The sequence below is a fragment of the Tasmannia lanceolata genome, unplaced genomic scaffold (genome assembly GCF_043159265.1).
Source record: "Tasmannia lanceolata isolate RefF3 unplaced genomic scaffold, GAP_Taslan_0.1 ptg000012l, whole genome shotgun sequence".
In the NCBI taxonomy this organism is placed as follows: domain Eukaryota; kingdom Viridiplantae; phylum Streptophyta; class Magnoliopsida; order Canellales; family Winteraceae; genus Tasmannia; species Tasmannia lanceolata.
In genome coordinates this window covers 20,318,549-20,390,637 of record NW_027518689.1, presented here as the reverse complement: position 1 = coordinate 20,390,637, position 72,089 = coordinate 20,318,549, and the positions used below count along the sequence as shown (strand labels likewise).

Here is a 72,089-nt window from a genome sequence, read left to right as displayed (position 1 = left end):
TTGGAATTGGGTTTCACCACGGCTTTGACCTCAACCCACTTGGTGAAGTAATCGATGGCGACGTATAACATTGTATGCCCCCCGGGGGCCTTGGGGAATGGTCCGAGTAGATCCATGCCCCACATGGTGAAAGGCAGGGGTCCTGCTATCGCGGTGTACGGTGTAGCCGGTTGGTGGGGGGTGGTTGGTACCTTTGGCAGGGGCTGCATTTTTTGACGAATTCCTTGGCGTCCCTACGGACCGTGGGCCAGAAGTAGCCGTGCCTTACGATTTTCTGGGCTAGGGTCCTGCCGCCTCCATGGTCTCCGCAGATCCCTTCATGTACTTCTCGTAGAGCGTAGTCTGATTCGGAGGGCACCAGGCATCGGAGGTACGGCCATGTGTACGACCGTTTGTAGAGCCTGGGCCCGTGGACCACGTAATGGGCGGCTCTTGCGGTTAGGCGCCGGGCTTCCAGCTTATCTGCGGGTAATATACCGTCTTTCAGGTATCATATGATGGGGTCCATCCAGTTTGGCCCCGGTGGAATCTCCAGAACTCGTATCTCGTCGATGCTGGGGTGGGGCAGGATTTCTGTGAGCACGGTACCGAAGTCATGGGTCTCTTCGGCGGCCATTCTTGATAATGCATCCGCTCGGTTGTTCATGTCTCGCGGCACCTGGAGGATCTCCACCTCTCCCATTCCCTGCAGTTTCTCTTTTACCTTGTGGAGGTATTTTTTCATTCTGAAGCCCTTGGCTTCATATATTCCGTTTACTTGGTTAACGACAAGCTGTGAGTCGCTATAGACTTTCAATTTGCCTGCGCCGAGCTCCGCGGCTAGACTTAGTCCTGCTAGTAAGGCTTCGTATTCGGCCTCGTTATTGGAGGCTTTGAAATCCAACCTGAGGGCATATTCCAGTGTGAACTCTTCTGGGCCGTGGAGGACCACTCCCGCTCCGTGTCCTTTATTGCCGGCGGAGCCATCAACGTGCAGGATCCAAGGGGTTTCGCTGTTCTGTTCCGAGGGGTCCTGCATCCCGTCGTCGCAAACCGTGTGCGCAGTGGGGCCCTCGCTGCTCCCCATTGTTGCTGGTTCTTCGGCCGGGGCCGTGAATTCCACTATAAAGTCAGCGAGGGCTTGAGATTTGATAGCCGGCCTTGGGCGGACTTGTATGTCGAACTCGCCCAGCTCGACGACCCAACTTACCATCCTACCCGAGGTCTCTGGTTTCTGGAGAATCTTCCTGAGGGACTGGTCGGTTAGCAGGACTATGGGGTGGGCCTGGAAGTAGGGGCGGAGCTTTCGAGCAGCACTGACGACTGCGAGGGCGAATTTCTCTATGTTCGAATATCGGATTTCCGCACCGTGGAGAGTCTTGCTCACGTAGTACACAGGGTGTTCCTTTTTGTCGCTTTGTTTGGCCAACACCGCGCTTACTGCCGTGGGGCTGACGGCCAGATATAAAAACAGCTCTTCCCCCGGCTCGGGTTTGGCGAGTACGGGCAGTGTCTGGAGGTATTGCTTCAGAGAGTCGAAGGCCTCTTGGCAGGCCGGGGTCCATTCGAATTCCCGTATGTTTTTTAATTGTTTGAAGAAGGGTTGGCACTTCTCTGCTGATTTGGGCATGAATCGGCCGAGGGCCGTGATCCGTCCTGCGAGCCTCTGTACTTCTACTGCTGTCGTCGGGGGTTCCATGTCTAGGATGGCCTGGATTTTTTCTAGGTTGGCCTCGATCCCTCTTTGGCTGACCATGAACCCCAAGAACTTTCCGGAAGTTACCCCAAAGGCGCATTTCGCGGGGTTCAGCTTCATTCGGGCTCGTCGTAAGGTGTCGAAAGTTTCCTGAAGGTAGGAGATGTGTCTGGCGGCTTCCAGGCTTTTTACTAGCATATCGTCGACATACACCTCCACGTTCCTTCCAATTTGCGTTTGGAATAGCTTATTCACGAGCCGCTGGTAGGTGGCGCCTGTGTTTTTTAACCCGAAGGGCATGACAGTGTAGCAGTAGACGCCCTGATCGGTGATGAACGCTGTTTTCGGGATGTCTGGCTCGTGCATTTTGATCTGATTGTAACCTGAGAACGCGTCTAAGAAGGTGAGAAGTTCGTGTCCGGAGGTGGCGTCGATGAGTTGGTCAATGCGCGGGAGGGGATAGGGGTCTTTTGGCAGGCCCGGTTGAGGTCGGTGAAGTCTATACAGGCCCGCCATCCTCCGCTAGCTTTCTTGACCATCACGACGTTTGGCAGCCACTCGGGATACCGGATTTCCCTGACGAATCCGGCTTGTAGCAGTTTTTCCACTTCGGCCTTTATGTGAGTTTGGCGCTCTACTGCGAAGTTCCTCTTTTTCTGCCGGACGGGTTTAAGGGCGGGGTTCACATTCAACTTGTGGACGGCCATTTCCTTGGGTATCCCGGGCATGTCCTTGGCGGACCATGCGAACATGTCTTTGTTTATTCTGAGGAAGTTGATCATCTGGTCTCGCAGGGGGCTGTTAACATGGAACTTATCCGGACTTGTCTCTCCGGCTGATCTTGGGTCAGGGGGATGGAGTCTAGCTCCTCGGCGGGCTCTCCTCTGATTGCGCAAGCCCGCTGCCGAGGGTCTTCACTGCCGATGGTGAAATTTTCGGCTGGGGCGTTGGTTCCTTTCAGGCTTGCCGCGTAGCACTGGCGTGCTATCATTTGCTGTCCCCTGACCTCTCCCACTCCGTCCGGAGTGGGGAATTTCATCTAGAGATGGGGGGTGGAGACTACGGCTCCCAAGTCTCTGAGAGCAGGGCGCCCAATGATGGCGCTGTAGGTGAACGGTATGTCTACGACCAGGAAGGTGGTCAGGATGGTTTTCTGCAAGGGGTACGCTCCGAAAGTCACGGGCAAGTCGATCTTGCCGTCTACCTGTACGGATGCCCCGGAGAAACCGTAGATGGAGTATTCCGCGGGTCCCAGCCTTTTCCTGCCCAGCTTCATTTCTTCGAAAGTTTCGAGGTGTAGCACATTGACGGAGCTTCCTGTGTCCACCAAGATTTTTCCTATATCGAAGTTGGCGATGACTAGCCTGATGACCAGTGCATCGTCATGCGGGACTTGTAGCCCGTCGAGGTCTTTGTTGGAAAAAGTGATGATCTGGTTTTCATGGGGTGGATTCGTTCGGGCCTTCTTGGAAGGTATATCCATGGAGAATACCCGTTCCGCGTATGCCCGCCGACCGGCTGTTGTCGGCCCTCCCGCCGCGGGCCCGCCTGCGATGATATTGATTTTTCCTATGATGGTAGGCGGTTGCTCGCGAGCCTGTGGCTGTTCGGGGGGCTCGCCTTTTCGGGGGCGCTGGTGGCGGCTCGTGTCGTGTCTGCTGCGGGATCGGCGTCGGCTTCGTGAGTGATGCCTGCCGGGGGATCGGTGTCGGCTTGTGGACCGGCGGCGGTTTGGTGACCGATGCCTACCTCTGGGTTCGTCGAGCGGGCGCTGGGCCTCGCGTGGGCTTCTGTCAGGACTCCTGAGGTATTGGTTTAGGTGTCCTTCCTCGGCCAGCCTTTCCAGCTGAAGGCGGAGGTGGAAGCAGTGGTCAGTTTCGTGGCCGTGGTCCCCGTGGAATTCGCAGAATTTCCTGGCGGACCTCTTCTTTGGATCTGTGGCCATTTTCTTGGGGGGGGGGGGTCAGGAGACCCTGATCCGTAATAGCCGATAGAACGTGGGAGAGGGGGAACTTTAGTGGGGCGGTTCCCAACCTTTCGAAGACGGGGATGGGGTTGCGGCCCGTCTGTCTTTCATCGGTTCGTGGCCTTATGGCCCTTCGGCCGTCGTTTTTTCTCTCGTCGGGGCCGGGCCGATTCTGTTCTCGAGCGCAGGCTTCCTCTGCTCGGACGAACTTATCAGCCTTTGATTCAAGCTCCTGTAGGTCCCGCGGGGGCTTGAGGGTGAGGTGCAGCTTAAGATTCGGATCGGTGGTGGCATGCTTTAGTGTGGCGACCGCTATCTGGACGTCCATGTTGGAGAGTTGGACCAATTCGGCGTTGAACTTCAACATGAAGTCTCTTAGGGTCTCGTTTCTGCCTTGGCGGAGGGCTAGGAGGGCGTCCGCAGGATCATGGTGGAGGCGGTTGTTGGCGAACCTCGTGCTGAACTTTCGTCCGAATTCGTGGAAGGATGCGATGGAGTCGGGCTCCAATCTCATGTACCAGTCGTTGGCGGTTTTTCTTAGTAGGGATGCAAAGGCTCTGCACATGAATCCATCCGACGCGCCTCGAAGCGTCATTACTCTCTTGAAAGTCTGGAGGAACTCGAGGGGGTCCGTGCTCCCGTCGTATAGACCGAAGCGGGAGAGGTCTATGCCAGCTTCTGCGGGGGTCTTTAAGACCTCTGAGGTGAACGGGGATGCCGTTTCCCTTTCCCACTCATCGAGGATGCCGTGGGCGTAGGGTTTTTTCATTTCTAGTTTTACCTCTCGGATTTGCCTTTGCAGGTCCGCTATTGGATCCAAGCTGGGCGGTTGCGCCGAGGTTGCAACTTCTTCTGCCCGAGCCAAGGGCGGTTCCCGGAGACGGGTATCTTGGACAGGGGGGCGCGGCTATTAGTAACCTGTCCCCTGCTGCCTCGCTGATGTCCCCCGGCTGCGTGGGGCAAGGGGCTATTTGTTGATGGGGACGGCGTTCTGCGAGTCGGTGCTCGCTTTCGCCGGGGATGTCGTTCCCCTGATTGTTCCTCGTTGCCTTCGTCGTAGGCTTCTGTCCGGTCCTGTGTCGTCCCGGGCTTTTTCGAAGCCGGGAGAGGCAAACGCTGGAGTAGTTCGTTGCAAAGTTCGTTGAACATCTCCATGGTGGGGACCATCTGCGGCGTGCTGGAGGAGGGTTGGGGTTGGTCCGAAGGCGGTGAGTTTCGCTCTTGGGAGCTTGAGGAGCTGGCTTGTGCGCGCTGGGCCTGACTCCTGGTTATTACCCCTGTTTCTGGCTGTTGGGTGTGGTTTCTCATCGCCATAAGGCGTTCAGTTACTCGACGAGTCCCACGGATGGCGCCAATATGATGGCGTCTGGATCCGGGTCTGCGATCGCGCGGTCGGTAGAGGGCCTCCGCGGGGTCTGCAATCACAAACAAAAGGGGGTCAGGGGGTCCGGGGTGGGTCCCGGACGACCACTTCGACACCCAAGTCAGATCCTTCGACCAGTCAATATAAAGAACAGCTAGAAAGGGAGGGGGTTTTGACCAGGGTTACCAGGGCCGGTGCGCGGGGACATTTCTGGGTGCGTAAATGAGTGACTCGGAGGGGACTAGCAGGGAGGGCAGGATGGGATTCCTGGCCTCCTCTGTTGTTGCCTCGCCTCTTTTTCCGGTGTTGCGGGGTGGAGGATGGGTGAATTCCCTGCTTTTTCCGGGGTCAAAAGAAAAAAAAGGGGTCCTCCTCTTCTTCCTTTCCCTCCCCTTTTAAAGGGAGGTGTGCGGCCCTTTTCATCATTATGGAGGAAAGCACTTCCTTTGCAGGATTGGGCCGTCCCTCTGCCTCGCCGGCGCGCGTGGCTTTGGCGGCCATTTCCTTCCCTAATTTGTGATGATGAGGCCTGGGTGGTGAGAAGAACTTCCTTTGCAGGATTGGACCGTCCCTCTGCCTCGCCGGCGCGCGTGGCTTTGACGGCCATTTCCTTCCCTAATTTGTGATGATGAGGCCTGGGTGGTGAGAGAGCGACATGTGTCATGAATGTGTGGTCTTTGCCGTTTTCCAACACCCTTCTTCATGATGGTTGGGCTCTGCTCGTGCATGGATGACACGTGGTGATATTTGGGAGCGTAGCCGTATTTGTGCCCCATCAACACCTTCTTCAATACCATGTGGAGCTCTCCTATATTGCCCTTCAAAACCCTCTTTAGGTACTAGTAACCCCACCTCGGTAGCTGAAAACCCATGAGAAGCCCCCCTTAGGTACTAGTAACCCCATTTATGTAGCTGAAAACCCCTGATTTTGAATTTGAGGACCATCTTCTGGATTCGATGGACCCTCCATGGATTCTTCTTCTACCCCATTTGAGGGCCCATAATCCCTTCTGTAATACCATGCACAGCTCCCCTATATTGCCCATGAGAAGCCCCCCTTAGGTACTAGTAACCCCATTTTTGTAGCTGAAAACCCATCACTTTGAACTTCAGGACCATCTTCTGGATTTATGCTAGGGTTTTATTTTTTACGTTAATTTGTGGAATGGAGAAATGCGATTTCATTTCATGTACATATCACTTACCGCATTTCCACCTACAGAGTTAAATAAATGCAAATGCTTGTCTGCTATTTGTTTATCCTAGGCTTTTATTTTTACAATTTGTGGAGTGGAGAAATAGGATTTCAAAAACACCTTCTTCAATACCATGTAGAGCTCCCCTATATTGCCCTTCAAAACCCTCTTTAGGTACTAGTAACCCCACCTAGGTAGCTGAAAACCCTTTTCTTTGAAGTTGGGGACCATGGTGGGCAGTTGATGGCCCCTCTATGGGGACTTCTTCTACCCCATTTAAGGACCCATAACACCTTCTTCAATACCATGTGGAGCTCTCCTATATTGCCCTTTAAAACCCTCTTTAGGTACTAGTAACCCCACGTCGGTAGCTGAAAACCCTTTCTGTGAACTTGGGGACCATGGTGGGCAGTTGATGGCCCTCTATGGGGACTTCTTCTACCCCATTTAAGGACCCATAACAGCTTCTTCAATACCATGTGGAGCTCTCCTATATTGCCCTTCAAAACCGTCTTTAGGTACTAGTAGCCCCACCTCGGTAGCTTAAAACCATTTTCTGTGAACTTCGGGACCATGGTGGGCAGTTGATGGCCCCTCTATGGGGACTTCTTCTACCCCATTTAAGGACCCATAACACCTTCATCAATACCATGTGGAGCTCCCCTATATTGCCCTTCAAAACCCTCTTTAGGTACTAGTAACCCCACCTCGGTAGCTGAATACCCTTTTCTGTGAACTTGGGGACCATGGTGGGCAGTTGATGGCCCCTCTATGGGACTTCTTCTACCCCATTTAAGGACCCATAACACCTTCTTCAATACCATGTGGAGCTCTCCTATATTGCCCTTCAAAACCCTCTTTAGGTACTAGTAACCCCACCTCGGTAGCTGAAAACCCTTTTCTGTGAACTTGGGGACCATTGTGGGCAGTTGATGGCCCCTCTATGGGGACTTCTTCTACCCCATTTAAGGACCCATAACACCTTCTTCAATACCATGTGGAGCTCCCCTATATTTCCCTTCAAAACCCTCTTTAGGTACTAGTAACCCCACCTCGGTAGCTTAAAACCCATGAGAAGCCCCCCTTAGGTACTAGTAACCCCATTTATGTAGCTGAAAACCCCTGAGTTTGAATTTGAGGACCATCTTCTGGATTCGATGGACCCTCCATGAATTCTTCTTCTACCCCATTTGAGGGCCCATAATCCCTTCTGTAATACAATGCACAGCTCCCCTATATTGCCCATGAGAGGCCCCCCTTAGGTACTAGTAACCCCATTTTTGTAGCTGAAAACACATGACTTTGAACTTCAAGACCTGGATTTATGCTAGGGTTTTATTTTTTACGTTAATTTGTGGAATGGAGAAATGCGATTTCATTTCATGTACATATCACTTACCGCATTTCCACCTACAGAGTAAAATAAATGCAAATGCTCGTCTGCTATTTGTTTATGCTAGGCTTTTATTTTTACAATTTGTGGAGTGGAGAAATGGGATTTCAAAAACACCTTCTTCAATACCATGTAGAGCTCCCCTATATTGCCCTTCAAAACCCTCTTTAGGTACTAGTAACCCCACCTAGGTAGCTGAATACCCTTTTCTGTGAACTTGGGGACCATGGTGGGCAGTTGATGGCCCCTCTATGGGGACTTCTTCTACCCCATTTAAGGACCCATAACACCTTCTTCAATACCATGTGGAGCTCCCTTATATTGCCCTTCAAAACCCTCTTTAGGTACTAGTAACCCCATCTCGGTAGCTGAAAATCCTTTTCTGTGAACTTGGGGACCATGGTGGGCAGTTGATGGCCCCTCTATGGGGACTTCTTCTACCCCATTTAAGGACCCATAACACCTTCTTCAATACCATGTGGAGCTCCCCTATATTGCCCTTCAAAACCCTCTTTAGGTACTAGTAACCCCACCTAGGTAGCTGAATACCCTTTTCTGTGAACTTGGGGACCATGGTGGGCAGTTGATGGCCCCTCTATGGGGACTTCTTCTACCCCATTTAAGGACCCATAACACCTTCTTCAATACCATGTGGAGCTCCCCTATATTGCCCTTCAAAACCCTCTTTAGGCACTACTAACCCCACCTCGGTAGCTGAAAACCCTTTTCTGAGAACTTGGGGACCATGGTGGGCAGTTGATGGCCCTCTATGGGGTTAGAGACATGATACATATTTTCAGCTTAGTATGAGAGTTGTAATAATTATTGGTTTGCTTGCTAGCTTTTCTTCATAATAGTAGTGATTGGGAATATGAGTTTATGCTATGGGTTGGATTTTATTGATTTTCTTCGTAATTTCTTTTAGAGTTGATGAGATCATAATTTTAATGATGGTCAATATAACTAAGTTTTTGGGTTATGAATTGATCTCGGTGATTTTGATTTGGTTGTTCATTGCCATACAGTTTTTATCCGGTCAGAGCCATTGCAAAGCCTTGAAAGATGTTGATGCGAAAGAGTGATAGACGGAAAGTAACAAAGCCTCCAAGAAGGTCAGAAAGGAGTTTAAAAGGGGAGGAGACGAAAATGGGAGCTGTGAAGAAGAGACAAACACATGTAAGTGTGTATGTTGTTAATTGTATCAATCATAGTAAGTTAATTCATTTTCCACATATATTTTGGCGATGTAATTTGTTTTGCAGGCTCCATACGTCCCAGCACGATCTTCTCCAGCTTCTTTCAAATCGGCAATGGACAGGATAAAGTTCAAGCCAGTCCATTTTGATGCCATAGAAAAGACTCCTTTTCGACATCTGTTTGGCATGGAGGACATTATCATGCACAAGCCTCTCGTAAGAGGTATCCACGATAAGTGGACTCCTGGCAGTAAGAAGTTCACGTTAGGGAGTATAAATGTCCCCTTCCTTCCAAGAGATGTTGCATTGGCATTAGGACTGCCACTTACTGGAGAGAGAATGGAGGTGGTGAGGGTTCTGTCATTCGACAGGACAAAACCCCAACCTAAAGTGCCTGGGTGGCCATTTCCAGAGGCCAATGTGAAGGCATCGGTTATCGAGAATGATATTACAGCAATAGTTAGAGAATGAAATCAAGCTTCGATAGAGAAGACCCTCAAATATGTTCTCCTGCATCTTTTTGCCTCTGTCCTTTTCACAAAAAGCGCACATCGAGCTGACGAGCTGTTCTGGCCCTACATCGACGACATAGGAAATATTGGGAAGTATAATTGGGCGATGGCAGTGTATGACTAGCTCGTAGATTACCTAGACAGAGTCAGCAAGGGTGGCAGGTACCTTGGTGGCTGCTCGTTGGTGATTCAGGTAATATGGACTCATGACGTTTAATATTCTAACTGCGCTGTTTATAGTATGATTAACATGGTGTTTCATATGTATGCAGGTATGGTTATACGAGCATACCACATTTTGGATTCCCACCAATCCAACTGCTCGTCCACGTGTGCTTAAATGGGACTGGAAAGCAAACGAATTAAAGACATATCGATTAGTGGAGCAGAAGCAGATAAAGAAATCGGAGGTGAGATATTAAAAATTTGTTAACGTATATATCAATACTACTATCTTGTTAATTGACTATGTTTTCCAAATATTCAGGTGCTGGTGACATTGAAAGTATCTCTGTTAGAGAAGTCACAGTACCTCAAGGATGAGGTAATGCAGTCGAGCAGGACTATGTTGCGTACGTTATTTTATTTTACTTGTTGATATTTAAAATTTGATCATTGACTGTCATGTTTAAACATTAGGATGTTGAGGAGACAATGGAAGCCGATAAGGAACAGTTGGAGTCCGAGGGGATAGTTTTGGGAGTAGAAAGTGAATTGAAGAAAGGAAGTAGTGAAGATGACTGGAAGCATATAAAAATTTTGGCGAGAGAGAGAGATGTAGTCGATAGACAGTGGCAGATGATTAGAACAGCATGGGAAGAACTAAGAAAAAGAGAGGAAGATGTTGGAAAAAGAGAGGAAGATGTGGGAAAGTAGAGGAGGAATTGAAAAAAGGAATGGAGCGTATGCAGAGAACAAATGAAGGGACAGGGGGAAGAATGGATGGGGTTGAGGAGGAGAGGAATGGCGAAAATGCATCTCAAGGTGCACGATTATCTTCGCAGCTGTGCGAGGATTGGACGGATTTAGCTGACTTTGGATGTGACATGGATGCAGCCGCCACCCTAATAGATGTATCGTCTCAGTACCCCAAGTCACATGAAGAAAGATTCGGCACCACACGCGGGGTGATCGTTAAACCTTTGCAACGATTGTTCGAAATGGAGGTGAGGAAGGAAGTGGCACCATCTACTGAAGTTGAGCTGAAAGTGGTGCTGGATTCCGAATTAGGGAGCATTGTAAGGGGTGTGAAGATGGATGGAAGGAGTAGGAAACCTGGGAGAGCCAGAAAAAGCCCCTACTTATCAGGGAAGACCGAAAAGAGAAGGCAGAAGGAAGGGAAGGAAGAGGGGGAGGACCCCAACATACCTAAACCACCTCCAAGAACAGCTCTGATAGAGAGACTCCTAAAGCATGAGAAAAGGCAAGTAGATGTGAATTATATTAGACCATGATTTAAGGTGATCATAAATGAAAATTATTAACTAACAATTTAATACAATTTTGCAGTGATATTCTCATGGAAAAGGATGATGTACACGTAATAGCCGAAGACCTACAACATCTTTGGAATGTCAGACAATACCTGACTGGCACTGTAAGTGTTATTTTTTTTTAATAAAATCTACATTACCTCACATCTCACATTTACTTCTCTTCCTTGAAGATCGTGGATATATATGGGAAGCACGTACAGTCCTCCAACGAGGATGGGTTAGCAGATCCTAGGGGCGGAATTGTCTTCGTTCCTTTGGTGGTACATGTAAGTGTAATTTCTCTCATCCCACATTTCAGTTTACATAAGATTATATCTGTAGTATCCCATTGAATTCCTTTTTTTTTAGGGAACTCTTACTGCAGTGGGGAGCGAAGTGACTGAGGAGCTGAGCGTAGAAAAGTGGAAGACGGCGAAGGATGCTCTCCACGGTAGACTTATAGACCACCAGCTAGAAGCAGTACAAATGGTACTATTACCATTATGTCAAGACAGCCACTGGATTCTTCTCATTGTCGATATGGTCACCAAAATCTTCCACGAATGCAATTCGTGTAAAGGAATGGAGTTCCAGGAACGAGCAGGATTGACCGTAAGTGGGTTAGCATCTTCAATGTTTTCCTACTTATAATTCTATACGTATAACAGTTATGTTTCCTAAACCTGTCAATGTTAACCACTTGTAGGTAGCGTTGTTGAAGGAGTACTTCAAGGAAAGGGGCTGTGATATAGACCATTTTCAATATGCTCAGATGGACAATTTCCCACAACAGGCCAATGGGTCAATATATTTAAATGTTTATTTTTCTAGGGTATGAATTTGATTCGCTCAATACAACCGTTGTTATGCAGGTTCGACTGTGGTTTGTTCGTGCTTAAAGCGATCGGCCATCTGTATGCAAAGGATCCATTCACTTTCAGCAAGTGTGACATTCCCGCTTATCGGCTGCAGCTGTGCGAAAGATTCTTGCACAGAGAGTTCGGGGACTGTGGCGATTTTCTTAAGGGGGATATATGAGTGAAAAATGAAGAAGAGCTCTTGAAGTTCTCATGGATGTTGTAAACAGGATGGACATTGATGGTCTTTGCAGTGAAGTTTTGTGTCTATTTGTAAGCAAAATGGGGTAAAATGGGGTAAATTTATTTGTAATTGTTGGGCGCATCTGTATAGGATAGAAAGCAGGCTGTAGAGACACAGAGGGAGGGTTTGTTTGTATCTCAGCATACTGACAACTATGTATTTGTAATTAAAAATCAAGTTCTATGAAGTGATGGTGGTTGTGGCATTGGGTTCATTGCGAAATATGGTAAAGGACTTTGAAAATCATCAAATATTTGTTCATAAAGTTTTGGGGGAATTTATATTTCTGTTGGATGGAAATATGATTTATTTGTATTTAATTGTGGTTATTCTCTCTAGTTTTTATTTTCATCGTCATAGTTGGCAATGGGACCCCTGTTTTTTGTGCTTTTCCGGGTATTTATATTTTTATTGTAGGTGAAAATGTTAGGACATTGTCTGATAGAGCCCCAAATTGCCCGTTCTTGGGACTTTTGTGGAACAAAATCTCCCTGGGAGATTGGTGGGAAAAAAAGTTATCCCGGTAAAAAAAAATTTCCGGTTTTGTTTGGTTGCTTGAACTGTTGGGAAGAATAAAATTCTTCCTCAAAGTTGTTGATAAATTGAACACCATTTCTAACAACAGCCACCCCCTTCTTTCCAAATGGACTGTCCACCCCACACCATAGGATGATCCATAACGTCCATTTGATGGGCCACAATTTAAATAGGTTGTGTGGCAAAAGACAATTCATGCATTTAGATCATGGTTTGTACTTGCTATGTCCTCCTTACATAAAAAATAAAAAAATAAAAAATAAATCTCGGAGGTCCGAGATTTTGTCTCGGAACTCCGAGAATATGGGCAGAGGAAACCTCGAAAGATTCTCGGAAGTCCGAGACAATTTCTCGGAACTCCGAGATTTCGTCCAGCTTAACCTCGGAGCTCTGAGAAAATTTCTCGGACCTCCGAGATTCGGCCCAGTAGAAAATTAAAAAAATCTGTCTGTTCTCGGAAGTTTGAGACAATTTCTCGGAACTCCGAGATTTCGTCGAGGTTCAAGTCGGAGCTCCGAGAAAATTTCTCGGAACTCCGAGATTCGGGCCAGTAGAATATGAAAAAAATCCGTCTGTTCTCGGAAGTCCGACACAATTTGTCGGAAGTCCGAGATTTCGTCCAGGTTAACCTCGGAGCTCCGAGGAAAATTCTCGGAACTCCGAGATTAGGGCCAGGAGAAAAAAAAATTTCCGTCTGTTCTCGGAACTCCGAGAAAATTTCTCGGAACTCCGAGAATCGGCCCAGGAGCGTTATAACCCTGGACCCGGTTCGTTTTTTTTTACTTTTCTTCTCTTCTTTCCCTCTTCCTTCCACTTCTCTTCAAACCTTAACTCCACTTTTTCCTTTTTTCCGTCATTTTCTCCCTACGTCTTCCTCCAAAACCCTCTCTTCTTCCTAAAACCCTAGCATTTCACCCCTTTTTCATTTTTTCTTTCTTCCCTTCTCTATTTCTCCTTTTTTCCTCCATTTTAGGGCTATTTCTCTTCTTCTTTACATATTACTTTTCTCTCCACCCACATTTCCTCTCACCATGCCTCCTAAAACCAAAAATCTCAACATCGGAGGCTTCTCCCAAGTTGAAGACCCCGAATACGTTCCTGAAGTAGTTCCGGAAGAAGAAGGGCCTTCACGGAAGAAGGCGAAGGCTAAGGCTGTGGCTGCCGAGGTTGTGTCCAACTCCTATTTCACTGGGGATAAGGCCAAGAAACTCTGGGCCGACGTCGGCACTAGGGGCATCCTCAGCGGTAGGTACATTGATCCCCTGTCCTTCAAAATTTTGATTTAAAGGCCAAATTTGATGCTCTTCATTGGACACACATCATTCACATCAACGAACCCGTTTACCTTCGATTGGTGCGTCTCTTCTATGCCAATCTCACCATTTACCCTTCCTTCTTCAAAATCGAATCTAAGATCAAGAAAACTGTCATCAAACTCAACATCAGACTTTTGCCACAGTATTTGGGATTAGCCATGAGGGCCTCTTACACTATTTTTGGCCGGAAGATGGGATGCATTCACTTGATGATATTGATCATGACACTGTCTATGGTCGGATAACACGGCGCTACCACCCTAATATGCCAGTACAATCTGCCGACCTTATTCCGGTTGCGCGCATGCTCCATAACTTCATGTACCACATCTTCATACCTCGTGCTGGGATGCGTGAAGCCCTAAGACCCTTAGAGGCATATATTATCTACAGCATCCTAGAGGGCCGCCAGCTTTGTCTGTCATATATCATGTTTCGCTACATGTTTCAAACCCCTAGACGCTACCGCTCTTCCTTGCCATATGGCATGATTCTCACCCGTGTCTTCCGCCACTTCGGCATCATCTTGGAAGGAGAAATGACCATGAATCCTACTGTCCCGTTTGATGTTCAGACCTTTAACCGCATGGCTCTTAATGAAGCAGCGATTGACATCGATTTGCGTGTATTTGTAAGCAAAAATGGGGTAAAATGAAGTAAATTTATTTGTAATTGTTGGGCGCATATGCATAGGACAGAAACCAGACTGTAGCGACACAGAGTTTGTTTGTATCTCAGCATACTGAGAACTATGTATTTGTAATTAAAAATTATGTTCTGCCAAGTGATGGTGGTTGTCGCATTGGGTTCATTGCGAAATATGGTAAAGGACTTTGAAAATCTTCAAATATTTGTTCATAAAGTTTTGGGGGAATTTATATTTCTATTCGATGGAAATATGATTTATTTGTATTTAATTATGGTTATTCTCTCTATTTTTAATTTTCAGCCTCATAGTTGGCAATGGGATCCCTGTTTTTTGTGCTTTTCCGGGTATTTGTATTTATATTGTAGGAGAGACAAGTTGATTTGAGAAGATAGGAAGAGTTGTTTTCCCAGCGTAGGGTTTTCTCTTGGGTTGCGGTATTCTGGCATCCAAACGGAAAGTGGTTTTGGATGGTCAGACAAAAGCTCAAAGTCTCATCTAAGAGGAGGCAGTTGAGTTCAAACTCTATTCTTTTTTACACTTGTATATGGAGCTTTCTTATTAATTCCATTTTCGTGGGGATTTCATGTAATGACCAAGCTTGAAGTCTTGCAGAAATGTGACAGCCTGTGACATACTGATATACCCATAAACCTTGAAGCATATGTTAGCGACGGGGTATCCTCAGTATATACTCTTTTTGAAGACATCGTATATTTTGTTTTAGGATTCTTCCCTGCGAAATAGACTCAAACCCAATATAAACTAGGATTCAAGTACATTTTTTGAATTACAGTACACAAAAAATGATACATATATGCACACCACTAATTACAGTATACCAAAAAAGGGTTTCAGGTAACAAAAAATTATATACAGAAACTAATTACTGTACACACTTTCAATTAATCCACTTCTCCTCCATCCAAGTGGAGCCTCCAATGCATTGTCCGCGGAGTAATTACGTGAAAAAAGGAGCTGCACAAGGTACACCCGACCTACAAACACCACCACCACACCGAATAAGTATGGAATCGGGGATGTTTTATACTACTTATTCACCTCCATAAATTACGTATCACGTACCTATTGAAAACGGGGGCAGAGGGTCCAATGGCAGATTCATCAGGCAGTTGTCTCTCCATGGGAGGTTCTCTGCAAGTCCTTTTGTTGTGGCCAAGTTTTTCACAGATCGTACATTTGCAATGCACTCTACTCTGCAATTCGCGGTCAGATCTTCTCGTACGCGGCCGTCCAGGTGGTCTTTTCGCTATAGGAGGTAATACAGTGTTGAGAGGTTCTGGAGGCACTTACCATTGAGTGCGATCTACTGTAGGGTGAAGCACCTCAGCGTACGTTTCCCGATACTTCTCTATACGAAACCATTTATGGCAATAATCGTACTCATCAAAATCCGTGATGGCAATGGCTGCCATGGCATGTCCGCACGGCAGCCCAAGCGTTTGGAACTCACGACATGTACAGGTTTGTTGCAGCAAGTCTACGACATCATGATGATCACGGGACCTTACTTCAAATTCATGCACACCTACTCGATAAGCATCATATCCGCGACCATGTTCCCTGGCCACACCCAAATGTTTTTCTGCATAATGCGTGCACTTTGTTTCCCATTCATGGCCCATCGCTTGACGTTTCTGTATGTATTCGGAGCTCTTAAAACGAGTCAGCTCCACCGCAACTGCAATCGGCAATTTTCTGGCATCCTTTAGCATTGCATTGTAACACTCCGATCTATTGGTGGTTAACACATCATATCTATCCCCCTTGAAGTAGAAAATAGCCCAGTTTTCCTTGGGAATAACGGCTATCCAGTTGTGTGCATTTTCACTCCTCGCCTTAATTTTTTCCATTGTGTCTATGAAAACACTCTCTCAAAGCCCTAGAAGCTCTCCAGAACAATTTCTTAAGTAAAGGGTCTTTGAAGTCGGTGTACAAATTGGCGGCGAGGTGACGCATCCACTAGCTATGGTTTGCAATAGGCATTACTTTAGGCACTGCTTGCATCAACCCCTTTTGTCGATTGGAGCATAGGGTCAATGCGCCTATCCCCTCCGCCAATACGTGCCGCTTCACCAAATAGAGGAACCAGCACCAGCTATCTTCGTTTTCAGTCTCGACAACTCCAAAAGCTAATGGAACTAATCCGTTGTTCCCGTCTACCCCAACTGCGATAAGTAAGATTCCAAGATACTTTCCACGTAGATGAGTCCCATCGACCAAAACTATCGATCTGAGAATTCGCTGGAAAGAACGTATGCTGGGACCAAATGCCCAGAATAAGCGAGCAAATTTATCATCTCCCCCTGGACGTAGATCTCTCGCTCGAAAAACACGCATGTAGGTGCCCGGGTTTGTTCTCATCATCTCAACTATCAGTGCAGGCAGCAAGCGGTACGAGTCCTTCACATTTCCACAGTTTATTTCAAGGATGATGTTCATCGCAAGGTGTGGTCTACGGTAGGTCATGGTTATACCCCAGTGCGACTTGATGTATTGTCTTATGATCCTTGTCCCGACATCTTCTGGACGATCAAATAGGGGTAAGCATGTCTCGGCAACCCATGGTGATGTAGCTAGATGATTATCATTGCCCTTTAAGTGAGATGTACACGTATGGTCGCTGACAAACTTCTTCACTAGCACATAAGTCATACGGTTAATGCCTGATATACGCCACTTGCAACCTGGTTCCTTGCATACAACGGCATACTTCTTGGGAGTTGACCGTGACTTCTTGAACGTGAATCGCTGCCGAATTGCATACTCTTTAACGGCCTTCTTGAACTGCTTCATATTTGGATACATAGCCCCAACAGTTAACTCATCGAACTGAAGATTATCTGCATCTACCTCATCAGCCCCAACATACATGTCGTCTACTTCGACTGCCCGACATGTCCCAGCAGGTAGAAATGGCCTACCATTGCCGGTAGGGGGAGCCGCTTCTGTTGGCCTAAGGTTTTCACCAGAATCTTCGTCGTGAATTTCATTTCCATTATCATTTTTAGGATCATGGGCGGCCTCATCACCCTGCTCATCCTGAACCTCAGCCTCAGCCTCAGCCTCAGCCTCAGCCTCGTCATCATCCTCATCATCATCCTCTGCAGGATCATCATCATTGTCATCTTCAGTTCTAAATTCTTCCAAATCACAACCGAAGACATGAAAATCATCCTCGAAAACATTAATATGCTCCAACGGCACATCTGCATCCTTCCCGGGGAGAATGATATCTTCGGAGATATGGTTCCCATACATATCGTCCGAGAAGTTTTCATTTAGGTCAACTCGAACCCTACACAATTGAACAATATAAAATCAGGATAGTAGATTTAGTACTTGAATATAAATAAAATTCTACAAGACATACCTTGAACTAAATTGTGCCGAGTCACCTCCTATGCTTGTATTACCCAATTCTGTTTCATATTCTCTTTGTAAGTCTACTTCAAAACGAGAGTCGGGAGTGACAGTTACTCGTTCCGGTGGATATCTTAGGTGTGGAATCGGTGGAACGGAAGTAGGAGGTATGCATGCATTATTAGAGGGATTTTGAGAGGGAATCGGTGGTACAGAAGTCAAAGATATGGGTAGGTTATTAGAGGGATTTTGCGGTGAAAAGGAAGTAAAAGGTATGACATTGTTTAGGTCATTGTCAATTTTTGTTATGTATAGCATCACAGAGTTGAAAGTATCTTTCTCAAGCACCTTAACCAACGTTTGGAAGATATCATCGCTATCGACGTCGATTAGAGTGCTTATATATGGATCAACAACATATCGACATTTGATGGATAGTGACACCCGTCCTGCAATACTCCCAATTCGACTGTGGATTAGAGCGTCCAATTCTTTAAGATCCATTCGGGGACTTACCAATAAGAATTTCTTACTCCCACCAACATATTCCCAATTAACTTCATCCTTCAGTATGCCATCATAGTGTAACAGTAGAGAAAGCATTGTGCGTGCCACTTTACGAAGACCTGCAAAGGGCCAACAAGATATCATAAGAACCACTACGTAAAGGGGGCTTCTGAAGGCAAATAAGTAGAGGCCGGCTTAACCAAAACCTTCGGAGGCACACGTTGACAAGGTGAACCAGACAACTCTGGTTTTGAAAGAAGAAAATATGAGCTTCCTGATTGAGAACTTGTCTGCAAAAGGAGTATATGATATGGTTAATGATGATGCCAAAATCCGGATCTGGGCGTCGGACGAGCGCTATCGGCAAAACCAGCAGCTTAGGTTGGCAGAGATCCTATTCATGGGTGCCTGCGCTCATATAAAACAACGTTAGAAGGGCCCCAGAGTGGGGACTCGGGGCACCCTCCGACGCTCAAGTCAGGTATCGGTATCACAGGTATCTAAGCAAGACTAATAGAGATAAACATGCTTATGGGGGGAAGAAGAGTCTCTTACCGTTGAGCAAGGGGGTGCCTTTTATAGGCTTAGAGTTCTTACACCATGTTTTGGTGTATAAGCCATGTGTCCTTGTGCATGGCAAGTTTTTAGCATGTTTGCCACTTGTCGTAATGGTTGCCATGCATTAGTATGTATGCCATGTGTCCAAAGTAAAAGGGGAATTTATTTAGTTTTCCCCCAACACTTGTCTTTATACTTTTCTTGATCATAATTAGATTCCTTTGGTATAAGGGTGACACGTGGCGGGCTCTAACGGTCCTACTGTATTTTCTCCCTATCAGTTAAGACTTAAACATGACAAGAAGATGATAACATTTTTATTTAAAGTACATTTAATACCAGACTAAAGCATGCAAATAATTGCACATAAGTGAACATTGCATTTCAAGTATACAGGTCACAGTACCAAATCTAGTTTAAAGACGAAATCTACCAGAAATTAGTTTAACATGTTAGATTTGGCAAGGATATAATATTTTCTTAAATAAATGACACCAAAAGGGATTATGGACCCTCAAATGGGGTAGAAGAAGTACCCTTGGAGGGTCCATCAAATCCAGAAGATGGTCCTCAACTTCAAAGTGATGGGTTTTCAGCTACAAAAATGGGTTACTAGTACCTAAGGGGGGCTTCTCAAAGGCAATAGAGGGGAGCTGCGCATGGTATTACAGAAGGGATTATGGGCCCTCAAAAGTGGTAGAAGAAGTACCCTTGGAGGGCCCATGAAATCCAGAACATGTTCCTCAAGTTCAAAGTCATGGGTTTTCAGCTAGAAAAAAGGGGTTACTAGTACCTAAGGGGGGGATTCTCAAGGGCACTAGAGGGGAGCTGCGCATGGTATTACAGAAGGGATTATGAGACCTCAAATGGGATAGAAGAAGTACCCTTGGAGGGTCCATCAAATCCAGAAGATGGTCCTCAAGTTCAAAGTGATGGGTTTTCAGCTACAAAAAGGGGTTACTAGTACCTAAGGGGGGCTTCTCAAGGGCAATAGAGGGGAGCTGCGCATGGTATTACAGAAGGGATTATGGGCCCTCAAATGGGGTAGAAGAAGTACCCTTGGAGGGCCCATCAAATCCAGAAGATGGTCCTCAAGTTCAAAGTCATGGGTTTTCAGCTACAAAAAAAGGGGTTAATAGTACCTAAGGGGGGCTTCTCAAGGGCAATAGAGGGGAGCTGCGCATGGTATTAAAGAAAGGATTATGGGCCCTCAAATGGGGTAGAAGAAGTACCCTTGGAGGGTCCATCAAATCCAGAAGATGGTCCTCAACTTCAAAGTGATGGGTTTTCAGCTACAAAATGGGGTTACTAGTACTTAAGGGGGGCTTCTCAAGGGCAATAGAGGGGAGCTGCGCATGGTATTACAGAAGCAATTATGGGCCCTCAAATGGCGTAGAAGAAGTACCCTTGGAGGGCCCATCAAATCCAGAACATGTTCCTCAAGTTCAAAGTCATGGGTTTTCAGCTAGAAAAAAGGGGTTAGTAGTACCTAAGGGGGGGCTTCTCAAGGGCACTAGAGGGGACCTGCGCATGGTATTACAGAAGGGATTATGAGCCCTCAAATGGGATAGAAGAAGTACCCTTGGAGGGTCCATCAAATCCAGAAGATGGTCCTCAAGTTCAAAGTGATGGGTTTTCAGCTACAAAAAGGGGTTACTAGTACCTAAGGGGGGCTTCTCAAGGGCAATAGAGGGGAGCTGCGCATGGCATTACAGAAGAGATTATGGGCCCTCAAATGGGGTAGAAGAAGTACCCTTGGAGGGCCCATCAAATCCAGAAGATGGTCCTCAAGTTCAAAGTGATGGGTTTTCAGCTACAAAAAGGGGTTACTAGTACCTAAGGGGGGCTTCTCAAGGGCATGAGAGGGGAGCTGCGCATGGTATTACAGAAGGGATTATGGGCCCTCAAATGGGGTAGAAGAAGTACCTTTGGAGGGCCCATCAAATCCAGAAGATCTTCCTCAAGTTCAAAGTCATGGGTTTTCAGCTACAAAAATGGGGTTACTAGTACCTAGGGGGGGCTTCTCGAAGGCACTAGAGGGGAGCTGCGCATGGTATTACAGAAGGGATTATGAGCCCTCAAATGGGATAGAAGAAGTACCCTTGGAGGGTCCATCAAATCCAGAAGATGGTCCTCAAGTTCAAAGTGGTGTGTTTTCAGCTACAAAAAGGGGTTACTAGTACCTAAGGGGGGTTTCTCAAGGGCAATAGAGGGGAGCTGCGCATAGTATTACAGAAGGGATTATGGGCCCTCAAATAGGGTAGAAGAAGTACCCTTGGAGGGCCCATCAAATCCAGAAGATGTTCCTCAAGTTCAAAGTCATGAGTTTTCAGCTACAAAAATGGGATTACTAGTACCTAAGGGGGGGCTTCTCTAGGGCACTAGAGGGGAGCTGCGCATAGTATTACAGAAGGGATTATGAGCCCTCAAATGGTATAGAAGAAGTACCCTTGGAGGGTCCATCAAATCTAGAAGATGGTCCTCAAGTTCAAAGTCATGGGTTTTCAGCTACAAAAAGGGGTTACTAGTACCTAAGGGGGGTTTCTCAAGGGCAATAAAGGAGAGCTGCGCATGGTATTACAGAAGGGATTATGGGCCCTCAAATGGGGTAGAAGAAGTACCCTTGGAGGGCCCATCAAATCCAGAACATGTTCCTCAAGTTCAAAGTCATGGGTTTTTAGCTACAAAAATGGGGTTACTAGTACCTAAGGGGGAGGCTTCTCAAGGGCACTAGAGGGGAGCTGTGCATGGTATTACAGAAGGGATTATGAGCCCTCAAATGGGATAGAAGAAATACCCTTGGAGGGACCATCAAATCCAGAAGATGGTCCTCAAGTTCAAAGTCATGGGTTTTCAGCTACAAAAAGGGGTTACTAGTACCTAAAGAGGGCTTCTCAAGGGCAATAGAGGGGAGCTGCGCATGGTATTACAGAAGGGATTATGGGCCCTCAAATTGGGTAGAAGAAGTACCCTTGGAGGGCCCATCAAATCCAGAACATGTTCCTCAAGTTCAAAGTCATGGGTTTTTAGCTACAAAAATGGGGTTACTAGTACCTAAGGAGGGGCTTCTCAAGGGCACTAGAGGGGAGCTGCGCATGATATTACAGAAGGGATTATGAGCCCTCAAATGGGATAGAAGAAGTACCCTTGGAGGGACCATCAAATCCAGAAGATGGTCCTCAAGTTCAAAGTGATGGGTTTTCAGCTACAAAAAGGGGTTACTAGTACCTAAGGGGGGCTTCTCAAGGGCAATAGAGGGGAGCTGCGCATAGTATTACAGAAGGGATTATGGGCCCTCAAATGGGGTAGAAGAAGTACCCTTGGAGGGCCCATCAAATCCAGAAGATGTACCTCAATTTCAAAGTCATGGGTTTTCAGCTACAAAAATGGGGTTACTAGTGCCTAAGGGGGGGCTTCTCAAGGGCACTAGAGGGGAGTTGCGCATGGTATTATAGAAGGGATTATGAGCCCTCAAATGGGATAGAAGAAGTACCCTTGGAGGGTCCATCAAATTAAGAAGATGGTCCTCAAGTTCAAAGTCATGGGTTTTGAGCTACAAAAATGGGGTTACTACTACCTAAGGGGGGCTTCTCAAGGGCAATAGAGGGGAGCTATGCATGGTATTAGAGAAGGAATTATGGGCCCTAAAATGGGGTTGAATAAGTCACCATGGAGGGCCCATCAAACTCAGGGATTTTCAACTACATAAATGGGAATCCTAGATCGAAACTTGTGCAAAACAGGAGCTGATTCATGGGTTTATCTTGTGCATAAACAGAGGTAGGCTGCTCACTCCTCTTTCCCTATTTGCTTTTTCTTGCCTAGTTTAAGCTCGGAGAAAATGGTGGGAATGATGGCTGTAAATCTGTTTCGTTTTTTTTTCTCTAAAATCTGCAAATGCAGCTCCTTCATCATCCTCTAACAGGTTCTAAAAATAGGCAATGTTTAACGAACAGAGAGAGAGAGAGAGTGGGGTTTTAAAGTTTGATGAAATTGGAGATAAATAAGACCTGATCATTGTTAGAGGGCTAAAAGGTTTCTATCAAAGCCAATAGAGGTGATAACTGTAGTATAATGAAAGCCTGATATTGAATGAGAAAGAGCTCGAATTGCTCTAGGCAATAGAATTGCAGGTGCAACTGATGATGGAGTGCAGAAATAAAAGGGGTTGAAATTGGAGTTCTCAAAAATTAAGCTCTCAACAATAAATTCTTCATCCAATTGGAGCATTGCCACGACCCACCTGCATATTTTCTTTGCCTATTTTGATAGAAACGAACCATAGACTTGGCTTCCTCAATCTCAAATGACTTGAATTACCGTCATACTTAAAATCGTGATGTTTCTCCTACACGTTGAATCTGCTCTTTTCCTTTTTTCAAATCGCCACATGAGACTTCTAATATGAGTTGCAAGATGAAATCATTGCCATTTGTTTTACCCAATGCTCAATAGAGAGGATATTAAAAAAAAAATAGGGACAGAATCTCTGATGTCACTAACAAATCACAACATGAAAAATTCAATCCCTACACTCATCAAACTCATGTCTGTCTTGTATTCGCAGGCACTTTCACATTTAACACCAAAGCTAAATGGGATAGCATGAGTTTTGAATTACTAATATTAGCAATATCTTATGGACCACAACCACCCTCTGCGCATTATCATATCACACTGCCAGAATTGTCTTAAATAAGATCTTTGGAAATTAAATATTTCAGATAGTAAAGAAAATAATATGAAAGATAACAAGGGGGTGAAGGCAACAAACAAAGATATGTGATTGTATAAGAATGACATCTAGAAACATGTACCCCAACTGCCCGAACGGTGTGTTTGCCACAAATAGTTTATTTTTTTTCTAAATATACACTCAAACCCCTATTGTTAAAGCATCAATTTCCTTAACGTTAATCTTTATTTGTTAGTTTGAAGAATTTGATGCTCAAGATAAATGGATCTTAAGAAAGCTTTTATTCATGGAAAGTTCAAAAGCATAAATGCAACTAATTAGAGATTGATGTCATTCGGACGATGTTTGCACTTGAGATGAAGAAGTAGAAGACATATAAACTTGTTTTGATACCTTTTTTTCTTCAATGGTTGTTTTCTTTTGATACCTAATGTGGCCCAAAGAGTGGTTGCCCTCGTAGCATAGTTGAATGTTTCCCTTTTACACCTTTTTTTTAATGGTTGTTTTGTTTTCATACCTAATGTGGCCTAAAGAGTGGTTTCCCTCATAGTATAGTTGAATGTTCCCCTGTTAAAGAATGTTTCGAAAGTAAGATTTATGTTTAGTGATAACAACTACTTTCTAAGGTAAGATTAATAGCTCTTGGACAAAATTATGTTCACACCGAAGACAAATCATGAAAAGGAACAAGAAGGAAACTTGGTGACATATTTTATTGTGTAAATTTTGTGGAAGATAAGATATTGCTAAGTCACAACTTTCATCAAACACTAAACAAGCAGAACTGTTGGAAACTTTAGTCATTTCAATTGATTCAATCCGACACTCATCACAGTTCAAAATTTCTATATTTCAACAATGGAAATCCTATCACAAATCCAAGCACAAATTAGGAGAAAAATTGTTACAAATCAAAGATTACCCATCAAAAAAAGTTCATGGTTACATAGGTCAAGAAAAAAAAAAAAAATGGCATGGCAGTTAGGAGAGGGAGAGAGACGAAATAACTCACATTTTTTGAACCGTAACCGTGTATATGCTTCACCTTCGTCGAGATCGCCGGAGAGATTGCCGTAGAGATCGCCGGAGGAGAGGACGAAAAAAAATTAAACAGAGACGAGAGGAGAGAAGAGGGAAGAGAGAAGAGGGAAAACTTAAATGTTTGTTTATTTTTCAAAGTCAAATCACTCTGTTTCTGCCAGAGGGGCGTTCTTGTCATTCGAATTTTCGTTAACCGGGTTTTGACCCCCTTCTGTGATTTTCAACAAATACTTGACCCCTGTGATATTATGTCATTTATTTGTCCCCCCTGTGTCAAATTTCCTTACAACAATATGAGTATTTTCGTTGGAATGTAGTAATTAGTTGGGTGGGTCCAAAATAAATTCTACAAGTGCAAACCAAATCCCCTATTTTGCCAAGAATCAGTTTTGGACTAAAAACGATTCTCAAAATCCAAAACAAAAAGATGCGACACCATCCGCAAGGAACTCACGCGCAGCAATTTTTGAATCAAACAAGAGAAACAAGCCGTGGACCCCAGCGCGGGCCCAAACGGCATTTCTTTCTCATTCAAAAAGCCGCCTCTGTATCTGAAGACAAACCTGTCCTTGTTTTCTAGAAATGGAAGAACAGCCCACAAAGAACCCACATCAAAAATCCCTTCAGAACCCTCCAGTATCTTCTTCTCTCAGACAGCCCAAAACAGGTAAAGATGAGCTTTGTTCTTCTCAGTTTCTAATCTTTCTCAGACTAAGAATTGGGTTGTGTGGGATGATGGCTTTGTGCTGAAGGGAGTTTGTGCTTTGGTTTCTATTTGATGGGGAACTGCTGTTGGAAACCTTCCGTTTACAGAGTATCATCTAATTCAAAGCCAGGTAAAGTTTCGTGCCCTTTGGTTTTGTTTGTATGGATTGCTTCTCGGTTTGTGACTTTTGATTGTTTCGGGATTGTGTTTTAAACTTCATAAAAATTGCTTCTTCTTTTTTTGTTTTGTTTGCAGAGTATCGATCATATACTACAATATCAGGTAGGATTTTGTGTTTTACTTATATACTAGTTTTCATATGGTTTTAATAATTGGGTATTGGTTGTTTGGGAATTTGGAAGTGAGTTTGTGCTCTTTTGCTTTTCATATTTGTTCGGGTTCCATGCAAAAGCAAATAATCCCACATCGGAGAAGTGAAATGGATCGGGATGGGTTATAAGGGAATGGGCACCCTCTCTCTAATGGCTAGATTTTAGGGGTGTTTATAAATTCCCCACAAATGGTATCAGAATTCAAGGGTGAGTTCTACAAGTGGTATCATAGCCGTGGTTGGAGCGATCGTCGAGGTCAGGTGGAGTGATCGTTGGTGTTGTAGTTGGATCGCGGTTAGAGCGATCTTTGGGGGGGTAGAAAGATTGTCCAACAAAGATTCTCGTTTGAGGTGAAGCGCTACACCAAGAAGTTAGGAGTAATATGAGGATGTGCCTAAATTAGGTGGGAATCTGTTGGAACACATCACGGTGTTCAAAGGGCTTGTAGATCACCTCCACAAGGTTGACGAAAAGTTGAAGGAAGAAGACAAGGCCCTTTTGCTTCTTACTTCGCTTCTTACTTCGTATGACAACCTTTTGACAACTTTATTGTATAGTAAGGATACGATAAAGTTGGAGGAAGTCACGGCGTTGCTCTTATCCAATAAGATGCGGAAGAAACTTGTTCTTGGTGGAAGTGAAGAGCATGGGTTAGTTGTTCATGGTGGGAATCAAAGAGGAAGGCCGTCTGACAGGGGATCGGGAAAAGGCAGGTCAAAATCCAAGGTCGGTAGAAAGGGTATGCAATGTTACTGCTGCAAGGAATATGGCCACATCAAGCGGGATTGTCCGAAGCGAGCTGACCATGCAGACGATGGTGCTATAAATACGGCGGTGGCAGTAATGGATGAGCAGGGTGAAGAGTTTGGAGACGTTCTCACAGTCTCCACAGGTAATCATAATTCTCCTCATGATGAGTGGATTTTAGATTCAGGGTGCTCTGTTGATGTATGCTCTAGGAGGGAATATTCTGATACGTTCCAGGAGACAAGGGCAGGTGTAGTGTCTTTGGGTGACGGGTCTACTTGTGACGTCACGGGAGTTGGGACGAAGATCAAGATGTTCGATTTAGTGGTTCGTAATTTGGGTGGTGTGGCGTATGTCCCAAAGCTACGGAAGAATCTAGTATCTCTTTGCCGGTTGGACTCCACGGGTTGCAGGTTTTCAGCCGCAGGTGGAGCCATGAAAATCACATGCGGCTGTATGGTTCTGATGAAAGGAGATGAGTGTGGCGGATAGTATCGTTTGGTCGGGGACACGGTGACTCGTGTTCCTAAGGTCTCGATGGCTAGTTGGAAACAGAGTGGTAGCGCGTGCACGCGTAGGGGCTTGATGCAGAGCATCCCCTCGGCAAATACTACATCAGCCTAAAAAGCTCTTTAGTGTAGTAATTGTTTTCGTTTCCATTAATTCTAGCCAATGAGGGTAGCTCAATCATCTAGGAAGTTTAAATGTCCTTAAGTGTCTTTTGGTAAGTAAGGGTAATGAGGACATTCCGAATGTAAAGGGCTAACACATAAAGCCCAGTTTCTCTCTTTTGTGAGCAGATTTTGGAGAATAAAAAAAATTAGGGTTTGTTTTAGGGATTTGTGTGTGTGTGTGTGAGAGAGAGAGAGAGAGATCTTGGTTTTTTTCTTGGGAAGAGGGTTTAGGGCTGTTGTATGCAGCTCCTCCTTTCCCAAACTTCATCTTTAGCCTTGTAGATTGCAAGGTTTTCTTTGTGCAAGAAGGGCTTTGCATCCCCTCGCTTAGCCTGTCGATTGATTGCAATCTTCATCAATTTGAAGCAGTACTCATTGCGAATTTGCTATTTAATACTTCAAAGCCCGGGTCCTATTCTGTTCGCGTGATTGAATTGATTTGGCAGCTAGGCTGGCTTGAAGTTGAGATTGGAACAACCCCCTACTTCAGAGATTGTTGGTAATTCCTCAAACCCTACCTTGCTGATGTTCTATTTTTTTCATCTGTAATAAAATCACCGTAGAAGGAAGTTTGCTTTGGTTCGGTCCATCAAAGAGCAACTGAGCATTTTAATCTCAATCGTGAGTGCCAATAGTGATAGCTTTCTGTTGTGGCACACAGAGAGGGAATTTCTTGTTGCCTACCCAAAATCCATTGAGTGCTGAAGTGTAATATTTGGAATGGATTTAATTACAGGGGTGGTTTGAATGGAAAGTTCAACTCCCATTTAGAATTCCTTCATGATTTGAAGCTAATGATGATATCCCCTTTCCGTTCCTCTAACCCTATGGTCTGAAATTTAATCCATTAAATATGCTCTCTGCTAATAGACCCACTTATTTAGCAGATTTGATTTTTGTGCCTTGCTGCTACTTTAATTGAATCAGAATGGGTCCATTAAATTGGGTATGAAATTGAATGGATCTGAGGCTTCCTGCGCTGAGAGTAATTGACCATTGGCAACTTTGCATCAAAATGGTATCATAGCTAGGCCATACAAAGTTTCTTAACTTTGATAGGTCTGGGAAGAACTAGCAGGGTTGATTGATGCTCATTTCAGATTATGGATTGTTTGTTAGTGGATGCCAGTGTTCTTGTGGACTGCTATATTTTGCTAACTGTGCCTTCGTTGTGTGGATTGATTGTGCGCTATTTTATGTGTTTGGGCTGCTTTGGATGAGATCCTTGTTATATTTCAGCTTGTGATTGCTTCTTGGGTTTCCATGGTGCTGTGAATGCTTGTTGTGTCGCCATGGTTTTGTGTATTTGACAGAGGTTTCTCTGTGGTTGATGGTTTGATCTACCTACCACTTGCATTGCCTTTCCACTTAATTTTGTGTAGATTGGATGACTTTGCTTTTGTTTGAAGTTGATTTGACATGGCATATTATAAAAGAACTTATTTACGTCACTTAAATCCCATGCATGCTATAATATAAGAGAAAGAGAAGATGAAGTGATGAACTAGACTGAGAAGGGGAGGATTCAGCTGCCTTGAGGGCAAAGCTTCGTGGAAACTCAGGCGCAGGTATTGCGAGTACCTCCGCCCTATGTTCTAGGTTTCTGCAATTGGCTAGCTTACATCCTTCAGGATAAACTAAACAGGCTGGCTGCATCAAACGATGCCGAGTTTGCCAAACTTCAAAGGGCAGCAGCAACACGGGTTTGTACATCCCATTGCCTGTTCCTAAAGCTCCTTGGGTTGATGTTTCGATGGATTTCGTACTCGGCTTCCCGAGGACTCCAAGAGGATGGGACAGCATCATGGTAGTAGTGGACAGATTTAGCAAAATGGCACACTTCATGCCATGTAAAACCACCATGGATGCTAGCCGCGTAGCAGATCTGTATTTTGACCAAGTAGTTCGTCATCATGGCCTACCGAAGACGATTGAGGCTTGAATCGGAAGCTTAACCGGTTTTCCCAACACAACCTGTCCAGTCCATTGAGTGGATATGATTTTCAAGAAGGGGAGCGGGATAGTTATGAGAGGAAATTACTGAGGAAATCAGCCCCAAAGCGTAGCTCCTATTTATTCTATGATCGGCCGATGGACCTCCATGTGGAGGCTAACATTCCCGAGCTATCCTGGAGATTGGATGCTATGGAGATGGTGGAATGGGTACATGCCACTGAGAAGGAGTTTGATGACAAGCAAGTGCCGCCCAGGAAGCAAGTGCCAATGGTGGTTGATAAATTCCAAGACCGAGTCAAGTATTGGTGGTGTTCATTGACTTACCGAGGAAGAGAACTCGATGAAACACCTATTAAGGATTGGGACGAATTGAAGGAAGAAGTTGGCGCCAATTCTTACCTTATTGTGATCATCCCAAATTGAAATCAAGGCCAAGAGTGGCTCGGCCTTCTCCCCCGAGCACCACGGCTAGCCAAGGTAATTCCTAAGCCTTCTACTAATGTTGATTGTGCTTCTCCTTTCTATGCTCATTATGAGTGCAACCAAGGCTACAAAGAGGCAGCATGTTTGCAAGAAAAGGAATCCAAATATGATGATGTTGATGAGAATGGCGCACATGACAGTTCCTCTCAAGTAGAACATCAAGAAGAGGTAGAAGAAGTCATAATTTTGGAGTCAGATGTAATCGGTATTGAGCTTGACGATTCTAGTGAAATTCATGAGCTAGAGTTGGATTTTACTCATCTCGAGGAGGAAAATGATGAAGAGGATAGAATAGAACAGAAAGTGCACTTGGATTTCAAGAGTGACTATGTTCAAGATGTTTCTACATTGGACATAGAAGATGGAAATGCTGCTCATGATGGACTTGATGACACTAGTGCCGTTGGTGATGGGGCTAGTGGCACTAACAAAGTGACTTTTGAAGGAATTAATGATGAGGGCACTTATATTGTCGAACATGAGACCTTAGGACAGCAAGTTCTCATGGAGCAAGGAGATAAAGATGTCCAAGAAGCTTCTATGCCTGACATTGTTGATGGGGTAACAATTCATGATGAAGTTGAAGGTGACAGTGAAAAAGAGAATAAAGGACTTATAAACAACCAAATCAAACAAGAAACATATGTACAATGGCATTACTTCGACCATGAGCTGTGTGGGTTACATGTTGAAGACCTTGTGGTGCTTCACACTAGAGACAATGCACTTCTTGGAGAATTCTATGAGGTCTATCCGCTGGACTTTTCACATGGGCTGTTTCACACATATATTCTTCACGATGAGACTGCTTTTCACTGCCACATGAGTAGGAGGATTTCTATGATGCAGAGTGAATTAAGGTGGGTAATCACTATGACATGAATCTCCTGAATCGGGCATGGACCATTTATATTTTTGACCCCGGTGGAGACTACAACGGTGAGGCTGGTGGGAACTCGAGATGCGTTCTTGCAAGAAAGGAAGTTTGATGCAGAGCATCCCCTCGGCAAATACTACATCGGCCTAAAAAGCTCTTTAGTGTAGGAATTGTTTTCGTTTTCATTAATTCTAGCCAATGAGGGTAGCTTAGTCATTTAGGAAGTTTAAATGTCATTTAGTGTCTTTCGGTAAGTAAGGGTAATTAGGACATTCCGCATGTAAAGGGCTAACATATAAAACCCAATTTCTCTCTTTTGTGAGCAGCTTTTGGAGAATAAAAAAAAATTAGGGTTTGTTTTAGGGATTTGTGCGAGAGAGAGAGAGAGAGAGAGAGAGAGAGAGAGATCTTGTTTTTTCCTTTGGGAAGAGGGTTAGGGCTGTTGTATGCAGCTCCTCCTTTCCCAAACTTCATCTTTAGCCTTGTAGATTGCAAGGTTTTCTTTGTGCAAGAAGGGCTTTGCGTCCTCTCGCTTAGCTAGTCGATCGATCGCAATCTTCATCAATTAGAAGCAGCCCTCATCGTGAATTTGCTCTTTAACAGTTCAAAGCCCGGGTCCTATTCTGTTCGCGTGATTGAATTGATTTGGCAGTTAGGCTGGCTTGAAGTTGAGATTGGAACAACCCCTACTTCAGAGATCGCTGGTAATTCCTCAAACCCTACCTTGCTGATGTTCTATTTTTTTTTCATCTGTAATAAAATCACCGTAGAAGGAAGTTTGCTTTGGTTCGGTCCATCAGAGAGCAACTGAGCATTTTAATCTCAGTCGTGAGTGCCAATAGTGATAGCTTTCTGTTGTGGCACACAGAGATAGGGAATTTCTTGTTCCCTACCCAAAATACATTGAGGGCTGAAGTGTAATATTTGGAATGGATTTAATTTCAGGGGTGGTTTGTATGGAAAGTTCAACTCCCAATTAGAATTCCTTCATAATTTGAAGCTAATGATGGCATCCCCTTTCCATTCCTCTAACGTTATGGTCTGAAGTTTAATCCATTAAATATGCTCTCTGCTAATAGACCCATTTATTTAGCAGATTTGACTTTTGTGCCTTGCTGCTACTTTAATTGAATCAGAATGGGTCCATTAAATTGGGTATGAAATTGAATGGATCTGAGGCTTCCTGCACTGAGATTAATTGACCATCATCAGGTCTCTTTCACAGTTGGTGTATAGACAGGTTTCCAGGTTGCAGACGATGGTGAGAGGATGACAGTACCTGCGTTGGGGAGGATGGATCGAGATCCCTCTCCAAGGTTAACTAGGTGGGTCAATGGGTTGGCAGCTACCCATGTGCATTGGTTGTGTTAATCGAATCGGAAGGAGTCAGAACCAGGATGATTCGAGGGGTGTGTGATTGGTACTTCGGAAGGCCAATGGTGGTTTGCGGCTTTAGTGGACCGGTGGCGACATCAACGAAAAATCTTCCGATGGCTGGGAAATAAGCCAAGGTGGAGATTGTTGGAAAGGTTCCGTTATTTCCCACCCAGGTGGGCGTTCTTGGGTAGGAAGGCAAAAAGCCAAAATAGAAAGTATTTTTGGTTTAGGTTTAGGAAGAGCTAGGGTATAAAAAGAGAGTTCTTTTCTCTTGTGTGTGTGGCAAAAGTGAGAGGTGAGAGTCTCTTGGGGTGTGTTCGGTTGCCTCAAGGGAAGTGAGAGAGAGAGAGAGAGAGAGAGAGAGAGAGAGAGAGAGAGAGAGAGAGAGAGAAGGGAAGAAAAAGAGAGAAAGAGAGAGAAGAAGAAAGCGGATGTGGGTTTCTTCTTGGGATTCCTTCTCGGGATTTTCTCTTGGGGTTTTTCTTGGGTTTTCTCTTGTGTGTTTCTCTCGGGTTACTCTTGTATGGTCTTCGTTTGAGAATCAAGGAAAGGGTTGCAGGTTTGTGGGTTTGAGTTTAATCCATTATAATCCTTGTATATTGTTTTCTTATAGTGGAAGATCGTGTTTCTCGCCCATGGAGTAGGCTTGGCCAAACCACGTAAAATCTTGGTGTTCATCTTGTGTCTTGTTTACTTTTATCTTTTCCATTAATTTGTGCACGATTGAATCAGATTCGGCCGGCGGATTTTCTCAACAAATGGTATCAGGGCTCGGGGCGTGGTAACCCCGGTTTGCCTCCGTGGGCGTGAATGTCCCTTGGGGAAGATCTCGGAAACCCGGGTGTAGTATCTTGTGGTTCCCACGTTGCCGCCGCGTGGAGGGGTGAGATTGTCCACGTTGCTTCTGCGTGGAGGGGGGAGATTGTTGGGGTTCCAAGCAAAAGCAAATAGTCCCACATCGGATAAGTGAAATGGATGGGGAATGGGTTACAAGGGAATGGGCACCCACTCTCTAATGGCTAGCTTTTTGGGGTGAGTTCTACCCGGTTAAATTCCCCACAATATTGAAATAAAGTTAAAAAGTGGTGGATTTTGGTTTCTAATTTTGCCTTCCTTTTTTTCTTTTCTGGATTGAATTGGTCTTTTGCGAGCGGGTTCGTCTTTATTTTGATTCTGTGTTTGCTTTTGTATACTAATATCATTGAACATGTTAAAAGCTTGAACATGTTAAATTGAGTTTTGGTTGTTTGAGAAATTGGGGGTAAGTTTGTTCTCTTTTACTTATCATATTGAAATAAAGTTACAAAGAATTGGATTTCGGTTGCTAATTTTGTCTTCCTTTTTGGTTTTCTGCTTTGAATTGGTCTTTTTTGAGCGGTTTCAGCTTGATTTTGATTATGTGTTTGCATCTGTATACTTATATTATATCTTTGAACATGTTAAAAGGTCGGACTCGTTTTCTTTTAATGCTGAAGCCTTTTTTTTTCTTTTTTCATTTGGTTTTCTGTAGATGATTCTAGTTGTATGTTATATCACTTACAATTGAAAAAAAGTGTTATTTGCTTTTTACAAAACTCGTGGGTTTGAATTTCTGTTAGTATTCTATATCACTTACAATTGATCAAAAAATAAAATTTATTCATTTTATAAATTTATTGTTTTAATTTTTTTTTTTTGAAAATTATCTACTTTAATTCCATTAAACGAAAGTCATACAATTCGGGTGGGAACAAGGCGTCCCCAAACCAAAATCGAACAAAACTAAAGGAAAAACATCATACGGTGGTTGCTTCCTCAATGGCAACGACAATACGATTCTCCTCCAAAGAGGCTCCTTCTTTGGTGAGGCAGTTCGCCGATTCATTGGCGGAACTACGCATATGGGTAATTTTTGGGTTGTAGGAGCCGCACGATGTCCCTGATTTCGTCGAGAATATGAGATTGATGCCACGGGACCCGGGCACCGGCTCAATGCCCAAGCAATAACATTGGCCGAGTCCCCCCCCACAACCAATGATCCCAAATTATTCTTGACTTACCATTTTAAGCCAAACAAAAGTGCCCTCGCCTCCGCCTCATTGGCATCACAGATCCCAACCGGTCCGGAATATGATAGGATCATTCTCGCCTTGTCGTCACGGATGATACCGCCAATACCAGCAACACCCGGGTTGCCTAGAGAACAGCTGTCGAAATTAAGTTTGAATCACCCGTTCTCCGGCGGGGTCCAGGACGGTTTTATTTTAAGATGCTGCAACTTCTCAAAGGATACAGTCAGCCAATGGCGCAGAATGTGACCTGTCGAGTAGGGAATGTGTAACGACTCGATTTCTGTCACCGGGTCGCTAGGAGCAAGAACCTATTAAACCACTCAATTTTTTTTTTAAAGCATGAACATTAAATAACCATATCTCTTATTCCAATATCAAGAATGTCTCCTTACAATAACTTTAACTTAAAACAAATTACTCAACTAAATAAAGTATCAAACTAGCCAATCTAAAATAAATTCAAAGTGTCGACGAAGGGTGTCGTCTTCCTTATTTATTTGCTCCCATCATCCTACGCTCCTAGACATCTTCGTGCGCAAACGCACCCTCGTTAACATCCTCTAATCCTGGTGAGAAAAACTGGGTTAATAGCAGATCGATAGAAAGTAAGCAAGTATAAAAATTCAATTCAAACAGCAGATCAATTTTCATATAATGTAAATAGAACAGTTGAATTTCCGTAATAATGATTTACAAAAAATTTCTACAACAGAATAGAGAAACCATTTTAAAATAACGAAATGTACTTACAACTGAAATGAGAAGAGTCAACTACAATAAGAGTGAGTATAAATCCATTACATTCTTATCATTACAATTTCTTTTTAACCGAGGGCACTCGAGCTCCCAACTAGCCTGTTGCCCTTGCCGACGCGGCCGATTCCGCGTGGACTTATTACGGTAGATCATACCGCCTAGGGACTCGTGGTCTCCATAGGATTCCGGCATCAAAGAGGGGTTGCGCGGTTCTCCCAAGTTGTATATTCTTAATTCTGGGGATAACTCAATGGTTTCTCATCACCCTTACCTATTTATTCCTCTTTGATTAGTTTTTCCACACTACTATAAGCCTTTCAATTATTTCCACGTAATAAAAGAAAAGAAACAGCCAATTTCAAAAATATCCATTAACAAAATTTGAATTTCATTCCAAATATATGATATAGGAACTATAATTCATTTAACATGAGCAGTTTAAAAAGGAAAACTAAATTTATAATACTTCACCATCTCTATTGCAAAAATTGAAAATCCATACAATGCACAGTTAGCTATCACCTGCCTTAACTTACGAATGCGGAAGAATGGATGGCTTCTGATAGGTAGTGGAGTGTGATAGTCTTGGAGTCAAGTGATAGAACATAACAATGTCAATTTTTTTCCTTATGTTTAAGTTTTCAAAAATACGTACAGGTACTACGTTGAGGCCCATCTTAGGTGAAACCCATGCACATAGACGTACCATTGCTGTCTTATCTTTGGACAGGAAAGATAATACCCGGAGAAGACTCTTGCTGCCCTGTTTTTGGGCAGCAAGAAGACACATACAAGACACTATTGCTGCCCTGTTCTGGGGCGTAAAACTTATGCACAGAAAAGCCTACTGCTGCCCTGTTTGGGGCATGAACTCACACACAGAAACACATGACTGCTGCCCTGTTTGAGGGCATAAAACTCACACACAGAAAAAACATCATTGCTGCCCTGTTTGAGGGCATAAAACACGCACACAAAAACACATGACTGCTGCCCTGTTTTGAGGGCATAAAACTTGCGCACAAACATAGAACACTGATGTCCCGTTTTTAGTATATAAAATATGCATATGAATGACGTAGAACTTGTCCAGTTTTAGCACACGAAAACATGCATATACCTGACTCTAAATCTTTCCAGTTTTGATACATAGAAACACATATAACGGTCTTTAAATCTGTCCAATTTTATTATATAATAAAAATGCATATAACTGAGCTTAAATCTGTCTAGTTTTGATACGTAAAAACACCTATCAACCGTACACAAATCTGGTCCGTTTTGGGACCAATAAAGCATACATTAACAGGGTATAAGTCTGGTCCGTTTTGGGACCTATAAAACATACATTATGAGGGTGTAAATCTGGTCCATCTTTTGACCTATAAAACATACATGAACAATGCATAAATCTAGTCCGTTTCGGGACCTAGAAAACAAACCAAAACAGTGTTAAACCTGGTCCGTTTTGGGACCGAGAACAACACACAAAACAATGCTTAATTTGGTCCATTGTGGGACCAAGAATAACACACAAAAGCAGTGTTGAATCTGGTCCGATTTGGGACCAAGGAAAACTACTCATTACATCGTTAAATCTGGTCCATTTTGGGACCAAGAAAAACACATAAAAACAGTACTACATCTGATCTGTTTTGGGACCAAATAACACTATTAGACAAGGAAGGTAATATGGGTACTTGTTTGATGATGATAAAAGTTAGAGAATTTCAAGCCTCCCTTTGGCCTTCCACTCCTTTCCCTCTGTCTTTCTTTTCTCTTCCCTCACTCAATATCTCTCTTCCACCTTTTGCAACGAGGGAGAGGGAGACTTCTTTTTTTTTTCCCCTCTCTCCCCTCCCCCCCCCCCCCCCCCCCCCTTTTTTTTTGTGTGTATGAATGATTTCCTAAAGGGAAAGGCCAAGCATATATAATTCTCTTAGGATTTTCATGTTTGACTTTCTTTAATTAAGGGATCTTAAAGGTTAAGGAATAAACACTTTATGGAGGGTTGTTTTTTAGGTTTCCCTCCAAGAATTTGGTTGTTCAAAAATTAAATATTCTTTCCTAAATTAAAACTTGATTTATGTTTTGCTATAACCAAACTTTCCATGAGGTTTTTCCTCCTCTAATTCAAATTTTGTAAGTCAAATCTCTTGCCTAGTTAAAAGATATGCAACCTAATTTTTCCTTAAATAAAAAGTCAACCAATCTAAGAAATTTGCAAAATCTAATTCAAATCTCGTGAGTTGGCAAATTTTCCCACATGAGGAAAATTTGTCCCTCCCATGGGGGAAATGAATATTTTTCATGGAAAGAGGGTTTCATGGAAAATCCCTTGGTACATGTATTACTTTTAAATTTTAAGGAATTGAGTGAAAGTAAAAAAACAGAGTTTTAAATCACAAATCCTGTATTTGACCCATACCTTAATGGTAAATTGGTCATAACTTCATCAAATTGAATCCAAATTGTGTGATCTTGGGCCTGTTGGATAGGTATTCGAATATCCCATCTAACGGAGCATAACCCACATCAAGCGGATAAGTTTTGATGCCCAAAATTTAGCTATAAAATGATGAAAATAATAATAAAATAATAAGATCAAGGAAAAAGCGACTGATTCTTACGATCGAGGGTTGATCAACGATGGATCGATGATCTCCACCCTTGAAAATATGATCTAATGATCCTATGGCCTAAATCTAAAGTTTTATGAACGAAAATTAAAGACGGTCTTTACAGAATGGCATCCTTGGATTTGACCCATGCCGCAATCTGGAGTTTAGTATCGAGAATCACATTAGCCGAAGAGTGTTCCTTATCCAGGAAAATTCTATTGTTATGCTCTTTCCATAATTGCCATATAATCGCATATGGTGTCGACGCCCACATCGTGCTGCCAAAGCACCCAACAAAGGCACCACCCCATGAAGGTAGCACTTTGGAGACTCGGTAATGTAGAACAATAGACATTCCGAAAAAGCGCATTATACTCACCCACACTGCATGTGCATAAGGACATAATTTGAGAATGTGATCAAGATCCTCCTCAGCCGCCCTACAGAGGACACACCATGACGCCATACTGAAGCTTCGATGTTTCAATCTGTCGCAAGTGTTAATTGAACGATAAGATACCGTCCAGGCAAAGGCCAGAACCCTTGGCAGAATGAAGGGTTTCCAAAGCCTGGCTCGACGAGAAGTAGGTGAATTACCGTCATTCATGCATCGGAAGAAGGACCGGACAGAGAATGTCCCCTCAGAATCTGGAATCCAGATCCATTCATCCTCGTGGAAAGGCTACAGATAAGTAGATGAGAGAGATTGTAACAGTGTTGTGAAGTTGATAATTTCAGCCTCTAAATTTCTCCTCAGTCTGATATCCCAATTTATTGTTTTAATTGGTCAGGATTAGACTTAGTCAATTTGAGCCGGGTAGATTCTTTAACCTTCTTGATGAAAATTTTCTAAAGGATTCTTTAGCCGACCCCAACTAGTTTGGGACAAAGGCTTAGTTGAGTTGAGTTGAATATTGTTTTAATTGGTCCTTTCTAAGTGGGCTCTGATTGTTATGCATTTATGATTGAAACAAAAAGTTGAAATTATCTTAGTAGTTTGCTTTTCTTGTTCGATTTGCTATGTAAATAGGGTCTTCTCATTGTAGGATTTGAATCTCACTTTGTCTTTTTATGAGATCTTTCACTGAGGCTACAGAGTATCATCTATTGTAGCATGGTTTTATTTTGTCGTCTTTTTTCTTTCTTTCTTGTTTGGATTGACTTTCACTCTTTCAGTAAGTGATCTTCTTATTGTGGGATTCTTGATATGTTATCATATATTTATTCTTTATGAGATTTATATATGATAAACAGAATTAGATTTTTTTCCTTTTTTTTCCTTCTTTTTGTTTAAATTAGTCTGTTGCATTACTCTTGCTTCTTGCAGGACTTTGAACCTAGTTTTCAGTTTTTATGCTTTTAGCGTTGAAACTAATAAAAAGATGGATTTTGTTCAGTAATTTTTACTTGGATGTTTCTTGTTTGAATTTTGTTTATTAACAAGTTTTGGTTTTTGACTTGTTCGTTTAGTAGTTATGATCTCTTTGATTGAAATAAGTTGGATGATTGAATTCTTCCATTTCTACTTCTACTTGGTGGTGTTCTCTAGTGTATTTTTAATTATTTATTTTTTGAAAGTGACATACTTTGTCCTTTATGTTTTCTTAGATTGAAACTAACTTTTTTTTTTGAACCTAGTTAAGATATTAAGTTTAGAAGTTTATTCTTTGACATGTACTCAATTTCTCTATGTTTTCTCTATTGCTTAGATTCAGATTCTCCAAAGAACCCGATCCCATTATTGAAGGAGGGGAAGGATGATACTAAATTTCCATCAACTCCCAAAGAAGTTGAGGATTTTTGTCGAGATTCCGCCACAAATCCATTGATAGTGTTCAGTTACAGTGAATTGAAGATAATCACCCAAAATTTCTGGAAAGATAATGTTTTAGGTGAAGGTGGGTTTGGACATGTTTACAAAGGCTTCATTTCTGAAGATTTAAGGGAGGGGCTTGTGCCTATTCACGTAGCTGTTAAGGTCCATGATGGCAATAACAGTTTTCAAGGCCACAGAGAATGGCTGGTAAAGTTTGGTTGCTACTGTTCAATTTAATGTATTGTGGGTGTTTTCTTGCATATTTTTTTTTATTTAGTGATGACTTTTCATAATTTCTATTGAAATTTGCTTGTATGTAGGCTGAGGTTATATTTCTGGGGCAACTTTCACATCCGAATTTGGTGAAACTGATAGGATACTGCTGTGAAGATGAACACCGAGTACTGATTTATGAGTATATGGCTCGTGGTTGTGTGGAAGACAATCTATTTTCAAGTAATTCTTTCTTCTTAATATGCTTTGATGTTGCTTTTCTTTCAGCCTGGAAAATCCTGGTTATTTACCGCAAGCATTAGCTCTTGATTACCGTAGCTAGACATTTTATTGGCATTTGAAAGCTCGCCTGTCTGTTTCATTGTAAGAAAGCATTGGTATGTTGATCATGTCAAGTATCATTTTTCTGTGAGGAAGATTTCTACATTACGCAGGAATCCTGGAAATTGCTTTCTTACAATTAAGCTTCATTTAGAAGAAAAGTTTGGCATTTTATCATTTAAACATGTACTTCAAGGACACTGTGTTCCCAGAAATCCTGGAAACTGCCTCCTTGCAATTGAAATTACTTTAAATAGGTTATATGATCAACTATAATAGTTGCAGACTTTGTCACTCTTCTTGGTTAAAACTAGCATGGAAATGATAAATGCGCCCCTTTCCATCACTTGGGACACCCAGCTGCATTGTACGTGGCAATCATGTCACTTCATTCCTTCAAATGTGAAGTACATCAGCCCCTTTGCAGTCATAGATACACTGTAACAGGGTGTCCCAAGTAATGAAAAGGGGCGCATTTATCATTTCCCTTACCATTATCTGATGCATATCTATCTAGTTATGTTAAGAAGCGTCTATTAGGTAGAGGGTCAGATTAATAGCTTGTGAGTTGGTTGAGAGTAATTGTTTGAAGGGGATTATGTCACTAGTTTTATTTTCTCGTGCTTGTCTTTCTGGAATTGAGAGACATGTAGTAAGCTCTAACTGCATTCAGTAAACGTAACCCCTAGGAAACTGATAAATCCTTAAAATACTAAAAACAACCCAGAAATAAAGGATAAATAAAGTAAATCTATACAATTTGATAAAAGACAGCTCATCAATCAAGAAACGATCTTGCTCTTGGATCATATATTTAGACAGTTGGTCTGCAAGCTGGACTGAGTAAGCATGAGGAAGATAAAATGATCCAAATTGTGAATTAGTCCCAATAAATTGGTTAACTACTTCAAAATAAAACGTGACGTAATGCATTAAACACTTGAGGTCTATCTTTAAGTAAAAATAACCACGTGGCTCTCGAATAATCATCAAGGTAATGAAATATTTATGTCCATTTAATGACGTAGTTCTAGCTGGACCCCAAACATCAGAATGAATATGTTCAAATGGACGAGACACCCTACTACTAAGACGAGAAGGGAAGGACACACGATGGTGTTTACCTAACTCACACGACTCGCAATGAAAGGATGGAACAGGTTCCGAAACAAAAGAAAACTTCCGAAGCGTATCCGCAGGTGGATGTCCCAAACTATAATGCCATTGATTAGCATCCACAGAGAAACGAAGAGCTACACCAGCACCGGCCTGGTCAAGGTAGTAAAGACCATCAATCTCACGGCCCTCCCCAATCCTTGTCCCATTCTTCATGTCCTGAAAAACACAATGAGAAGAAAAAAAGAAAACAGTACGATTCAGTGATTTCGTTAACCGGCGAACAGATAACAAGTTAATAGGAAAGGACGGAACATAAAGAACGGAAGACAATTGAAGTCCTGTCGAGATGGAGACATCACCCATCCTAGAAACAGGGGATGTAATCCCATCTGCCAATGTAACAGTACGAGGTCCCATAGAAGGGAGAGGTTGGAGAGAAGAAAGAATTGTAGGATTACCAGTCATATGGTGGGATGCTCCTGAATCAATGAGCCATGTCCCAAAAGAAGTACCAGAGAGAAAACAAGAGGGACTACCTTTATGGGCAAACGTGGCAACTGGCTCTTTTCCCTTATCTTGAAGACGGATAAGCTCCTCATATTCTGCACGAGGGATAACAAGGGACTCAGATTTAGATGGAGCCACAGGACAAGAAATACCATCAGAAGCAGTAGCAGAGGCATTTACAGGCCTGTATGGACGAAGCTCAGGATGCAAATCATAGCAATAATCAACAGTATGGCCATCCAACCTACAATGAGTGCAATGGATGCCCCCACGAGAATAGCTAGACTGAGCAGTATACGATGAAGAACGGCCTTCATCAACCTTGAGAGTAGTAAGTTGCTGAGCGGAGTTCTCCACAGATTCCATAACCAAAGCCGACAAACAGAACAACCAACAGGAATATCCCAATCACCACCGAAAATTAATCAAGAACCTCCACAGAGCACTCAACAACTTACTGCAATGTCACAGTAACAGTAGCAACAACACCACGAGGCCACAATACCTCAGCCAACAACCAAATGAAGATAATCAATAAAAATAATCACAACACTCCCAAGAAGAAACAACCAACACGAGGCTATAACACACACAGCCAACCATCCACATATAAATCACCACATCTGCGCCAACACAACCATCACCAACACATGCAATAGATGTACCATCCAACCTCATCAAATCACCAACAATAATACTAGGGTGCTGATTTAGATCATAGATAACAGCCTGAACCACGAATACCGCGAACCACAAGTTTCGTAATAAGAGAAAAAATATGGTTTAGATCATGGATAAAAGAGGTCTAAGGATTGGAATGACAAACGAGGGGACAACACAAGGAAAAAAAGGATTTAGGGCTTGGAGAAGGGAGGCTAAAACTGCTAATTTGAGAATAGGACAAAAAACTAGGGTTTTGTGAATAGGACAAACAATAAAAAATTTTGGGAAATGGTTGGGCGAAAATGGAGAGTATAGGGTATGGAAGATTTTGGTAAATTTTGGGTTGAAAATTCCAAACGGTTAGGGCTGAAATCAAACCCAATAAAGGTTGAAAAAAAGAAGGCACGAAGAGAATACCGAATCTTTATTGTTGATGTGGATCTCTCACAGAAGGTAGAGTTAGAGTTTAGGGTGGAGGGAAGGGGACATGAGTGGATTAGGGTTAGGTTTTGGGTGTGAATAGGGGGTGCAAGTGGGTCAGGAATAGGTTTTAGGGTTGTGTTTACGGTTAGAGTTGAAAGAGAAGGGATTGTGTTCGTCTCGTCTCGTCGCGTCTTCAAGGTTAGAGATTTGGGATTGTGTTCGTCTCGTCTCGTCATGTCTTCAGGGTTAGGGTTTTAGAAGTTCTAGGTTTTGGGTTTCTTCAAGGATGGGTGGTCCGATCTTCAACCTTGAAGCTTTGATACCATGTTAGATCTACATGATGGTTAATAGAAGGAAGAAGAAGTATGAGAGAGAGAGAGAGAAACGATGGAGGAAGAGAGTTACGTCTGTTGGGAGAGAATTCGTTTAGCAATCTCTCTCCAACACGCATAATATGTATATATATATGTGGAAATGTCACAAATGCCCTTACTAGGGCGACAATACATTTAACAACATTGATAATGCAAAACATTAAATGCAATCAAAATGACATTCTTATTATCAGAAATCATATTTTTGGGATTGTGAAGGTAAACACCAAGATCATGAGGATATTTGTAGTCAAACACCAAGATCACATGGCTTAATATTCAATGTCAGTGCTGCATTTGCAATGCTTGGTTGTTTTTCTATCTTCCAAGAGAATGCAAAAGTACAAACAATCATGAAGTATGGACTCTATGATAACTAGTGTCAACAAATACAACCTAATCCACATCAAGTGTCAGCGGAAATTGACAATAACATCAAAGTCTACACAAAGTTGAATACCTAATATAATGAAGGATACACTGTACAGCAAAGAAATAAGGATGTTTTGGAAAAACCGGAAGACATGAACTGATTAGATCTTAGTGACATGCATGAAATTAATAATATCTAGTGAGTAATTGTTGTCAATGATTCCTCTAGTGAGATTCGAATAGGCAAATAAAGAAAGGATCAATACAGCCTTGATAAGGAGAAAATAATGGGAGATGGAACCTCATACAATTCCTGTAGAGCCATTTTTGAGGATCACTTACGTCACCTTTACCCTTTCTAACACAAAGTATATCTAGTAAGTATGCAGTTGGCTTCTTAAACAACAATTTATTCGTACATATAAGGGAAAATGCTGCAGCACTTAACTCAAGCAATTCAAAAATCAACACCACACCTAAAACACTTCATGAAAGTTAGGCAATAACAGTGCAAAAAGAGGGAAAGAAGGCACACGGATAGACCTTTCCATGGACTATATCCATGATAAAAGTATCATATACAATGCTGTGTATTTTCTTCTCCCTTTCCTATTAGATAAAATTAGTTATAAAAATTTAAAAAGTTATTAAAAAATCATATTGTGATTTGGGAAATAAAGACAATTTTCCTCTCATCATTCCTAGTCTAGAACATGATTTAAACATGATCCAAGTGGATTATGGCATGGTATGTGTTGTTACAGGACATCAACGGATGACTTATATGAGATGTCTAGCTTCAAATGGGCATTTTTCCCTCATACGACATAGGATTGAGGTGATTTTTGCTTCTTTGGAAAGTTCTTGAGTAATACGACATCAAGGTTGAGGTGGACTTATTTAACATTGGCTAGTTTCAGCGGCCATTTGGAATTGAGAACCCCTTCAAAATTGCCATCAAACGAAAACTTACTATTTTTTGAAACTTTGAATGTTTAAATCATTTTATTGGTTCAATTTTTTTAATAGCCCCAAAGGCAATTTTGATGTACTTGTAACTTGGATTATGGTTATATGCACATAATCGGCCTATATTGCAATGTTTCTTTTTTGGTCTTATTACTTATAGTAAGTACTGCCCCTACTAGGAAAGAGGAGTCCTCCTCTAATTCAATGTTAATGAAAACCTAGTGCAATATATGGGAAGGCTTTCAATCCGAGGGAGGATCATCTCTCATAGTGGAAAATAACTCAGCATGGCTGTCGAACCATGCAAATCCTTGTGTTTCATGTGGATGTGTGTTTGGTTTTCGTATTTTTTTTTCATATTGCTTATAATCCAAGTTCAACAGATTAGAGGGAGAAGTGTCTATTCTCTAAGATCTAATCAAGTGTTGTCAGAGCTTGGATTCCTCTTTGCAGAGCCCTAGTGCATGATTTTGATGTGCAAAAAAGTCTTGGCAAATCGGCATGGAATTATCATGATCCCTTCAATCCGAATGGAAGAGAAATCCTGAGAGGAATGCAACCTTTAATAGGGAGTTGCAGAAACACAGGTTTGTAAAGTAAGGGAAAGATTTTATGATCGATGCTAGCAAAAATGAAGAGGAGGCAATATCACTAATTACAACTCCTCAATGAAAAGGATGGTGAATGCTGGCGAAAAACTTGTATTATTGTTGCTAAGATCAATGGAGCGGATTCCTAAGGCAATTTTATCATCATTGCAGAAGTTAAATGAAAGACAGAGATCTGATATCAAATCCCTTCTATTGAAATATGTAAGTCTATTCCTGGATGTGTAGGCCTTCGGTCCAAAAGGTCTGTGGAGCATGATATCCAACTGGTAGTAGCGTTTTTGCCTAACAAAGGGTTGTACTTCAACTCTGTGATGGAAAACTATAAGAGTAAGAGGCAGATGCAAGAACTCCTGAGTAAAGGGGTAATCAAGCCTAGTTGCTTGCCATGTGGTTCACCGGTTGTCTTGGGGCTGACGAAAGACAATGCAAGGAGAATGGATATATAGTATAGATCCCTCAATAAAATCACCATAAAGAATCAATATCCATTTCCATTCAAACCAAAAAAAAAAAAACCAACATCCATTGCCCCGAATTGATGATCTTTTGGATCAATTGCAATATGCACGTTCTTTACGAAGCTACATTTTAAGCCTAGGTACCATCATGTTTGAATTCGTAAAAAAGATACATGGGAAATTGCATTAAAAACAAATTAGGAATTGTTCGATTGGCTAGTGTCCGCCTTTGCAACCCTAAAAAAATTCAGGAGTCTAATGAATGTGGTGAGTTGTCCCTTTATTGATGATTTTGTAATTGTCTATTTAGATGATATTTTAATTTTCAATAAAGACTGAATAGAGAGCATTCTATACGTTAATTTTCCGTAGTTGTTTCAAGGGAATTAGATGGTATAGAATACGTTTTGCAGTTAGTGGACATGGGTTGAAGATTAATTCAACAAAAGTGGAGGTCATCACATGGTGATTGAAATCGAAGATAGTTCTAGAAGTGAGAAGTTTTGTGGTGCATGCAAATATGTGCGTAAATTCATTAGGCATTTTTCTCACATTGTAGCATCTAGACACTTACTAGCCATGGTCAATCAAAGATTTGTGGGGTCCAAGAACCAAGGAGATGCGTTCCAACGACTCAAGAGGGTGATTTGTGTGCATCCAGAAATGATATGGATGCATATTATTGATGCAGGATGGGAACCCGGTAGCCTATCTTCCGAGATATTTAAGGGAGCACTAGTGAATTATCTTACCTACTGCATGGAGTTTTACGCCTTTCATCAGGCAGTGAGGCATTCTCGTGATCTGTCTTTTGTAGCTAGGTGCTTTGGATACTAAGTTTTGGCGCTCGAGGCAAGTGAAATTTGTCTCGTGATTTCGATAGATTGGCGTGGTGGCTCTAGCATGGAATTTTATTAGGACATCTCTGGTTGGATTTTCTGATGTGCAGTAAAAGAGATGGTGGTGGGCATGTGGTTTTTTTGTTATCAGATTGGTGATGGTGTGGTTGGAAGAGAGGGACTGAGGAGAGCTTATTGTCATTGGTCATGCTAGGGAGTTGGAATGATTTGCAATGGTTGGAGATAAGATGATGGAAATGTTTTTATACTGGACTGAAGGATTCTATTTTCTATTATATGCTGGAAAGATTGAATTTTTTTATTATTGAATTGTTTTTATTAGTTTTTTCACTATGTTAGGATTCTAAGTGGCCTATGTTTCTTACAGAGAGGTTTTAGTAAATTCTTTTAAATGAATGCAGGTTTTGATAATTAGGCTATTCTTCGGTAGGTTTTGGCAAATAGTTTAATAAGTGGATTTTGGTTGTTTTTCCCTGCTTCCCATGAATTTAGTTGTACACGAAGTGCTATGCTTTGGCCTAAGAAATAAAGTTACAAATAAAATCATCCGAATCTCTTTTGATTGGTTTCTCTTGTTCTTTAGACACTCCCAATTCCTTTTAGGGATAATGATTTGTCGAAGATTTTGCAATGTTTCATGATGATTTTATTATTCTTAATAATCCTTTTTAATTGTACTGCAATAACTAATTGTTTTCTCATGATTATGGTTATGTTGTACAAGTACAAGTCTGACGTGATGATTTTATTATTCTTAACAATCCTTTTTAATTATCCTTTTTAATTATACTGTAATAAGCTAATTGTTTACTCATGATTATGGTTATGTTGCACAGGTACAAGTTTGACCCGTTGGAATCTGACATGTTTATGGAGTGTCTAACTCAGAAAATCCAAGAAAATAAGGATTCATGAATTCGGCATTCTGTTTTAATCAATTTTTTTTAAAAAGATAATAATTCTATATAATAAGGTTTTGTAATTGCAACTTTAATAGGTCATATAAATGACCATTGTACTTTCCATTTAAAATCTATCTTATGGGTAGCACTCATAAGCTATGGTAAATACAAATTTTCTGTATGTGCAATTGAGAACTGAAAAGAAACAAAATCCAAATTGGTCACGCCCAAATCTATGGAATATCAGAATCTGAAATTTGTCCAACATGGGTACGTTTCGTTGCTTAGAAGAATATGTTACCAAAGATTGTGATCATTTATGAAGAAACATTGTTTTTTTTTCTTCATCTTGCTCTGAACTCAGAGATAGGTTTTCTCTACTGATGGTTACTGTCCAATTCTTGTTAAAAAATAAAAAACGCAATCCGCCTTGTCCAATTCTCGTTGAAAAATAAAAAATCAATTCGCCTAGCCTCCATCTATTTTTCTTTATAAGTTCTGGGCTTTAAAAAAAAATCCAATTCTTGTTTCAGAGATGATGTGCCTTGTGCTCTTGAGGTAGCAGGATAGTATCCGAGAAATTACACCGCATGGAAACTTTTCTTCTATCAATTCCAAATATGAATTTGGTTTTATGCACATGTTTGTTTGTCTACTCTCACTGTCGGGCCTATTCAAACCTTTTTTGAACACGTGGTTCCTGATGGCAGCCTAAATGAATGTCATTGGGCTAATGTTGTAACTTTAGTAATTTCTAATGGTAGTGTGTAATATTCTTGTTAGTTGATGATTTACATGGTTGTCTCAGGAATATTGTTACCCCTTCCTTGGTCTATCAGAATGAAGATTGCATTCGAGGCTGCGAAAGGGCTTGCTTTTCTCCATGAAGCTGAAAAACCAGTAATCTACCGTGATTTCAAGACATCCAACATTTTATTAGACCTGGTTAGTGTTTAAAAACCTTTTATTGTATAAGCGATACCAAATACTCAAGAATTCTTAATTTCTCTTGAATTGGTCATTTGGATAAGAGGGTGCTTTCTCACTACTTTGCCAAATGAGCAAGATAACTCATCAATTTCTCACTAATAAGTTGTACTAATAAGTTGTAGATACTGTTGGAATATGTAACTTGCCTAAGGGCATTTAGGACTTTGTACATTCCTTTATGTTTTAGTATAAAGATATGAGTCAGGGGGAGATAACCCTAACTCATTTATTTTCTTTGTCTAAACTTTCGGTTAACATGGTATCAGAGCCTTAGGGTTTTTTGATCCCTAGGGTTCTCCATCAGCCTCCATCTTCTCTGCCACCCCCCTCCCCTCTCCCCTCTCGCCGCGAAACCCTAAACCCAACTCCGGGCTAAGTTTCATCCGAGGCACACCGGCACGCTGTCTTTTTCCTCCTAAGAAGAGTCGTTCTCTCCGAGCCGAAGGCACCAGGCCCTCCCTCCCACCACGTTTCTCCTCCCCTGCGCATAGCTCCTGGTCCTGTACCCCAGTGCAGCAACCCCCACACACACACACATTTTCTACCCAGGGCGGAAATTATTTTCCAAGAACGAGGATTTGCACCCCCTCAAAATATTCCAGGAAAATATTTTCTTCCGAACTTGGAAAATATTTTCTGACCCCCCCCCCCCCCCCCCCCCAAAAAAAATCACTTTCCTGGAAATAAGTTTCCAGGGCTGCGTTTCGCCTCGCATCAGAAATTTTTTTTTCCAGCCCCCAATTCGTAGGTTTGTTGGTAAGCCCCACACCCCAAGTTTTTCAACTCACATCATTTTTCCTCCTCTTCCTTTCATCCCTTGGTAAACCCTACCACTCTTTTCTCCCTGTTATTATGTGTTAGATCTTCATCTCTTACCCTACTTTGATTCTTGTTTGTCTTTGCGGCTCCCCTCTGTGCCTCATGGCTTCCCTCTTGTCAAGCTTCGTCGATGCACGTCATTCTTGGAGCCGCGTCTAGCTTTCTTCGCGTATCCTAGTTTGCCCACCTATTCTGTTATCTCCTGTTATTCGTCTTGGTTTGTATTGTCTGTTTCTTTCTTGCTTGTTGTTATGGAGGAGGTGCTTGACAATCCTTCCACGGGAGTGGCTCCTGGTGTTCGTCCGACACCCTCTTTGGCGTCTTCTTCTTCATCATCTCTCTCTGTGGATGGATCATTCCCACAGATCACTACTGTTAAGTTGGATGGGGCAAACTACGTTACTTGGAAAGCACCGTCGAGAAGTATCTTATTGCCCGTGGGAAAGCCCACGTCATTCGTCGTGATCCTCCTCCTACGACGGATCCCACCTTTGATCGATGGGAACAGGAGGATGCTCTTGTTTGTACCCTTCTGTGGCAGAGTATGGCCCCTCACGTCTCTGGGCCCTTGATTCTTTTGCCTACTGCGAAACGGATCTGGGATCAGGTTACTCTTCTTTACTCTGGCGTGGCAAACATTAGTCGGATCTGCTCTACCTATTCTGAGTGGGTGCGTTTCCGCCGTGGTGATCTTCCTCTTGGCACCCATTACAGCCAATTCGTTGGCCTCTGTCAGCGGCTTGATGTTTACATGCCGCTTACCACGGATCTCACAGAGGCTACCCGTCAGAGGGATCAGATCCGTGTTGTGCAGTACCTTGAGAGTTTGGGTCCAGAGTACATGCATCTTCGTCAGCAGATTATTGGTTCTGGCGCTATTCCTTCCCTTACTCAGGTTTACTCCCGCGTCCAGCAGTGCTCTCCTGGTGATCCAGTGATATCTGTTCCTATTGATGGTTCTGCTCTCGCGACCTATGATGGCAGTACTCGCCCGCCTCGTGGTGGAGCCTCCTCTGGTCGTGGTCATGGCCGTGTCGGCCGTGGTGGTGGTCGTTCTGGTGGTGGCCGTGGCCATTCTTTTTGCACTCACTGTCAGCGCGAGGGACATTATATTGACCATTGCTATACCCTGCATCCCGAGCTTCGTCAGGCACGCTCGGCTCACATGGGTGCTACTACTGCTTCGGCTTCAGATTGCGCTCCCTCTGCTTCTGTTCCTGCACCAGCTGATTCCACCTATACATTATCCCGTGCCGATTATGAGGAGTTCCAGCGTCTGCGGCTCAGTTCTCGTCCTCCCTCTGCAGGTTTCGCCCAGCCAGGTAGTTCACCCACTACCCTTCTATCTAGCTCAGGGTCATGGATCATTGACTCTGGCACATCCAATCACCTGACTGGTAACTCTTGTCAGCTTCATTCTTTTCTCTCTTTCTCGTCTCCCTCTTAGTTTATCATCCTTGCTGATGGGTCCACTACACCTATCACTGGTGTTGGTTATATCTCCCCTCATCCTGCTCTTACCTTATCTTCTGTTTTATGTGTACCAAAATCACCATTTAGTTTACTTTCAGTTAGCCAAATTACTAAATCTCTTCAATGTTCTGTCTCATTTTTCCCATCTTACTGTTTGTTTCAGGATCTCTCGATTGGGAAGACGATTGGAATGGGTCGTGAGGTAGATGGACTTTATCGTCTTGATTGTTGGCTGCCTACTGTCTTACATAGCTCTGTGGATACATTTCAGTGGCATTGTCGCCTGGGGCATCCTTCACTTCAGCGGCTGCAACAGACTTCTCTGGTTCCCAGACCTTTTTCTAGTTTTCAGTGCAAGTCTTGTGAACTCGGGAAGCACCGTCGTGTGTCGTTTCCGTCCCGGATCATTAGTCGAGTGTCTAGTCCATTTGAATTAGTCCATTCTGATGTATGGGGACCCTCTAGGGTCGCGTCTAGTACTGGCTTTCGGTATTTTATTGTGTTTATTGATGACTTCTCACGCATGACCTGGTTATATTTACTGAAGAGTCGATCCGACGTGTTCTTTGCTTTTCGCACATTTCATTCTGAAATTAAGAATCAATATAATTGCAATATTAAATGTCTTCGTACTGACAATGCTAGAGAATATTTTTCTGATACTAACGGCTTTCATTCCTATCTCTCCCAACATGGGATTTTACATCAGTCTTCATGTGCGTACACCTCTCAACAGAATGGTGTTACTGAGAGGAAACTTCGTTATTTGCTTGAAGTAGGTCGCACTCTTCTTTTTCAGATGAGTGTTCCTAAGGCATACTGGAGTGATGCCCTTCTCACCGCGTGTTTCTTAGCAAATCGCCTTCCTTCTTCTGTCTTAGAGGGTGCCTCTTCTTTCGAGATTTTATCTCCTAGTAAGGAACAGTTTCCTCTGACACCTCGTGTATTTGGATGCGTTTGTTTTGTTCATCACCTTGGACCTGGCCGTGACAAACTCGATCCCCGGTCTGAGCGTTGTGTCTTTCTGGGGTATTCCCGTACGCAGAAAGGCTATCGTTGCTATAGCCCTCGTCTGCGTCGCTGGTTTGTCTCAGCCGATGTTACGTTCTTTGAGTCTGAGGCATTCTTCCAACATGGCGCGACATCTTTCACCCCTTCTCTCGAGTCCGAGGTCTCGCTTCCCTTATCAGATCTACCTGCTTCTCTTCCGTCATCTCCTATTTCCGTGCGGCCAGCTTCTGCAGCTTCTACTTTTTCTGCCACGTTGGAGAAGCCAGCTCCACGTAAAATTACACAGCAGTATCAGCGGCGCCAAGTTACAGATAGGTCTCTTCCACCTCCTCTCGCACAATCATCTTCTGAGCCGATGGATGATCCCTCTCTCCCGCTCTCAGGTATCTTCTCTTCCGCCTTCCTCTGTTGTTTCTGATTCTCCTATTGCATCTCGTACGAAATCCCGTTCCACTGCACATCCTATTTCGAATTTTGTTTCTTATGATAAGCTCACCAGTACCTTCCAGAGCTTTGTTTATGTCTTTACCACAGTCAGTGGCTGAGGCTCTTGATCATCCTGGCTGGCGTGATGCTATGAACCTAGAAATGGGCGCTCTTCATAGTAATGATATATGGGATCTGGTTTCCCTACCCGCTGGTGCCCGTCCTGTTGGTTGTCGGTGGGTTTTCTCCATCAAATACCTCCCTGATGGTACTGTCGAGCGCTTAAAAGCACGGTTAGTCTTGAAAGGATACACTCAGACTTTTGGTGTTGACTACCTTCAATCCAGTTGTGAAAATTCCCTCTGTCCGTGTGCTCATGTCTCTTGCTGTTAATCATAGCTGGCCCCTTAATCAGCTGGATGTGAAGAATGCCTTCCTCCATGGCGACCTGACTGAGGAGGTGTATATGAAGCAACCACCAGGGTTTGTTGCTCAGGGGGAGACTTCCCCCTACGTGTGTCGCCTACGCAAGTCACTCTATGGCCTCAAACAATCTCCGCGTGCGTGGTTTGGGAGATTCAGTGAGGCAGTCATGCACTTTGGCATGAAACAATGCGCAGTGGATCACTCAGTCTTCAGTTATCACTCTTCAGCTGGGTGTATTTTGTTGATAGTTTATGTGGATGACATAATCATCACAGGGAGCAATTCACAAGGTATACAACGTTTGAAAACCTTCTTGTAAAAGGAATTCTCTACTAAGGATTTGGGTCAGCCCAGGTATTTCTTGGGGATAGAGGTTGCTCGTTCTTCTAGAGGCTTGTTCCTATCACAGAGAAAGTATGTCTTGGACTTGCTAAAAGAAACAGGTATTCTTGGAGTTAAACCAGCTTCTGCACCCATGGATCCTAATGTGAAACTCGTTCCAGAAGAAGGAGAGTTGTTGGAGGATCCTGGCAGGTATCGCCGGCTTGTCGGTAAACTTATATATCTCACGGTTACTCGGCCAGATATTTCATATACTGTTGGAGTTGTTAGTCAGTATATGAGCTCTCCACGTACTTCTCACTGGGCTGCGGTGATACAGATTCTCAAGTATTTGAAAGGGCTCCAGGGAAGGGATTGATGTTCAAAAGACATGGCCATATGAATGTTGAAGCCTTCTCTGATGCAGATTGGGCTGGATCCCCAGCAGATAGACGGTCTACCACTGGGTATTGTACATTTGTGGGTGGCAATCTTGTTTCATGGAAGAGTAAGAAGCAGGATGTTATAGCTAAGTCCAGTGCAGAGGCTGAATACAGGGCAATGGCACAGACAAGCACGAAACTTATTTGGCTACGTTCACTTCTTTCTGAAATTGGCTTCATTTCATCTTCTCCTTCGCAGCTTTATTGCGACAACAAAGCTGCAATATACATTGCCAACAATCCAGTCTTCCATGAGCGCACCAAGCATATTGAAGTGGGTTGTCATTTTATCCGTCAAAGAATCCAGAAAAGAGATATTTGCACTGTGTTTACTCGGTCAGGGGACCAATTAGCTGATATGTTTACAAAGTCCTTAAATAAGTCAAAATTGAGTGATATATGTAACAAGCTAGGAATGTATGATATCTACATTCCAGCTTGAGGGGGAGTGTTAGAATATGTAACTTGCCTAAGGGCATTTAGGACTTTGTACATTCCTTTATATTTTAGTATAAAGATATGAGGCAGGGGGAGATAACCCTAACTCATTTATTTTCTCTGTCTAAACTTTCGGTTAACATACAAACCCAAATTGAAAGACCATTGCCTTCTACTGTTTAATGGTCAATGACTTGTAAATTTTAAGAAAAACTTACTCTTTGTAAGAGAATTAGAACAAAGCTTTTCACCATTAAAATTTAAATACAAACACTCTGCATATACTCAGAAGAGGTACTTTTATAAAATTGTTTCATGCCATTCTAGTTCTGCAAGGGAGGTCCACATTTGACCATGAAAATGATTGATACTTTTACCAAGATATTTTGATGTTTTGTAGTTTCATCCAGGCTTATTATGGGTTGTTGGATAATAGATGTGAAATATCATGCTTCCAGATATTCATCTTCTTTCAAGATATTTGTCATTGCCATGCCTTTTATTGATCATTTTGGTTGATTTCATGTATATAATTTTTATGTGCGTGTATTTATAAACAATTCAGGAATATAATGTGAAGCTTTCCGACTTTGGACTTGCAAAAGATGGACCAGTGGGGGATAAATCTCATGTCTCCACTCGCATTATGGGCACGGATGGGTATGCGGCCCCAGAATATATTTTGACAGGTAAAAATATGTTCCAGAATCCTAGCATTTTTCTGTATCATTTGTTTTCTTTGATTCTTTTTCTTGTAAAATGATGTATTTTATTCTTCTTGACATCTTTAAATGTTAAGGTTTTAAAAAAGGGCAGTGATAAATTGTCCCCCTTTCTAGGATGAATTCACCCCATATTTTCAAAATGTACAGCCCACACCATAGGATGATCCAAACTGCCCATTTGATGGGCCAGAACATAATAGGTTGTGCCCCAAAAATCATTTCCATAGGATGATTCCAGCCCTTCGATCTAAAGAGGGACTCACATTATGGAAACTTCTATAGATCTGACGGTTGGGGTCATCCTATGGAAATGATTTTTGGGGCACAACCTATGTACATTGTGGCCCATCAAATGGATGGTTTGGATCATCCTATGGTGTGGGCTGTACAGTTCATTTTGAAAAACACGGGGTGAATTCATCCCAAAAGGGGGTGAATTTATGATCGCCCTTTTCAAAATCCAAGACAGAAAAGGCCTAACCTAATTTAATAGCTATAATTGAGAAGTCGATTGTCATTTGTGCATTTCTAGAGAAGTCTATTGTCATTTGGGTGTTTCTCTGTACCTGATCAGTTGTAGTTATATACACTTCATGAATTAAAACTTTGGGCTTTGCTAGGGTCCATCGCAAAAGGCATTCCGTGGAATGTCTATTGCATGAGAGAGCAGCCACCTCAGGAACAATGACAAAATCTGTTGAAAAGTGAGCTGCTCTCATGCAACAGACGTTCATGTGAAATGCCTTTTGTGATGGACCCTAGCAAATCCCTTAAAACTTATATTATCTTTGGTGAAACAATATCTCACTCAAGAACCACATCTTTCTATACAGGTCATTTGACTACTATGAGTGATGTTTACAGCTTTGGTGTTGTATTTCTGGAACTGGTCACGGGCAGAAAATCTTTAGACAAATCTCGTCCATCTCGTGAGCAAAACCTGGCTGATTGGGCCCGCCCTCTGCTTAGAGAGAAAAAACAAGCGCTTAACATTGTTGACCCGAGATTGGAAGGTGAGTACCCAATCAAGGGTGTGCACAAGGCTGCCATGTTAGCTTACCACTGCTTGCACCACAACCCAAAGGCAAGGCCACTAATGAGAGATATCGTATACTCATTGGAACCTCTTCAGATTTCATTGGAAATCCCAAGTGCTGGTCCTACTACTACCGCAGGCATTGCAGTTTCCGTTCTAGAGGTTCAACAAGAAGAAGTTTGCAGGCATGTTTTATGAAGCTTCTTCTAGCTATAATGGTGAACATTTTTGCTGGAGAAACTACGGTTAGAGCTCTAATAATTAATATTGCTGATGGCTGCATTTTATGTAAGGCATTATAGTATTAATTATCAAATAGGTGTTGCCATCACTCTATTCCCCTTATCCTTAGCCATGTGGTACTTCCTCTGTAACAACCCGGATTCCCCACCGGATTGCTACAGAAAGAAAGTCTGATAACCTGCAAAATACCATCTTTTTTATTTTTTTGATAACAAGTATAACCTTGGATTTAAAGCCCATTAACTAAATCACTTCTATAAATAAATCCACTACTCCAACTGAGGATAATTATTAACTTCCAACATCAAAATCCAAAGGTTCTACCGACATCAATCATAAATAGAAAACAAATCAAGATGGGACATCCATAAAGGGCACAAGGCCATCCATCAAGGGCACATGGCCTAAGCTTCCTCATTAGCTCTGGTGTAAGTTTCATTCCGAAACCCCGCAGCAGCCCACACAGATACAAGAAAACAAATCAAAAGGTTTAAAACATAATAGTTCAATTCTTGAAAAGCATGAGTGAATTTACAGATGAGAGTAGACATGATAAATGAACCAATGGCAGTTTATTTATAAACTTCTAAGACATAAATTGCAACGTATACAGATAATCATAAGAGTTTGATATGCAAACTTCACTAGACTATGACAATAAATAAAGGGAGATGATTTTTTCGCCCCCCTTTTAACGTGAATTGTGGGCAGACTTTTAACGCTTTTTAACGTGATATGTTCACTTGTTTTCCCAGGAAAGGAAAAGAAAAGGATGCTTGAGAAACTGCGTGGCAAAAGGAAAAGAAATCCTGAGAAACTGTGCAGGATAAGGTTTCCCGCGCCTGTTCACTTGCGCAAGAAACCCCGAGAAACTGTGCAGGAAATCGAAAAAGGAGACCTCGATTACTTTTTTTGGGAAAAGATCCAATTTCCTATCAATTTAGCGAGAAATATTTTCGGAGCTTTTGCGAGAAACCCTTATTTCTATGTATTTTATTTTTATTTCCACGTCATATAATGTATTTTCTCGAGAAAACAAGCGAACATCATATTTAGAGGTTTCCCGAGAAATTTTGGGGGGTTTTCCTTTCTTTTGTTTTCCCGAGAAGACAAGTGAACAGAGCCTAAAAGGGGGGCGTATTAATCTAAGAGGCGCATGTGTGTGGCGGGGGGCTGCAAAAGAATCATCACCCTAAATAAATCATGATAAAAATAATTCTGCAATGAATGATATGTAGACGGTCTACCCAAGGTAATCCAACTTCTCGATGGAATAGCCGGTTACCTTTGCCTCATGCCAGGCCCACCGCCCCCATTTATAGATGGTGGTCGTGCCAGCCTTAATTACGGTATGCAGTTGTCGTACCGCCTCGGTGACCCTAGGTCCACGGAGAATGCATTACCATCATGGAGTTGCACATTCTATTTGGATTGGCTTTTGGGTTAACACCCATGGACGGCTTGACGGCCTCCTATTCCCAACCCTTATTATGGCCCATGAATGATTTAATAACATGAATTATGGTCAAGTATCTATTCCTTTTTACAAGGTAAACAATTTGGCATGTAAGGTATTACCCGTAACTGAATTTTATTAGGCACGATCCATCACGAATAAAGGAGGAGTTAATAACAAGTAAATTCCACATGGGAGAGATGTGATATAGACATTAATCATTAAATAAATCAGAAATCATACTAAATGAAGGATAAATTAGAATGAATTAAACTCCCCGTTCATTCTAGTGTATGAGTTGAGTAAGATTGTCGCCTACCTTTTCAAATTCCACTCGCTAAGAGGTGCGATGCGGTGCTAAAGTGAAGGGTAGGAGTTGACAACCATTCTGTTGATTCTCATTCTAGATACATAAATCAGAATGCATTTGTTTGATTGCTCCTGGCAACGGAATCACGTTCGGCAAACTTACATGGAAGAATGGATTTTTTTCGTTTCTTTTAGCAGAATGTTGTTCGGCATAAAGAATGTATTTTGCTTTTTCAAAGAGCTAGCTACGCCTTAGAGATCCATGTGATTGTCTTACTCAAACCAGTTCTTCTCTTATTCAAGAAAGTAAAAGAGAGAAAATTGATATCTTCTTGAAAGAGGAAAACCATAATCATTTAAGAAGAGATAAACCCTAATCGAGGTCTTCTTTAGAAGGGGAAACCCTAATCGATTAAGAAGAAGGCACAAACCCCAATTGATTAAGAAGAAGAGACAAACCCTAATCGATATTTATGTAGGTTTGCTGTAAATCCAGGTCTTCTTTAAAAAAAGATAGAAACATAAGAGAGGAAAAGGGAGCATATAACAGTTTTAAGAAGCATACGAAGAATATTGGGTATTGAGAGAGATGATCAGCAAGCACCGGCAAAAATCGATATTGTAGAGAGTCGTAGGAGGAAGAAGAAAGCCGTTTTGAAGAAGAGAGCTGTTTTGGTAAAGTTTTTTTTGGTCGGTAACTTTTGGTAAATTTCTCTCGAGTTTTGATGCTGCTAAACTATAGCCCCGAAAATCTCATTATTAGGATTCTTCAAAGCGATAAATTATCGCTTTGCGTAATCCGAGTTTGGAAACAATAAGATGCTCTTCCTACATTTTAGGAATTGTTGCCGAACATGATTCTCTGGCTTTTAACGCATTTTTAGCAAGAAAATCTCATAAATGCATTTTTTAAAGAGTTGCCGAACACGCCCTAAGATACTTCTTTTCTTTAGAATCAGATCCTATCCCTGGGTATATTACGTCTTTACGTTCTTACCCTAGACAACATCAATTTGCATCCCAAAAATTTACACATAAACAGTGTCAAATCTACCCCATTTTGGTGTCCCAAAATACCTACTTAAACAGTGTTAAATCTATCCCGATTTGTTACATAAAACATATGTTAGGAATTAACAACGCAGCAGAATAACGATGCAAAGATAAACGAAAGATTCAAACACAGAACACACAGATTTACGTGGTTCACCCAACCAGTTTGGTATGGGCTACGTCCACGGCAGAGCGACAAGCCAACGATTCCACCATTCTGAAGAAAAAATACAAACCCTCACGCCTCTCCCTTGCGTCTCCTGATATCATGTCCCTTTTATATGGCTTTCAAAAACGCGTTACAATAAAGAAAAACTCTAATTCATGAAAGTGCAAAACTACCCCCAGTATAAAAATACCTTAAAAAATTTGGCGAGCGGGACCACCGCAGTCAGGGTAAAGTGTATAGTACTTTCCAGATTAGACTTAGATCAGGCTTCACCAATAACAATCTCCCACTTGAAGGCTGATATCTGCACTTCCACTGAATAGCTTCACTCCTCATGACTTATCGCTCTCGCATCCATCAATCATACATGAAGATCAATCAAAGTTGAGCAAAGGTTCAACTTTTCCCTGTCAATCACCTTTATCGACATATCTGTAGGATTTTTACTGCCATCAATCTTATCAAGCTTTAGTTGTCCATCCTCCAAACTGACCGAATGAAGTGATACCTCAACTGAATATGTTTAGTCCTCGAATGAAATGCTGAGTTCCTTGCTAGATGAATAACACTTTGACTGTCGCTCCACAATATGCTGTTCTCTTGCTTTCTTCCCAACTCTTCCATAAATCTTTGAAGCCAAATAATCTCTTTACTGGCCTCAGTAATAGCAACATATTCTGCTTCTGTTGATGAGAGAGTAACCACCTTCTGTAAATTTGAAATCCAGCTAACTGCTGTTTCACCTACAGTTAAAACATATCCCGTGGTGCTTCTTCCTCTGTCTCTATCACCTGAATGATCTGAGTCAACATATCCTTGTACATCTGTGTCTGCTCCCCCAAAGCATAAGCAATATTTAGATGTACCTCTGAGAAATATGAGTATCCACTGAATTGCCTTCCAATGCTCTTTTCCTGGGTTCTGCATATACCTGCTGAGAACTCCCACTGCATGTACGATGTCCGGTCTTGTGCTTACCATTGCATACATCAAACTTCCAACGGCTAAAGAATATGGCACTTTTGCCATGTACTCTTTTTCTTCCTTTGTTGACGGACACAGATCATTTGAAAGTTTAAAGTGACCTGCCAATGGAGTAGCTACTGGCTTCACCTTATCCATGTTGAACCTCTTTAATACTTTCTCGACATAAGCTTCTTGAGATAACCACAGTTTCTTCTGCTTTCAGTCTCTCCTTATCTGCATGCTAAGAATTTGCTTCGCCTCACCCAAATCTTTCATGTCAAAGACTGTGGACAGATTCTTCTTGAGTTCATTAATTCTTTGCATATTTGATCCTGCAACAAGCATATCATCTACATACAATGTAAGAATTATGAAATCTCCATTTTCAAATCTTTGAAAATAAACACAGTGATCAGACTGACATCTAGTAAAATTTGAGCATAAATTTGTCAATTTTCGAATACCGCTACCTTGGAGCTTGTTTGAGGCCATACAAACTTCTATTTAATTTGCAAACCAGATTCTCCTTTCCATTGACTTCAAAGCCTTCAGGTTGATGCATATTGAAATTCTAATGATAGGCCCAAGTGGCAACCTAAAAGGAGATTAGGTTTATAAAAATAAAATTTACCTTTTGAAATTTTAACCCAATTATTTAAACTCTCTAATGAAGGATTAAGAGATCAAAAAATAAAACAATTTAAGCAAGCAAGTTAAATCTAAAGTGCAATGCAAGAAAGGAGCAAGAGACAAGAAAGAGTGCACCCGAGATTTAAAGTGGTTCGGTCCTCAAACACACAAGGCCTACTCCACTCCACCAACCAAACCCGTTGATGGCTTCACTATGTTGATCTTCTCAATCTTGACGAAGACCGGTGCCAATTACAATCGCTTTAACCTTGGTGGCAATCCTCATCACGGAGAGAGGGCTACGCTTCTCCGAACACTTGCCCAAATACAATGAAAGAAAATAGAAAATTACAACTTCCCTCTTCAAGGGTAGATAGCTTTCAAGCTCACACAAATTCCACTCTTGAAATGATGTATAAATTCAAGCCTAGGTCTAATCCCTTTAGATATCCCAAATTGAGGCACAAGGGTGATTACCACTCTCTAATATGTTTAGACCATGTTTAGGAATGAGAGAGATAAGTTCACATGCTTAGGGAACCCATATATATAGAGAAAACCCAAAACTAGCCGTTACAGGGGCATTTCTGTAATTTTGGGCAACTTCCTAACGGATCTATTTTAGGGCATTTTTGGCATTTTTCAGATTTCAGACCCGGTTTTGTAAAATTCATATCTCACTCGTTCTCGTCGGATTTCGACGTTCTTATACTTGATTTGAATGGAAACGATGAGATCTTTCTGTTAAAAATATTTTAAAAAATATTTACAAATGTTCAGGATCAGTTATGATAGGATTTATTCCCTGACTCAAAATTCAAGTGCTAAGTGTGCCGATTTGAATCTTTTGCAATTCTAAACTATCTATGGCACTAGGGCTTTGGTCCACGGGTCTTTTCCTTATATTCTAATATTATTTGGGACCTTATTAGTGACTTGATTATGCCTCAACATGGGGTACTGTAGACACCCCATTTTGACTAAGCCCTAAACCTTCCCGGCTCGTGCCAAATCCATCTGAATCTCAGCATTAGGGTTCCAAACTTCACCCTAGGCTGGATGAGGGTCTCTTCTAACCTCCTGCAAAATTTCATCATGATCTGAGCGCGTTTGCCCAGCAAGCGGGCTGAATTGGTGTGTGTAGTGTAATGAGGGGGTGGCCCACTAGGTTTTTCATTTTACCCCAAAATCCGTGTATTTGAAGGAAAATTCCAGTCATCCAAAGACCCTAAGTGCCCATGAATACATTTTTAGAAGCCTTAGGACCTCAGAAATGTCCTTGCAAAATTTCAGAAAAATCCGACAAAAAAATTCGGAAAAGACAAGTGGAGTTAGTGCAGTTATCAAGCGATGAGGGGGTGCAATAGCCTGTCAGAATCGCACATTTGTGCAGATATCAATCAGGAGTGTCAATATCCACACCATCCTTTACCTATAAATAGAGTTTAATCCTCATTTAAAAAAAAAAGAAGAAAAGGGGAGAAAATTCGCAGAGAGGTTTTTCCCCAAATTACAAAATCCAATATTTTCTTCTTCCTCTTCGATCTCCTTTTCTCCGGCAAATCCACCCCCTCCGGTGAGCTTGGATTCCGGCCAACCTTTCTTCACTTCATCACTGGCTAACCACTGCACATTTTTCATCCCCTATTTTCATCACTATTGTCATTTTCCGAGAGAATCCACGGCCGAAAACCATTTTTTCCGATCATCTTCTCCGGCCTGTTGGCCGAAGTTCCGTTTCCAATCAAATTTCTTTTACAGATCTTCATCCCTTGTCAAATTTCGTCCCTTCCTAACCTTGAAATTCATAGATCTGAGATTTTCCCTAAAATTCCGAACCCTAAGAACTTTAGATCTAGGGCATTTTCTTAACCTTCAACCTTAGATTCAATTCTGAAACCTTGTATTTGAGATAGATCAAGCCTATACCTTTCAGAATTTAACCTCTAAATGCTTTTTCTCCGACAAGTTCTGTAAATTTTGGAGACTCTTCTCCGGCAACCTCTATAGGCATCGGCAATTTTTATGATTCTGAGCATCATCTCCAAATCATCCGATTCTTGTTTGATTTGCAAGGAGCACAGAGTGAAAAGGAGCGATTCTATTTAGCTTCGATCTCATCCCCGATCCGTAGATTTGCCGTCATCATCTCGATCTTTGTTGATTCCGATATCGTGCAGAAAGGGAACAAGGAGTGCATATCAAAGGATCATAGCTTTGCATTATCCGATACATTGAAGGGTAAGAGCACAACGAATCATTTGAGGAAGGTAATCTTCTCTGTTTCTTTGTTTTTTTGTTTATTTTGTTCATTCGTCTGAATTTATTATTACTTGCCGTGGTGTGGATTTTGATTCCAACATGTGTGCTCGACTGGGATTTTCTTTGTTGAGAATAAGCTTTGATCTTAGGTATTTATTTTAGATTCTTATCCCCTGGATTCTAACTTGAAATGGATAATGTTGGAATTATATCTTGTTTTTAATACTTTCATTTCTTTTGATCTAAATTGGTATATTTGATTGCCATGAAAAGAGCTTTAATCTGTAGCCCCTGGTTCCAGAGAAGTAGAGGGGATAAGGTATAATGAGAAGAATAGGGGTTGGTATATTCAGTGGTTGATCTCTGCAAATATGTTCATACAATATAAGCAAATAGTTTTGCTTCAGTAGTTTCCTTCTAGCTGTAATTTAACACTTTTGAATTCCAACTCATATTCCGTCCCTTTAATTGTATCAACTCAGCTTGTTTATATATATAGCTTACCTTATTTGAATGGGAGACTGTTTATGTATAGCTTAGTACATTGGTCTCTATATCTAGACAAGCCGGTTGGGTTTTCATTTCATAAATATGCGCTGCTGTCAACTATTGTCTACATGAGTGCTGTCCATTGTTCCTATAAACTGCTGCCTGTTGGTTATGTTCATTATTGCATATAGCTACCGTCAACTATTATATATATAACTGCTGTCCTCTATGGTTCAATGCTTGTTATTGCACATAATTGCTGTCCACTTCTTACTGTCCATTATTTCATACAATCACTGCCCATTGGATGATTCACAAACACATAGCTGATGCCTTTGTAAGTGGCTATATTCTTAGGTGATAATTCATGCTTGTTTAAATTTTCTAAAAGAGACTTGTCATTGATAATATTTTGAGCTAGTATGATGTCATTTCTTTAAGAAAGGTATAGACTGCTGACATCTTATTATTATAATGTTTACAATATTTCATTTTTGTATTAACAAGACCATCCTGCATTTTTTTTTATCATTATCTCATTTGATCATTTTAAAATATTCTATGCAATCTTCTTGGACACCCCAAATTCGGTAATAAATAGATTGTTCAGGTGAGATGATTTCAAAGCTTATTATACTCATGAATTGTTTAATAGGAAGAAGGAGATCAGATGACTACTCTATTCGATATTATCGACATGAGTACTGTCTGATCTCAAGGCGGGCTTAGAAATATTATCATGTGTATTTGATATCAGATGATTACTTTGGCATCATCTGATTTCATTGGAGTCCCCGTATTGGGGTTTGTGGTTGGTTTAGAAGTGTTTGATATTGTTTTTACTTTATTAGGCTATCCAGCGGCTGGTCTGGACTAATTAATGTTATTTATCATTTTATGATTGCTATTAAATTGTATATTCTTCTTTGCTTAGCACTTGATTTGTTTTTAGAATAAAATTTGCGATTATCTGGTAGCATTTTCTTCTCCTTTTGATAGACTAACACAGTCTTATAGATTTTTGTTAAAATTCTTTAGATATTAGAATTCCCTCTCGTTGCAAGGGCGATGAAGGCGTTAGCCCAAGCCCATCATTAAGGGACTCGCTCAGTCCAAGTAGCACTCTCTTCTTTTATTTAAAGACTTGTCCAAGTCTTTATTGGTGTGTATCCCCTAGAAATTAGAAATCCATTCATTGCAAGGGCAATGAAAGAGTTCTCTAGAGCCCTCTCAGGGAGACAGGCTATGTCTCAGACAGAGAAAGTTGTATCCTTTAGAGACAAGCTTTGTCTCATTAGTGAGTCTATCTTTAATAGACATGCCATGTCTCGTCAGCACCTCTCTTGGAGTTCATCTTTGTGTTTAGGAGTCTCACCCAATCTCATTCTCTTGCTAAACCTCCTCTTCGTGCGTCTTTTGGTTTTGGGAGAACACCTTACTCGGCTTGGCATCATACCCCGACCCTTATGGGTATTGGGTTGTACATTTGTTGCACCCTAGGGCTAGGTAGCTGTCCGGCCCGGTTGGGTGTTTTACCTTTGCCAAATATGCACAAGGTCTCTTTTTCCTTGTTAACATTTTTCTCTATCCTACCTATGTGTCTGTAAGCCCAAGGGTCTACTCTCCTTTCTTGTTTTGATGATTCTAAACATAATTGATTGTGTTTTTGAATACTAATCAATTTGCTTTGAAGTGTTGTGTTTAAGATAGGATTGATCATTGAAGAAACCAACACTCAACTTGGTCATGCTTAAAGGTGTACCAAACAAGAGCCAAAGGAGCTAAGTGTGGCTCACATCATCACTCAAGCAAGCATCCAAAGATGGAAGATCATTTGAAGACCAAAGCTAAAGAGGGATCGAAGATTGCATAGGTATCATTGTACATCCTTTCTCTTTAGATTTCCAAGTCAAGGCAAAGTGTTTTCAAAATGTTTTTCAAAGAACACTTAAGAACTTAAAATGGATTAGTGAATGCTTATGTGGTGGACCAACATGTTGGGACCCTCATAAACATTCCAAAATAATCATAGGAGATGAGTTCCAAAAGCCAAAAATCAAACAACAAATAAAATCTCAAAATATGTGGATTTTTAGGCTTCTCGGAACTCCGAGATTTTTTCTCGGAGCTCCGAGCTCGGAACTCCGAGAGTTCTCTCGGAACTCCGAGAAATTTTCTCGGAACTCCGAGAAATGGTCCAGTAGAAAAATTCCATTTTCTGGCCGTTGTCTCGGAACTCCGAGAATTCTCGGAACTCCGAGAACCTTGCGACAGCTCAAAAAAGAGCCGTTGGGTTTTGATTTAAAATTTGATTTTTGTTATCTACACCCCCAAACGGTCATATTTTGAGGAGAGACTATTTATACAATATCTAGAGGATTATTTCCTCTCTCTTGATTTTTGAAAAACCCTCTTAAGCACTCAAGCAAACTTGCAACCCTTTCAAGCTTAAGATTTTTGGTTTTTCCCAAACTTGCCTTTCACTTGTGAACCTATTGAGTTTGGATATTTTAGAGCTATCACTTGCAAATCCTTGTTGAAGAGCAATCAAGGAACTACAAAGGGCATCAAGCTTTCAAGAAGAAGCCAAGCTATCAATCCTTCATATCTTGTATAGGTGGCTAGGGTATTCCGTTTTTAATTCCCTAGAGAGCAACCGCTTAGAACTCGGCGGAGAAGGAGAGTCTTTGTAAAGGTGTAAGGGCATCTTTGTTTTAATATCCCTTGGAATTGTAACCGCCTCGGAGCCGGGCATCGTGGAGGTCTCCAATAGTGAATCCCTCAAGTGCGACCTTGAGTAGAGTGGAGTAGGCCGTTGGCCGAACCACTATATATCGGTGTGTCAATTTCTCACTCTTGCATTTCCATTATTGTTTGGCTTGGCATTTCACTTTATTCCTTCAATTATATTTGCACTAACCAAATATTTAATTAAGTGAAGAAAAATTCCAATAAGGGTTTATAAGTAATTTTCAAAAGGCCTAATATTGAGTTAAATTCAATTCACCCCCCCTCTTGAGTATTTCAATTGGTATCAGGGCCTCGTCTCTAATTTTTAGAAAACCCTAACCGGTATAGAGTAAAGATTCTAAAATGGCAAACTACCCTCAACACCATGAAGGTTATTCAAACACTAGGCCACCCTATTTTGATGGAACAAACTATGGTTTTTGGAAAACCAAAATGAAAATCTTTTTAACCCAAGACTATCAAATGTGGAGAGCAATTAATAATGAATACATCTTACCCACAAGAAATTTAAATGATTGGACCGAAGCCGAACAACAAGCTTCGAATTATAATGCCAAAGCCATGAATTCTCTTATTTGTGCTCTATCTCCCGGAGAATTCAATAGAGTATCAAATTTGAATTCGGCTAAGGAAATTTGGGACACTTTAGAAGTCACCCATGAGGGAACCAATCAAGTAAAAGAATCTAAAATGAACCATCTTTTTCGGCAATACGAACTCTTTCAAATGACATCCGATGAAACAATTGCCGACATGTACACTAGATTCACCAATCTTGTAAATGGATTAAGGGGTCTTGGAAAACAATTTTCCAATAGAGATTTAGTGACTAAAATCCTTAGGTCCTTACCTTTGTCTTGGGAATCCAAAACCTCCGCAATCACCGAAGCCAAGGACATGAACACATTGAACCTAGATGAACTAATAGGGTCCTTGATCACCCATGAAATGATTTTCAAAACAAAAGCACCCAAAATCGAAAAAGGAAAAGGAATTGCTTTTGCTTGTAATGTAGGTGAAAATGAAGATGCAAAAGAAGACATGGAAGATGAAGTTGCCCTCCTAACAAGAAGGATCAAATTCTTGCAAAGGAACATGGGAGGGATGAGAAATAGAAGGACAAACCCTCCATTCAAGAAGAAAGAAGAACTCGGTGATGGATCTTCTCAACCACGATGTTACGGTTGCAAGAAGCTTGGACACATTCGCCCGGATTGTCCACTCAACAATGAACCCACTTCAAACAACCGCTTCAAGAGAAGAGAAGGCAAGAAAGGAATGACCGCCACATGGGATGAGGAAATTGAAAGCGAAGGCGAACAAAATGATGGCGAAGATTGCTTGATAGCAAGGAACGTATGCTTCATGGCCTCAACAAACGACAACAATGAGGTAAACACTTTAAATGATGTTATTGTTTTAAAAGAAGTTCTTGATTCCCTACAAAATGCAAATGATGAACTTGAAATTCAATTTGATAAAATTGCATCACTTGAAAATTCTCTTGCTAACATGACAAAAGAATTTGGTTGGTTAAAAAAGGATCATGAATTTTTAGATGATAAGAATGAAAAATACAAAGTAGAAATTCATGAGTTAAATGCTTCTATCAAAATCTTAAATAAAAACCGACAAGAACTCTCAAATGAAAACAACAATCTAAAGCATGAAAATGGTAGATTATCTTTTGAGTATGATGAACTAAAGAAACTTTTTGAAAAATTTGAAAATAGTTCATTAAAATTGGATAGGCTTGTAAATCTTCAAAGAATATCAAGTGACAAAAGTGGACTTGGACATAAATGGAACACCACAATATCCAACTATAAAACTAAACTTGAAAAGGTTTCTTCTAGCGGTACCAAAATTTGCTTTTATTGTGGTCTAGAAGGTCATTACAAGGTTGCTTGCTTACATGCTAAACAAGATAAGATTAAGTTGAACTCTAATGTGAAAACAAATGAACATAGCAAGATTAGGAAGATTTGGGTACCTAAGGGATCTCACTTGCCTATTCATATGTAGGTATGCCTTAAAAGCCATAACAAGAAGAACACATGGTACCTTGATAGTGGATGCTCTAGACATATGACCGGAGACCTTACTCAATTCGCGTCCCTATCGCTCAAGGATGGTGGAGACGTTACCTTTGGAGATGATAAGAAAGGAAAAGTCAAAGGTGAAGGCACCATAGGTAACTCTACCTCTCCCATACATGATGTACTATTTGTTGATGGCTTGTCCCATAATTTTATTAGCATTAGTCAATTATGTGATAATGGTTTTGAAGTTGTCTTCAATCCCGATAAATGCATTGTTAAAAATAAGATAGATGGAGAAGTAAAATTCATAGGGTCTAGAGACAATAACATTTATACAATTGGACTAGATGATCTTAGACTCCAAAATGTGACTTGTCTAAATGCCATTAGTGAGGATTCTTGGCTATGGCATAGGAGGTTGGGTCATGCCGGAATGGATCTCATTTCGACCCTCTCCTCAAAAGAAAGTGTTAGAGGATTGCCTAAGTTCAAATTCATCAAGGATCACATTTGTAGAACTTGTCAATTAGGAAAACAATTGAAAAGCTCATTTGCACCTAAAAATATGATTTCAACTTCCTACCCCTTGGAGCTACTTCATATGGATCTTTTTGGACCAATGAAGACTAGTAGCCTAGGTGGAAAGAGGTACGTGTTTGTAGTTGTGGATGACTACTCACGATTCACATGGGTCATATTTCTAGCACACAAAGATGAAACTTATGAAAACTTCCTTACATTGTGCAATCAAATACAAAATGAAAAAGGTGTTGCTATCTCTTACATTAGAAGTGATCATGGAACTGAATTTGAAAATGTACATTTTGACACTTATTGTAATGAACATGGCATAAAACATAATTTTTCCGCACCTAGAACACCTCAACAAAATGGAGTAGTAGAAAGAAAAAATCGAACTCTCCAAGAAATGGCTAGAACTATGTTGCATGAAAATGATCTCCCTAGATATTTTTGGGCGGAAGCGGTTAGCACCGCTTGCTATATTATAAACAGGGTATATTTAAGGCCAATTTCTAAGAAAACACTTTATGAGCTTTGGAAAAACTTGAAACCAAATATAAGCTATTTTAGAGTGTTTGGATGTAAATGCTTCATTTTGAACATTAAAGATAATTTACACAAATTTGATAGGAAATCGGATGATGGAATATTCTTAGGGTATTCTTCTCATAGTAAGGCATATAGAGTATTTAATAGGAGAACCCTAGTAGTAGAAGAATCCATGCATGTGACATTTGATGAAAGAGAGCCAACATCACAAGAAATGCCACATGATGAGGATGAACCCATTGAACATCTTTTTCCAAAATTGAGTGCTCCTCCTCATGCATCAACAAGTCATACATTACCTAGTGAGGAAGTAGAAAATGAAAATGATGACTCATTACCTAGGGATAGGAGAACATTGGTAGATCATCCTGAATCCCAAATTTTAGGTGATGCCACATTGCCAGTAAGAACTAGATCATACTATCGTAGTGTGAGTAACAATTTGGCGTTCTTATCCGAATTAGAACCAAAATCCATCAAGGAAGCTGAAAAGGATGAATATTGGTTGATGGCTATGCAAGAAGAGCTAAGTCAATTCGAAAGGAACAAAGTGTGGAGGCTAGTGCCTAGACCTAGTGATCATCCAGTCATTGGCACGAGATGGGTGTATAGAAATAAATTGGATGAAAATGGAATTATCACTAGGAATAAAGCTAGGCTTGTAGCCCAAGGGTACAATCAGGAGGAAGGGATAGATTATGATGAGACATTTGCTCCTGTTGCCCGTATGGAGGCTATTAGGATACTTTTGGCATATGCATCTCATAAAGGATTTAAACTATATCAAATGGATGTCAAAAGTGCCTTCCTAAATGGCTATATCCAAGAGGAAGTGTATGTTGAGCAACCTCCAGGTTTTGAAGACTTCAAACATCCAAATCATGTCTTCAGGCTTGATAAAGCTTTATATGGATTAAAGCAAGCTCCTAGAGCTTGGTATGAGAGGCTTTGCACTTTCTTAGTTGAAAAGGGATTCGAGATGGGAAATGTGGATAAAACCTTATTTATCAAAAGAGAAAATCATGATATCCTCCTTGTCCAAATCTATGTGGATGATACCATCTGTGGCTCAACTAATCAAAAATTATGTGATGAATTTGCAACCTTAATGAAAAATGAATTTGAAATGAGCATGATGGGAGAGTTAACCTACTTCTTAGGACTCCAAATTAAACAATACAAAAATGGAATATTTTTAAATCAAGAAAAATATACAAAGGAGTTATTAAAGAAGTATGGCATGGATAGCAGTAAGACATCAAGAATTCCCATGAGTACTACTGCTAAGCTAGAAAAAGATGAATTTGGCAAATCTGTGGATCAGAAATTGTATAGGGGTATGATAGGTAGTTTGCTCTATTTGACAGCCAGCAGACCAGACATTATGTTTACTGTCTGTCTCTGTGCTCGATTTCAATCGGATCCTAAAGAATCTCACCTATCAGCAGTTAAGAAGATCTTCAAGTACTTAAGAGGAACCCAAAGTCTAGGACTGTGGTATGAAAGATCATCTTCCTTCACTCTCATCGGATATTCAGATACAGACTTTGCTGGATGTAGAGTAGATAGGAAAAGCACTAGTGGGACTTGCCAATTCTTGGGTAAATCACTTGTTTCATGGTTTAGTAAGAAGCAAAATTCAGTAGCTCTGTCCACAACAGAAGCAGAATATGTGGCAGCTGGAGCTTGCTGTGCTCAAGTCCTATGGATGAAAAGCACATTGATGGACTATGCAATCAAAATGGAAAATATTCTCATCCAATGTGACAATACTAGTGCTATAAGCTTAACAAAGAACCCCATACAACACTCAAGAACAAAACATATTGAGATCAGGCACCACTTCATTAGAGATCACTCACAAAAAGGGGATATTTGCTTAAAATATATCAACACTGAAGAACAATTAGCGGATATCTTTACAAAACCCCTTAGTGATGATAGAATTTGCTATATCCGAAGTGCCTTAAACATATGGAGTGCGAATCAAATCAAAGAAATTGCCAAATAAATACTTTGTGCCTTTAACCAGCTTATCTATATAGTATTTATATATATAATCTTTGTTTGGTAGTATCTGCATGAATGAGATGTCAAATTTTTAATCTTAAAAATCACTCAATTGATATTCTTAGCCTTCTTAGTTTTTCTAAGTTGGAGAGGTATCTTCACATTAATTAAAATACCTAACATCTTGACATATGTCAACATCTCGATCATGAACAGGTATATGTGCATTACTTGGTTATATATTTTTATACCATAAGCATTGATTTAGGGGGAGTTATCCACTCCTAATATTTTTTTTACACCCTTTCTGTCGATGACAAAAGGGGGAGAAGTTTGAAATTGATTATCTATTCAATTGACTATATGCACCACTTGCTTATAACTTGTATCATTTATATGTGTGCATATATTGAGGGGGAGTTCCAGTATTCACTTGCCTACTATGTCACTCCACACACACCTCATAATCAATTTTGTTTGTCATCATAAAAAAGGGGGAGATTGTAAGCCCAAGGGTCTACTCTCCTATCTTGTTTTGATGATTCTAAACATAATTGATTGTGTTTTTGAATACTAATCAATTTGCTTTGAAGTGTTGTGTTTAAGATAGGATTGATCATTGAAGAAACCAACACTCAACTTGGTCATGCTTAAAGGTGTACCAAACAAGAGCCAAAGGAGCTAAGTGTGGCTCACATCATCACTCAAGCAAGCATCCAAAGATGGAAGATCATTTGAAGACCAAAGCTAAAGAGGGATCGAAGATTGCATAGGTATCATTGTACATCCTTTCTCTTTAGATTTCCAAGTCAAGGCAAAGTGTTTTCAAAATATTTTTCAAAGAACACTTAAGAACTTAAAATGGATTAGTGAATGCTTATGTGGTGGACCAACATGTTGGGACCCTCATAAACATTCCAAAATAATCATAGGAGATGAGTTCCAAAAGCCAAAAATCAAACAACAAATAAAATCTCAAAATATGTGGATTTTTAGGCTTCTCGGAGCTCCGAGCTCGGAACTCCGAGAGTTCCCTCGGAACTCCGAGAAAAGGTCCAGTAGCGTCTGGACATTTTCTCGGAACTCCGAGAAATGGCCCAGTAGAAAAATTCCATTTTCTGGCCGTTGTCTCGGAACTCCGAGAATATTTCTCGGAACTCCGAGAATGGTTCTCGGAACTCCGAGAACCTTGCGACAGCTCAAAAAAGAGCCGTTGGGTTTTGATTTAAAATTTGATTTTTGTTATCTACACCCCCAAACGGTCATATTTTGAGGAGAGACTATTTATACAATATCTAGAGGATTATTTCCTCTCTCTTGATTTTTGAAAAACCCTCTTAAGCACTCAAGCAAACTTGCAACCCTTTCAAGCTTAAGATTTTTGGTTTTTCCCAAACTTGCCTTTCACTTGTGAACCTATTGAGTTTGGATATTTTAGAGCTATCACTTGCAAATCCTTGTTGAAGAGCAATCAAGGAACTACAAAGGGCATCAAGCTTTCAAGAAGAAGCCAAGCTATCAATCCTTCATATCTTGTATAGGTGGCTAGGGTATTCCGTTTTTAATTCCCTAGAGAGCAACCGCTTAGAACTCGGCGGAGAAGGAGAGTCTTTGTAAAGGTGTAAGGGCATCCTTGTTTTAATATCCCTTGGAATTGTAACCGCCTCGGAGCCGGGCATCGTGGAGGTCTCCAATAGTGGAATCCCTCAAGTGCGACCTTGAGTAGAGTGGAGTAGGCCGTTGGCCGAACCACTATATA

The 72,089-nt window shown here is 41.6% G+C and overlaps 1 protein-coding gene across 1 annotated transcript; it reads left to right on the top strand.

Annotated features, from left to right (window-relative positions):
- The first annotated feature begins 25,129 nt into the window (after positions 1 to 25,129).
- Positions 25,130 to 56,212, top strand: LOC143887691 (putative serine/threonine-protein kinase PBL16). The gene is made up of 8 exons (XM_077391836.1): positions 25,130 to 25,229; positions 25,315 to 25,398; positions 38,852 to 39,165; positions 39,279 to 39,414; positions 47,580 to 47,716; positions 53,684 to 53,807; positions 54,677 to 55,064; positions 55,878 to 56,212. The coding sequence occupies exons 1-8, from the start codon at positions 25,145 to 25,147 to the stop codon at positions 55,900 to 55,902; spliced, it is 1,293 nt and encodes a 430-aa protein (XP_077247951.1). The 5' UTR covers positions 25,130 to 25,144; the 3' UTR covers positions 55,903 to 56,212.
- The last annotated feature ends 15,877 nt before the right edge of the window (positions 56,213 to 72,089 follow it).

Coding starts and splice junctions, on each gene's coding strand:
- LOC143887691 (XM_077391836.1), top strand. CDS start 25,145: ATGGAAGAACAGCCCACAAAGAACCCACATCAAAAATCCCTTCAGAAC. Junction 53,808..54,676: donor CCCAGAATATATTTTGACAG/GTAAAAATATGT, acceptor CTTTCTATACAG/GTCATTTGACTACTATGAGT. Junction 55,065..55,877: donor CAACAAGAAGAAGTTTGCAG/GCATGTTTTATG, acceptor TTGTTTTCCCAG/GAAAGGAAAAGAAAAGGATG.